The following is a 72089-nucleotide window of genomic DNA, read 5'->3' as shown; positions in this document are numbered from 1 at the left end:
ACATCTTTTCAAAAAGGGCGTATGTACGAGTTTTGAAGAGGAAAACAGCCGCTGAGGTGGTAAAGGCATTTGAATCAGTTTTTACAGAAAGTCAGATCCCCAAAAAACTTCAGACTGATGCCGGTAAATAATTTTTTAACAAGAAATTTAAAGTTTTAATGGAGAAACACGGTATTGAACATTTTGCCACAGCGAGTGAAGCAAAAGCTTCAGTGGTCGAGAGATTTAACCGCACATTAAAAACAAGGATGTGGAGATATTTTACAGCTAACAATACCCGGCGGTACGTCGATGTACTGCAAAACCTAGCTAGAAGCTACAACCATTCCTACCACTCCAGCATTAAAATGAGCCCTATGGAAGTGACCCCAGAAAATGCCTTTCAAGTGTTTCAGAATCTGTATGATGTCAAGTCCAACAGATATTGCAAGGACTCAGTGACAACGTTTAAACAAGGGGATCTTGTCAGAATATCCAAGGTCCGTGGAGTGTTTGACAAAAAATACGAACAGAGTTTTACGGATGAAGTGTTTACAGTGTATGACCGGATACCCCGATCTCCTCCTGTATACAAACTCAAAGATTTGGATGGAGAACCTATCGAGGGTTCCTTTTACGCTGAGGAACTTCAAAAAGTAAAAATATTTAACGACAAGATGTATCAAGGGGAAAAAATATTAAAACGACGTACGGTCAAGGGAGTCAAACAGGTTTTTGTAAGCTGGAAAAACTGGTCTGAGAAATTCAACAGTTGGATCAAGTTTGATGAACTTCGAAACGTATAAAAAAGGTTTGCACTAAACCTCACAGTTGACACAGCATCATGAACCGTCAGGTAGAGGATGATGGCTTTTACGTTACTCTTCCATCTAATGCTAGCATGGAAGTGTTTAAAAATAATACCAGTTCAAGTTTCCGTGTAAATTTAGCTCAACATATTGATTTAGAAGGCCAATGGATGGTTGCATTAGCCGAGATTTCATACCCTCATACATGGCATAATTTACCGGATTATGATGCCTACTTTGAATGGAGGAAGGTTGGTGATGTGGAGATCAATACGCAAAGGATCAGAAGTGGCTACTATAACAGCGTCATTCAACTTGAGACAGAGATGGAAATGTTTTTCAAAAAATTGAAATCGGGTTTACGCATTAAATTCAGCAAAGTTCAAAAGAGATTTGCATTTCAAGCAAATAGTCCGTATGAAATACGCTTCTTCAGCACTCTAGCTTATATGATGGGCGTGAAACCAGGGGAATGGATTCATGTTTCTGAACCAAAACTGGCTCCTTTTCCGGCGGATATAAAGGCTGGTTTCTATCACCTATACTGTTACAGCGACGTGGTCAGCCCACAAATAGTACGCGACACTTTTGCACCTTTACTGCGGACCGTCAAAGTACAAGGCACATTCAGTGATATGATTACTCAGACGTTTAACCCCGCCCACTACCTTCCAGTCTCCAGAAGACATATTGAAAATATCAATATAGAAATTAAATCGGACCAAAACGTTCCTGTAAATTTCGTCTATGGAAAGACCGTCATAAGACTACACTTCAGACCGGTGATATCACAACGTAGCCTGAGATAAATTTTATTTGTATAAACTATTCCAGAGATATGTATATAACCTCTAAGATTGATTGGTTATCATTCATATTACGCTGGTCATTCAACACTGCATCAAGCAGGCAAGAGAGAACATGGCACAGCTAAGTCTGAGTCGTGATCCAAATCGCTTTGTAAATTACTATGTAAGTCAATCAGGCGGTAATCTGCCAGGGTTTTATGGGGCCCCGGTCATGTACGGACGCGGAATTGGATCATTATTTTCAAAATTATTCCGCTTCGTATCCCCTCTGGTTAAAAAAGGATTTGCAATTGCAAAACCCCATCTTAAAACGGCTGCATCAAATATCGCTTCGGATGTCATCGGTAGAGCCGTGAGTAAAATGAGTGGTTCTACACGCACCGAAGGTCAAGAAGGTTCAGGACTTATGGTTTTATCCAAAAGACCCAGAACAAGACCCCCTGGTGATCGTTTAAGGACGGTTAAAAAACAACGACAAACGCGAAAAAGGAGATCAGTCGCAGCTGACAAACGAAGAGGAAGGAAGTCATCCACAAGTTTTGATATATTTAAATAATGGCTCTTTTACATAACACATCATCAGAGTGCACGCTGGCAGAGTTGGACTTATTTTCTGCCCCGATGACGCAGCTATCGATCGAAGATAAAATTTACACCGAGATCCAGCCTTTATCAGCAATCACTGATGGAGGGCCGATCGAGTTTTTCATTCCGGGAGACGGAGAAAAGTATCTGGATCTCAACGATACGCTGTTGCATCTCAGAGTGAAAATTACTAACGAGAATGGAACAAACCTGCCAGATGATGCACCTGTAGGGCTCATCAACTACCCGTTAAACACCATCTTCAGTCAGTGTGACGTCACTCTCGGAGATCGAATGATTTCACAATCCAGCGCTACACATCCATATAGAGCCATGATTGAGACATTGTTAAACTTTTCTGAGGATTCTTTAAAAACCCAGTTTAGCTCTGGTCTTCTTTATAAAGACACTGCAGGTGCTCTGAACTCTATTGTTACAACTAACGGCCCTAACCAAGGTCTTAACAGCAGAGCAGGCTTTACGGCAAATTCCAGGGAGGTACATCTCCTAGGCCCCCTGCATGCAGACATATTTTTCTGCGAGAGACTTCTTTTAAACTCTGTTGACCTTAAAATTAAACTTACAAGAGCCAACGATGCCTTTTGTCTCATGGCCGCAAGAGACTCCACTTACAAACTCAGGATATTAGGAGCATCACTTTTTATCAAAAAAGTTACTGTCTCTCCAGCTGTACGACTGGGGCACGCTTCAGCTTTAATGAAAGCAAATGCTCTGTATCCACTTTCACGTGTGAATGTAAAAACATATTCCATCCCTGAAAATTCAAGGGTATGCAACCAAGAGAATCTTTTCTTAGGCATCTTTCCCAAGTATGTGGTGATTGCGTTACTGGATCATGACGCTTTTACAGGAACACGCAATCTCAATCCGTTTGACTTTAATCATTTTGATATGGAATATTTAGCTTTGTGTAAGGATGGCAGACAAATTCCTGCTAAAGCCTTCCAGCCAAATTTTAACCAAGGTCATTCAGAGAGAGAGTATTACAACTTGTTTACGGCTACAGGACGACATCTAAAAGATCTTCCACTGAGTATAACACGTCAGGAATTTAATCAAGGATACTCTCTATTCACATTTAATCTTAACCCGGGCGAGGACACAGATGCTCTATCTCCAGTTTCCAGTGGGAATTTAAGATTGGAAATGCGCTTCAGAAACCCGTTGCCTCATACCACCACGCTGATCATCTACGCTTGTTATGATTCTATTTTAGAGATTGATTCAAAGAGGCGTGTGCTGGTGGATTATTATTAATCTAATCAGGCATGAATAATCATGAAATTGAGAGCCTGATGCGTCATCTGCTGGGAGATTTGTTTTGCGGTGTGTGGCCGTGCGACCAGCTGCCGCTGCTAGCTGACAAATTCCCAGGGCCGGCCTACTTTATTGTGAATACACATCCTTCACACATGCCGGGGGAACACTGGCTAGCTCTGACATTGGATGAGAATGGTCAATCCAGCTTTTTTGACTCTTATGGATTCTCTCCGGATTTCGAGTTCTACCCGTCAAGCATCGTAACATTTTTAGAAGACAGATCCTCAAAAATATTGTATCATAATAATCAGCTTCAAAACACTCTGTCCACTGTGTGCGGTCACCATTGCATTTTTATCTATGTCATAGAGCGTGCGGATTATCAATGCAGCAAGTGTTGTCGAAATACACCGGAGATGTGATTAAGAATGATTTAATGGTATCTAACTTTGTGAAAAAATATCAGAAATGTGTCATTAATCAAAGTTGTACATTTTATACTCACGGAACATGCTCTTTGGAGATGTTTCTGGATTGTTATGGAATTTAAAATGTCTTATTTTTTTTTTTCATTGTTTTTTTTTTTTTTCTTCTTATGATTTAATATTTATGTAATGATATCATATGTTAGTGTGTGAAGTAGAGAACGAAGTTAGACTTGAAAAATATAATCAATAAATATTTTATTGAATAAAAGAAATAGACTACATGTTTGATTTTTCTTATAACGGTTTATGGTGAAAATGTAATCCATCGGGGTGGTAGTGTCGTCTTACAAAGAGACCTTTTTGATCTCCCATCAGCATTTTTTGGATCTTCCAGCTCAGATCTCGACCAGTAGGGAGAATGAGTTATCTGCCTTCTTCTTCTTTTTCTTCTCTGCTTAACGCTGGGGGGTGTACCCCCATTTTCAATCGATGTACCCTCTGTTTTGAAACGTCTATATTCTTCACGAGCATAAGGGTTAATGACTGAAGATATAGGTATGTTTACTTCTGACATGGAGTGTAGAAAATCAGACCATCCTCGGGTTTGTGATGCTCCAGATTTTTTAAACGGAAGCATGAGATTTTTCAACAAATCAATCATGTGGGACCCCTTTATAACATTTCCGTTAAATACAAATTCACCTCGCGAAGTCCAACTCTCACTTCTTTCGGATAATTTCTTCAAAATGTACTCGGCATTTTTACGATTGTGTTTAGGAAGGCTTTTCAGTACTTCCGTAAGAACCTGATCCTTAGGGGCCTCGTCCTGCCCTGGGCCTTGTTTTTCTTGGGACCGCTCATGTTCAGGAACCTCTGTGTCACGCTGCAGCGTTAAACTGACTCGCTGTTTTTCTTCTTTGACACCTTGCTTAAGTAAAGTCAGATACCTCTGGAGAAGAGCATCGTATCTCTTGATTTTTTCATAAGAAGTCAAACCCGGCTCGTTTAATATCGCTCTCATTTCAGCATCCAAATTCTCCTCCGCCGTCTGTCTGATGGACGTGTCTGACTGGGTCAGACGCTTGAATTGATGAGGTGAAATGAGAAACATCTTCTGCGATGTTCTGAGAGACATTATCTCCTGATGATTCCACCCACTAGATCACCGATCAAGGGTGCAAGAGCCGTTAAGATGGGGAGAATAAAACCACCTCGTTGCTTTTTGAGAGCCAACTGTTTAGTTTTTATCCCGGTTCTTTTATCACCCAACAATCTGATGATATTTCTTTGTTTCTTCAATTGTCGGTGTTGAGAGGGTGATAGTTTAATGTTACCTTTTAGGATATTCAGTGCAATCTCGCACAGAGCCTGAATAAAGTCGGGAGAGCAGTGTGCGAGAATATCTTTACGTTTCTGTGGACAGGCCTGGTACAAAGCTCTGAATAATGGTAAATTCCTTTTTATACGCGCTGACATGATGACTTACTTTGTTCTGGGTACGTACACAGCAGGCCACTGCTGAGGAAGTATCCCCGTTCTCAGTCTGAAATGTTCTGGGCAGGTAGGCGTAAAATCGATGATTAAATATCCATGAGCTTCTCTCGTTGCGTCTTCAAAACTCTCCAAGAAGAGACCCTTTTGAGATGGAAACATTTGGCGGGCCAGTATATTCAGCTGGAGTTTATCTCTCGGGTTCTTAAACAACACCATATAATTACAGTTCAAACTAATAGTGCGACTGAACTTTCCCTGATGAAAAACATTCTGAGTCAACATCATAACACTCATATTACGATGGTGACGAAACTGGGTAAAGACCTTCATCACGTTTTCATCATCTGAGGCTTGAGCGATAACATCGTCTAGAATAATCAGATGATTCTGATCAGGAGGAAACAGGTTTTCATCTTCAAAAGAATGAGGCAATCCTTCCACAAAGGTAATATTTTTATTCATCTTCTGCAATTCAGCATACATGGGTTGAAAAGATGTGTAAATCCATCCAATATTTTCTGGAACAATATCCATGACATGATTACAGTTTTGTAAAATACTTTTTACAAAGAAAGTTTTCCCGCAGCCGCTGGGTCCAACTATCATACATGAGAAAGGGACTCTAAATCTAGGATCAAAATCAATCTCCTGTAAATCCATGTGACTTTTTATTGTATTTCTTCTTCAACTCTAATAACCGAAAGGCAGAATTGTCCCGTCAGAAAAAAGACGTCTCTTATCATACACCAGTCGAAACTTTTTAAGAAATGTCGCGTTTGTCAAACGGAATCTCTTTTTATCCCTCCTGATCGTGTGCTGAGGGATTTCAATGACACCCTCACTTGACCCCTGTAAGTAGCCCTCGACCAGCCCTTTGATGCTGTCAAAATTGACCCTCTCGCTGCATTCATGCGTCTGAGTGATACCTTTAGCACGTATCACTACTTTTTTACGGTTTTTAGTTTGGTATGCATAACTCTTGGGTCCTGTCGATGCAAACTCCGAAATGCTGTCACCATCTAACTCGTCAGTAAGATCACCCAGATAATTCCCCAATTCCAGAGGAGTTTCACCACTTTTTGTCACATAAATCAAACTGTCCGTGTCAATATAAATCAATCTGTCCTGTAACTTCTCCATGCTGCTGAGAAGTTTTAAACGTGCATAAGCGGTGGTGAATGCTGCTGTAAACACATTATTTGTCTTACTTGGTGGATATATGACACGTTTGCTGTAGTTCCACTGCACTACACACATTTCAGGGTTGAAAAAATGAAAATAGTTAACCCTGTATTTACTCGAGAACATGAAGCTGAAAAAGTCTTCAGGGTTAGTGATGACTGTGGTCTGAGACAGATCACTTCTTTGCGCAAATTTCCCCCAAAAACTGTTTAAACACAATTTTGCAACCTGCCTTTTGGCAGGATTCATCTCGATTTTCTCAGGGTCTAATTGGATGCCCTGATGCAGTTTGTACTCGCTTATATACTTTGACTTACTCTCCTGATCCACTGCTTCAGACGGATAGCCTGAAGCCTCCTGCTTACCCTTTAAAAAGCAATGAATGTAACCTTTAAAGATTGTATCACTTCTCTTTTCAAAATGCCACACCTCTGTGATTTTAGCAAGACGATAACTACACTCCAACGCTTTACAGAGTTCTACACTCGTCCAAACTCCCATCAAAGCTCTTTCTTGATCATTATGCGTGCAAGGACCTGACTGGTAATTTAATTCAGCGCATGTGCGGCAGAGAGTGAACACAAGTTTACCTTGGGATGTTCTGTAAGGTAAAACAGGGAACAACAGGTTACGTGGTGGGTAGACCACAGCTTTGATTATACCGAAGTAGCTGCTAGGGTCATCAAAATCTTTGTAAATGATGGTGGGGTGTCCGAGGGGGAAAACGCAGTTGGCATTTACATAAGGGTACAGAGATGTGTAATCCACATAGTGTACAGTTTCATCCGGTTCCGCTGTGTACCTCAACCTCATAGGACAGGTGCGTCCACCATACAGCGCATCCCGGGGGGATAGCGGTTCGGGTGCATGAACTTTCTCAAGAAAGCTGATCACCCCTGGGTCTGATTTTTTCATTTCAATCCACTCATGCTCCCATATGACTTCGAGACGAAGGCCGTACACAGTTTGTAACACCTTGCTTCTCTCAACAGTGGCTGCGTAAAACTGTTCAAATGCGACCCCTTTCAACGGACACTTGTCATGAGGCATGTAACACTTTTTACAGCCGTGGAAAAAACAGCCATAAAATTCAAACGCAACTTTGACACCGTTAATCTCTGCATACCCATCCACTAAATATGGCCCGATTTTCTTTTCACCCCTATTTAATGCATGCTCGATAAATATGGCTCTGCTGTCTGCAATCCAGCCGAGCCATTGAATGGACGCGCTGGAGAACGTTTTACTGCTACGTCTGTAGTCCAGAGGTGATGGAATGGCTAAGGTTTGAGGAGGAAGGAAATTGGTTACAAAAACCTTCATGCAGGCTGATGCTATTGTGATACTTTTAAACGGATCCACACTTGTCTCCTTAAAGAACTCGTCTCTGAATTTTAAGCATCCTTGAAAAAGAATTTCAACGTCATTTTTACAATAACGAATAGCTTCTTTCTTAAAGTCAAAGACCTCTTTGCACGCTTCTCTGTACCAGCTGCTAAACACCCGTTGTTCTTGAAGACTCATGCGTTCTACAGTGTAGCAGGATGGAGGAGGAAAAGCCCCCACATACTGGAGATGTTGTTCAGAGGAAAATAGGTGGGGAAAAAAACCCTTGCTTTGATCGGTAAAGCCTAACGCTTTCGGCATGGCACTAAGCTTCATGCACATGAAGGACAGGCTATCAATGTATTTTAACCTGTAATCAGGGTCGGTTAAACAGAGAAGTTTACTCCCTACCATGACGATATGAGGTTTAATCCCTAACTGCAGCATTGCTGTGAGAATCAGGTAACCATCGTACCCCCGCGCATTGTGCGCTATTAAGGTGTAACCTTTGTACATTGGCCTCCTGAAATGCAGGAGAAATTTTCGGGTGCAATTCAGTCCATAAGCGTACCATTCATCACCTTTCAACGTTTTAGCACAGACCAGAAAGGGGGTATGCACGCCGCTCTCATTGACGAGGCATTCGAAATCATAAAAAATCAGTTTATCATCAAGCTGATTAATTGCACTGCAAGGCTGAATGTAACACTTATGATCATCGCATGTAATGTCTAGGCTGGGGGGTACATTTTCACCGCAAATACTGCATTTTACATTACACACGTGTGGTTTATGCGGTTTACTGATTGGAATAACGTATATCCGTTTGCATACTTTACACAGTTTTACCAACTCACAGTCACTCATAGGCCTTTCAGCACTATTTCTGATGCGCGGTTCCCTGTGTCTGCTGAAACATGAAGAATTACGACAGATTCTTTGACAGCCTGCACAGCTTACAGGATTGCTAATCTCTTGCATACATGTATATGTTCGACACACTGGACAATAACCTTCACAATGGTGTGTATTGGCATTCTGATAGCTGGCGTAACAGTAATTACAAATATATCTGCACCCCATAAAACCTTTGAGATTTTTTATCCCATAGTAATGACCTTGAAATAACAGCAAAAACAGAGGGTTTGAACGATCAGGGAAACTGGTCTCAAATTTACACAGAGCAGTAGAGCCCGTGGTTCTGTGAAACACTACAATTTTTCTCTTCAGAATGGTTTCAAATTTACCAATATCACTAAAAGTAACTGCTGTTTGCTCGTCGAGGCCTGCCTGATGCTGCCATCTCCTCCCCAGTTCTACAGCACGGTCATCAGTAAGCTCAGGATCAGAGACGTGTGCGAGGCTGATTGCAAAACTTAACTGATTACCGGTATTGTTTATAATATACAAATGACGCATGTTCTTATTAAACAGTTCACAGTCTAACGTTCCTGCAGCTTTACGCTTAGAACCTCCTGCTGGGTCATTAACAACCTGAAGAACAAATTCCATGTTATTATCTACAGGTATATTTGCATTCGATTGTACTAAATCGTCGAGGAAGTTTTCGAAAGCAGGCAGGATCATATTTCCATCATCTGTAACAGTAAATGTGATGTGACGATTGAGATTTTCACCCACTAATTCCAGCTGCACAACGTCGTTACGTCTGGTTAACGATCTCGCAGCGTCGGCTAATTCAATTATAATACACATGATGTCTGTATAGAATGCTGCTAAATCTGGAACGTTACTTGGACAGGGCGGCGGTATGGTAAAAGGTCTCCTTATTTCATGGTTATTAAAATGTTCACGTTCAACCACAGCTGGAGGATCTCGCTCTATTTGATCAGAACTAACCGATACTCCCGTATTGAAATGACCCCCGTGCTGATCAGCGGCGTGTGACGTAGAAGGATTCTGATGTGTCAGGTGGATCATTTTCCTCAATGCTGCTGTGTGGAGATGGTGCTCTATTTAAATCGGAAAGAGCCTGATTGATTACGTTTAAAACGTCACCGTGCTGATGTTCATTTATTACATTTTCACTGTTAGCAGGAGATGCATTTAAAATGATGTTATCTGCTACTTCTGCATTAACGGGGATTTCGTTAAGTTCATTAACTAAATTTCTTATTTCATCCAGGGCAAGTCTGATTATTTGATCAGAACTAACTGCTACGTCCGTATTGAAATGACCCCCGTGCCGATCTGCGGAGTGTGACGTAGAAGGATTATGATAATTTTGCTCAATGCTGTGTGGAGACGGTGCGCTATTTACTTCTGCATTAACGGGAATTTTGTTAAGTTCATTAACTAAATTTCTTATTTCATCCAGGGCAAGTCTGATTCGGTTATCCATTTCTATGAACATAAGAAACAAAATAAAAATAAAACTAACCTACAGAAAAAAAAAAAAAAAAAAAAAAACACAGTGATCAGTTCAGTTTAAAATCACCTTGATGTCACCAAAATGCTTCTTTAACAGAATCTGACATGCTGCCAGAAGCGTTAACGATGAGGCCTTATTACGAAGATTCCGTGAGGCTGTAGAGACTGTCTTCCTGCGCTGTCCGTTTCTGTGACCAATCTGTCCTACCATCAACGTTACCTCTGTAAGGACAATGAACAAAAAATAAATAAATAGATAATAAATATATATATATATATTGAAATAATCACATTAAAGCTGGAAAAAAAATAAAGGAATTCAAATTAATTCAGTATGTATGTATGAATTAAAACGTACCGTTCATTAATCCACTCACTAGCGTTGCTCTGCTTTGTAGCGCAGAGAGTCGCTGTCTTTTGGCCGGGGTTAAATATTCTGTAAAAACAGAAGACAATAAAAGTTATCTTACGCTGCGCAGCACAGCGTTCATAAATAAAACAAAAAATAGTTTTTAAAATACACAAGTTTTTTTTTTAAATCTTACTCCGATTCTTTGCGGTAAAACCTCCAGATTTCACTTCTTGTTGAACTGAAACTGTGCCGTTCTGCTGAAAGCTGTCTTGATCTTTGAAAAGCGACCTTCTGGTGGGCGGATTTAATGTGGCATCTTTGGATGTATCTGTAAACAGGTTTATATGACATTTTATTGAACTACGCTTAAAATACATATATATATATATTGTTTTTATTTAATTTTTATTTTTTTTCTACCCTGCTGCTGCTGCTGCTCGACAACTGTGTCTTCCACAGATCTCTCAGTCGAATCTGTAAACAGTTTTTATCTGAGGTTTAAAATACATTCACTCTCAAAGAAAAATAGTTAGTTCTTAGGACTTACTTTCTGGTGGTGCCGGTAACTTGTCCGGTGTGTCTTCAGGGGAAATGATGATAATTGACGGAGGAGTATTCAAAGAATCAGTTTTAATTTCTGTGTTAGAAGAAAGTTCAGATGTTGTTGGGTTTTTTTCTTGTTTGGAAATAATTCGCCTTCTCAATTTTGACTGTCGATTCCAGCCGCTGAACCCTCCAACTTGATCATTCGGGTTTACCTCTCTCATCAAATCTATAAATTGAAACATTGTCAAGGGTTAACTATAATATATATATATATATATATATATATATATATATATATATATATATATTTTATTGCATTTAACATTTACTTACCATAATCTGATTGTGTCAAGATGAAATCATCAAGGTCATCAGCGGTGGGTTCTATGACAAAGAAACAAATATATATATATATATATAAACAATATATATAAACAAAATTTGAGAACATTCAAATGCATTTAATGATTTCTTAAAAATAAATACTTACTTACTTACTTACGTTTAAAGATGTCATTGTGCTTTTGTGAATTATCAGAAGTAGAAGCCACAATTTCCGGGTTTCCTGAAATATTTACCGACATTTTTTCTTGTCAGTACTGGTATTTTCAATGTAACAAGTGTTATGGTTCAAAGACATTCAGCATTTGAAGACCCTGACACTGAGGTTAACCAATGAAACAGCCCCCGAACAACATTTTACTCACAGTATTTATACCAGAACATGACAGTGTTATCTCAACTGCAAAGACCATGTTTTTAAGACCAAAACCCTTCTTGAGTTCAAAGGTGATATGTTATCTAAGAAACAGACGTAACTGCCCCTTCCTGACATCGCCCCTAACAGTTGGATATAGAATAACTGTAACCCTGTAACTCTAAGATGAAAAAGTAAAATGTTTTAGAAAAGCTACAGGTAACTAAAATTATCATTCCTTTTTCCTAAAATGGAGTCTCTCATGATTCAAAAACAAACACATCATTGCTAGAGTCAATTTGTAACTTGGAAACAGTATACTGATGTTCTTTTTTTTTCTGTTAATCTGATATTCGTCTTACCTATTTCAGCTGCTTTTCCAGTATGTTGACGCAGAAGCTGAAGGTTTTTCTCGTTCCATCGATGTAGTGAAGCACAATTTGTTTTATTTACTTTTTTAGGTCTTTTCTATTTTGAACGGATTTAGACTGGCTCATATATTCAACAAATAGGTCCTGCTGTAAAGCAAAATTAACTTACAATTCTGTCAGGTTACACAGTTCCTTTATTAGGATTTCATGTGATAGGTCAACATTAAGTTGATTATACCTTTAAAATATAAAAGGATGCATGTCTTTTTTTTGTTTTGTTTTTTAGATGTATTAACGCCTGAAAAAACATACAGATTATTAACAACACCCTTAAACACACCCCTGTGTGTTTTAATTGGCTCATTTAAGGTATCGCCCCTAATGACGACAACCAATCAACATCCACTGTTACGCCCCCTGGACACACCCCCCTGCTTGACCACGTGACCTCCTGCCCACATGGCAACCACATGGCGCCCACATGGCCCCCACCGGAAGTCCCGCCCTCACCGGAAGTCCCGCCCACCTGTCAAAATGTTTGATGAAAGGGTGCACTTAAATTCTCTAAGGGGGTAGAGAGACATTCGGTAAATGTCGCCAGGTCTGGGACTTGAACACGGGACGGCCGCTTCGAGGACTGTAGCCTCTGTACGTGGTTGCGCGCTTAACCCCTATACTGTCAGCGCCGCACCCACTTACTTGCAACATTTTTTGTTCTTTTTTAAAAATATTTTAATATTTTGTTTTAGTACTAGTAGCCTTTATTGGACAGCAGTTTGATAGGAAAGTAAGTAAGTAAGTAAAAGTTTATTTATGTAGCACCTTTCACAGACAACGAGGGTAACAAAGTGCTTTAAAGGAAGTACACATAAAATACAAAAGATTAACGGAGGTCATACAGCCCTGTCACTGCTGAAGTTAAAATGCTTGGAGAAACAAGTGGGTCTTAAGTTTGCTCCTGAAAACATCAACACAGTCAAGGGAATGTGATGGGAACGGGAGATCATTCCAGAGCCTCGTCGCGACGGCCTGGAAGGAGTGATCTCAACGCGACTTAATTGGTACGAGGGACCATGAGAAGGTTCTGATCCAATGACCTCAACTTCCAAGAGGGAGTATAGAGACATAACTGACCATGCAGAGCTCTGAAAGTCAGTACCAAGATTTTAAAATTAATACAAAAAGAAACTGGGAGCCAGTGAAGGACTTCAAGAATGGGAGAAATATAAGCCCTTCTGTTGGTCCAAGTAGGCAATCTAGCAGAATTTTGGACCTGTTGCAGATCCGTTGGAATGGCATCATCAGAGGCAACCACCAACACCTCAGTTTTATCCGCATTTAACTGCAGGGTGTTTGCGCCCAGTCAATGTTTTATTTTTACAAGGCAGTTCATTAAGGAGTTCAATTTCTGGATCTCAGAGACCTTGAAGGAGCAATACAGCTGAATATCATCAGCAAATACATGCATGATAGGACACATCGGCAAACTCCTGGATTATCTTTCCTAAGGCAAGAACATAGAGCAAAAACAAAATTGGGCCCAAAACTGAGCCTTGAGGCACTCCACACAGCAACTTTTTAGAGTCGGACATAATATGGTTGGCCGAGACACTAAAACCCCTACCTGACAAATAGGAAGAGAACCACGCTAAAATAGGACCTGACATACCAATCAAATTGGACAGTTAGGTTAACAAGATTTCATGATGACAGTGTCAAATGCAGAGGAGAGATCCAACAAGACTAGAACTGTGCATTTCCCGGAGTCCACAAACATTGAAATGTCACTAGACACTTTAAGCAGGGCAGTCTTCGTAGAGTGATGTTTGCAGAAACCAGATTGAAAAATTTCAAAAATTCTACAATTCTCCAAGAAGGATGCTAATTGATCACAGAACACCTTCTCTAAAACTTTTGACAGGAACGGAAGTTTTGATATGGGTCTGAAGTTCTTCAGATTAGATCTTTTACAAAGTGGTTTCACAAAAGGAGTCTGCAAGGTAGTGCATCAGAAGGACAAAAAGATGGCTTTATTCTGGTTACCAGAGCTGAGATATCACCCTGTGTTATAACATTAAAAAAGGACCACATATGGACCCCAAGTGTGGTAGACTTCCACAGGCGTTCAGTTTTTTGACAAAGTCTCCTCATATACCGAATACCATCATTAATCCAAGGACATCCCCAGGACAAAGCATCCATCAGGACAGTGTCCGTTTAAATGAATGAACTCCCCTTCTCTCTGCCATGTCTGTAAGGTACAGCAAATCAATGTTTTGCATTGTAAAAAGTTCATTCAGGGAGAAAGACTTATTTGCAATACAGAAGAGACTTATTTAACAATGGTGACGTTCCAATCTTCGCCTCTGCTGAACACAGCAGAATTGGTTGAAGGCAGGCCATGCGGTCACTTGGTCTCCAGCTGGGTCGGAGAGGTACATGATTGTTTACTGGTGTAAACACAGGAAAGCAAGGTGGCAAAGAATCCCAAAGTACACAGCTTGAGCGTTGCTCTGGCTGCCGAACAACGGCTGCGAGGACCAGGGAAGACGAGGACAATGGAGCACAGACACCACAGCGGACATCCAGAAGAGGAATAGTCCGTAAACACCTGGCCAGTTGGCCTAGGATGGCGATCCGTGAAGCTCGTCTGTGTTTAACATAACTCGTTTCCTCTGCCTTCTCTTTTTGCTCGGAGCTCGAGACAGCAACAAATACTCAGGCAAGTCGGGTGAGCAAACAATAGGAGGGGGAAAGGTTTGTTTGTAATTTCCCCAATCACTAAAGAGGGACTCCATAGACTCTTTTATGCCTAAAACAAAGCCCCGGTCGAACTCTGGATAGCAGAGACATATCCATTAGATACTTGGGCAAATTTGACAATACATTATGTTAAAACAATCAATAACAATCAACATAGGAGGGGAGCAGTGTCTTGGCCATACACTGGCGCCATCTTGCCACAAGTACTCAACACAATTTATTTAAAGGCTAAAAATGTGGATTTTGGATTATATGTCCTCTTTAAATCAAATTCCATACTCCTCCAGCCTGCAGGAAGCATATAGTGTGCATTCATTCATAAAGGAATAGACAAATGCTTAATCTGCTTAATTTTCTTGTAGAATTGTATTAAGCTGATTCAAATGTATCATCTAATCGGCCTTCAAGCTCAGATTGTTTTGTTTATGTTTTAAATGATAATACCTGTGAAATGAATGTTAGTCCTCTTATTATTCTTTGACTGTTGAACATGTATTTGTGCACTTCAAACTTGCTAAGAATGCTTTTGATCATTCCTGCAGATGTTCATATGTCAGATTTTCCAGTTACAGGAGTGTCTACATATTTGAATATTTAAACAAATTCCTAAGGGCTCTGACTAAACAGATCTTTCTCACATGCGATCACTGAGCAAATCTCTTTATCTTGTAGGAGAGATAGTGTTTGTGCTGAAGGAAACACTAGTCCAGTCCCCAGGGAAGCCTACATTTAAACGTTTGCTAAAATGTGTGATGCAACAATCTGATAACTATGCACGAAAGATCCTACAATATATCTATCTGTACAAAGAATAAAAAATGGATTCAGACAAATATGGGGGTGTAGGTATAATCTATGCCACAAGGAGGAGACAAAAGCTTCCCTTTGCAAAGGTAAATACAGAGCTTTCTATTGTTGGCCAGGTTTAATCCGTATCTTCTGAGTTTCTGTTCTATATGTTTTCTATTTTGTCTGAGAAGTCCCATGACACAGTGACTCACAGGAATACAACATTGACTCAGAGGCATGGAAAGTCTGAAACAAACCATGGGCAGTGAGCTATGGGCCACAGCTCCTCTTGTAGCTCTGCTTGCCGACAATTTAAATGAACCAAATCAGTAAGACCTGCAGAATCCCACATTTGAGTCAGTATTGTTGTTCCCATCTGAGGAAGTTATATTATTTTAAAAGTGACAAAAGATAAAAACTACAAAACAAATTGAAATGTCCAGCCTTTGTTATAGTGCTGTTTTAAAATGTCTTCATCATTATCCATGGGTGTTTGGGTTTCATTTGTTTTTGTTTTCTGATGATTTCTTTATTATTGTCAATTTTCTGTTAGTGCGTTTAGGTTATTCTCTCAAGTCTGTGTTAGTCTTGTAATTCCATATTGTTTTGGTCTAGCTCCCTCTGTGTTTATTGTATTATCAGTCTCCTTTCCTCTGTCCGGCTGGTTGTGCTCCTCCACAGCTGTTCAACATTCTGCTTATTAGACTCACCTGGTTTCTACATCATTGATCATATCTCCTCTGTATTTAAGCTCTTTGGTTTTCATGTTGGTTAAGATTCTCAGTGATCTGGGACATGGTGAATCCAAAAAAGTTAAAAAACAAAACAATTGGACTTCAGTTCTTGTAGTTGAAGACGCTTTGTTCCAGCGCTTTATATTGGAGAAACTAAACAGCCTCTCCACAGACACAGAGCTCAATACAGGACAGCTCCTCAGGACAAGACTCAGCTGTGCACATACACCTCAAGGATGAGGGACTCTTTGGAGGACTGAAATGTTCATATTTTGAAAGATCGATGGTTTGACAAAGGAGTGAAGGAAGCCATGTACATCATACAAGAGAAACCAACTCTAGACAGGGGAGGAAGTTTTAGATTTCCGCAGGCAAAAACGTACAGTTCAGCATTTAGCCTGATGCCCAGTCAGTTTCAAAATAATTCACACCTAGTGTAGGTGACATTTCTCAACATTTTTCAGTGATCCTAACCTACAACAGTACCAACAACTCCCTACTGTTAGGAGAGTTAACCTGGCCTGACCCAAACATTGTAAAGAACTGACAGTAGTTAGAAGGAAGCCTGCAGTTTGCTATTGTAAGAGTGCTAAAAGCAGATTCTGAAAAGAACTGGGATTACAAAAACACTAGAGACATAACTGGGATGGTAGAGAGAAAAGAGAGACAGCACTTCCAACACCTGGGGGGAAGGCAGGTTGACGATCAGAGGATATCAGAGCTTGTATCATAAAAGGAACAATGTCTGGGCAGAGAACTGATGGGTGGATCTTCCTTTTAAAGCCAGTCCCTGTGGACACTTTACCACTACCCGACATCTTGACAAGTCTACAGTTTAGACTTTATTTCATGCAAAGCCTTGATGGTTTTTTTTCTATTCCTGTTATACTATTGACAATTTATTTTGGCACTTACCAAAAAGTAAACAAAAGAACCAGTAGTACAATGATACTGTCATAATATTCTTAGAATCTTAAAGCATAGAATCTGAGTCCAGACAAATTGACAAAGAAATGTTTTTGTCCACTAAGTGGATTCCGAAGGTAAATTAATTTAAAAGATGAGAATTTAATCTGTTTTTGTCAGCCGGGATGCGCGAAAGAGCCACAATGGAACTTGGGAGAGCACAGTGGAGCCCTGGAGACTAGAGACCATGAAGGAGTTCTGGAAACTTCAAATCCAGGAAGGAGCTCTGGTTTTTCTGGATTACAGCCGTGGAACTGCTGGATCCCTTGGAGGAACACTGGAGAGCAGTACTGTAGCTGGTAGAACACTCTGAGATACAGTTGAGAGCGAAACTGAAGCCACTGAAAGCTTCAGAGGGACCTTGGAGAATGGCAGGCAAATCAGGAGCACCCTTGATGGAGCTCTGGATCAGGAACACAAGGTGGGTCAACCTGGACAACCTTGTCGTAAAACTCTAATTCAGGAACTTGAGGTGTATCCACCTGGACATCCTTGTTGTAAAACTCTTGAACAGAGATAAGAGGCAAGTTGTCCTCTGTCCTTCTCCTCTGAGAACTTGGCCACAGGAACTTGAAACAGGTTGTCCTCGACCCCCAAGGAGAATTCAGGATCAGGAACTCCAAGCTCAGGAACAGGAGACAGGTCGTCCTTGACGTCCTCTGAGAGCTTGCAGATTGCAGTGATGATGATGATGATGCTGAGGCTGAACATGGCATGGTGTGAGTTTTAGGAAAAATGTGCCGGGGCTGCGCTGATGTGAGTGATGCAGTAGAAGGCCAGCACTGATATCGACTGTCTGCAATGCCTAGCAGGAGCTTTACGCTGGGTCAGGTCTTTATCAGCTAGGGCTACAGCCGCTGTGGACAGTAGGGCAGGCATGTAGGTACCAACCAAAACCTCCGGACCAGAGGCATCAGCTGGACCGTTAGGGACTGGAGTTGGGATGTCGGTTGGACCCCAGGATTGAAGTACAGGTCTCGGAACTGTTGGGACCCACAGCCATGAGTTACAACAGGAAATGCGGTACGGACTTTTCTGGAACTTTCAAAATAAGTTGCATTAACCTACTTCGAGGCACAACTTAGGAATTGGGGGTAGCAGCGGACTTCCTATGATGCCACTGGCTGTATAAAAGCACCACCTTTCCAATGGTCTGATCTCTACCACCCGGACTCCGCTGAAAGACTGGCCAGAGAGGCAGCGCGCTAATGTGTCTTTGCTGGCAAACCGACATAAACTCTTCAAACTGGATCCAAGGATGTCATACGATCATCGATCATATGCACTGAGTTAAGTACTGATGAATTACTGTTGAAAGAATCCGGTGTTCATTCATAAAAGGGGCAGATTAAGGTATAAGCATTGCTTACTTTCTCTCTGAGGCCTGCAGAAGCAAACTGTCCCAAAGAAGTCCCCAGTAGAGAAGCTGTCTCTACAAGCCCAGTGAAGCGGTTTTCCCTGCCTGAGAGAAGGACAAGTAGCCGCATCACTGTGGTAACGTGCAGTTTGGTCGGCCCAACAGAGCGGCCGCCAGCCACTGCTCCAGAGGTCAGCTGGAAGCTAACCCATTGTTCATAGAGCTCTCTTCAAATTTTGTCGTCGCCTGGACAACTCCTCAGCATGGTTCATGAGGTTAGGTTTTGGGCAGAGAGTAATAGAGAGATATTTAGGATGAAATGATCTGAACATTTTTCATTTTATGAAGTTTGGTTTTGTTTGTGTGAAAAAGCTATCTTGGTGCTAGCAGGCTATCTGCTCAGCACATGTTCTCAGCTTTGTGTTCTGTGTTTGTGGGTTTTTAAAGTTAAGACAAATTTTATGCCCTGCGATGGACTGGCGACCTGTCCAGGGTGCACCCCGCCTCCCGCCCATAGACTGCTGGAGATAGGCACTAGCTCCCCCGCGACCCACTATGGAATAAGCGGTAGAAAATGACTGACTGACTGACTGACAAATTTTATTTAAAGGGTGATTTTAAACACAGAAGATTGGCCATAACGCGCCGTCCGCGCTTATGCATTTTAACCCTTTTATTGACGGTATTTTTAAAGGTATGTGTTTGATTCTGGTGCTAAGCTATCAGCCTCCTTTGTTAGCTTAACTGCTAACAGCTAAGGACATGTGCTTGCTGCCAAATAATATTTACCCAAAAAGGTTTAGTGTTCAATCCAGTAAATAATGTGTCCCTAACATCATTTTACTAAATTCGATAACTAATTAAACACCATTAAGACCCATTTCTCCAGAAAGATTTGGCTCTTTTCCCAAATATTCCCTTAATAATATTTCTTTAAATATTATTTTAATAAATAAAGGCAGCTAATGAGACCCAGTTGAGAATTAGTCATCCAGAAGGTTGGTTTTATTCTGCAGCTCATTCTTAAAACATTATTTTATTAAAATAATATTTTATCTGATCTTGCATTGTGAATGGTTGTCTAAGTTAGTTCCAAGACCAACTTCACGTCACTTCCAGATTCTTCAAGATAATCCTTGGTCCTCAAACATAAACATTGCATGGTAATGTTGCATCACTCTTTTGGTCATGGTTTTAACCATCTTTAATCAACTTCTTTATATTGTACATAGCCCATTAGTCTTCCCTATTCTTTAATTCTACTTGGTAGTTTAGTTGGATTGTTTTAGCATAGTAAAGAGTTTGTTGATTGAAATATGTTTGACTTTGAGTTGACTTATTTTTGTTAATAAATTCTTGTATTTTAAGAAATTGTGTAAATTCATTCCATGTGTGTGCAGAGTTTTGCTGTTCAATAATGTCAGAGCTTGGCTCATTCTTTTCGATTTTGTCCTAATACCACCGCCTTACTGGGCTGGTATTCACAGGACAACCCTTAACAGACCGAAATATTATTTGATAAAATAATAATATTAAATATTAAATAATATTCTCAGATTCATAATCCTAACAGAATGATGGGGTTGTCTGCAAAAGGAAGATGAGGATGTGACAGAGGAAGAGGAGGCGTCAGTCGGACTCTCCAAAACAGAAGTGGAGATGGAAGGAATAGAGATGAATTAGAGCTGTGGTTGAGGTAGAGGTGACCCATACATCCTCCGTATTGCTGCCTTGTTGTTCTGCGCTGCTTTCCCCAACAATTCCACGAAGCCCAGAGGAGGAAGAAGAGGAACCCATTCATGTAGCAATTTTACATAGTCTGCTGCTGCCATTAGATGCTCGTAGGATTTGCCAGGTTGGGCCAATGATTCACAATTTTTGCATAACATTGGCTTGGTCCAATTTCTGGGTGGATTCTTCTCTAAAGGTTTGTGGTTTTGAAATTGGACCAAGGTGCAGATTGAAACTTGGGAGTGGCATGATAAAACTGAAGGATTTTCTTAAAAACAAAAAGGCAAAAACTGCTTGGCATGAGGAGAAGAGAACATAGAGCATGGGCAAAAAATATGCATGTAAAGTGACATGGCAATAGACCAGAAATGGAAGAATCCAGCACAGAACACTGACAAACAGAGGGTTTAAAAACTTAAAGAAACGGTCCAGGCAGTGGGGGAAAATGAAGTGGCACAGGTGAGCAGAATCTGCTAAATACATTGTGGCTTTGGCTGAGAGAGCAAAGCTATAAAACATGCATGGAGCTGCACAGGAAACTAAACATGGAGGAAAGAAAAACAGAGACCAAAGAGAAATATATCTAAACCTACAAAGAGCATAACTAATAAGAGAACATCTCAACAATAATAAACCCTGAAAATGAACTGAATAAGAACATAGCAACAAGGAAATGACCAAGTACACACACACAAAAAAATCTAAATCCAAACACCTGGAGATCATATTAAAAAAACAAGAAAAGGGCAGAGGTTCACCTTGTATTAAGATGACCATCATAAACACACAGCCAGAGCTACAACGGAATGGTGTAAATCAAAACATATTCATGTATTGGAATGGACCAGTCCAGGTCCACACTATGAAATCTGTGGCAAGATTTGAAAATTGGGGTTCACCGGAGTGGTCCATTTCCATGCTGAGCTTGATTGATTTTTGGAAAGAAGAATGGACGACACTTTCACTCTCTAGATGTCCAAAATTGACAATGACATTGCCCAAAAGATGTTCAGTTGTAACTGTAGTAAAAGTATTGACTTGGGGGAAGGTGGGTGTGATCTCCTATGAAGTAGCAGTAAAGCAGTTCATTGCATAAATGTGATTACATTGATGTTACTGTAAAATATCTTGGCAAACATATTCTTGCCCCCGCTGTAACGCTCCTCCAAGCCTTGTATAGAGCTGCTGCAGGACACGGGGCATTTTCAAGGCTGCAGAATATGTGACAGAGACTCAGCTGACAGCTCCATGACGTCAGAGCAAGGCAGTACAAAGCTCGCCTCCAACCTTTGAGAATTTAACATTGATAACACACACACTTAGCTCTGAGCTGCCTGATACAAAGAATCACAATGCAACACAGCCAGACTAGACAATGCCTTTATCCGTGTGTGTTGGAAAAAAACCCCCGAAAGACATCTATCAAATGATCTATTAAAGTGAGGCCTTAAATATGCGAATGATAGTCTTTTCTGGTTTACAATAATCTGTAGTGTTCCCAGTACTCAGTTCCCTTTTCCGCTGATGGAACATGTCCAACAACTTCTTCCATTAGTTGATAGCAATCTGAGCGGCGCTGCTCTTATCAGCTGACCTGAAACACTGATTAAGCCTCCACCATTGTTCTCTTCAGTGTGACCGCACACATTTAAAAGGCTGGCAGAGTTCCAGACAGTGCCACAGGAATGCTAGCGAAGGGCCACAGCAAGATGAGGGGAAATGAGTTTTAATGAGCTTAGTTTGCAGGAAAACAATAACTGTCCATTTAAGTTCAGTAGAATGGTGAAGAATCCCTGAAGCTGTTCTTTGTAAATAACCTGACACAATCTGAAGAACTTTGGTTTATTTGGCGATATAGAATTGTGTTTACTCATTATTCTGTTTAGTAATTGTCTTAGAGATTGTCTTAACTCTAGAATTGCGCAACACAATGAGGAAGTTTGTTGGAGCAGCTCTGACACAATCCTTGAGATTCATTCCTCCAAAAAAAACATTTTGGCCTTATTTTCTGGTTGATACATACCTTATTGAAACGATTTATCTAACTACTTTTAGATGCTGTATAGCTGGAAGGATTTTAGTTGTAACCTTTTTACTTTTTGACAGTTACAGCCAGGAACAGCTTATCAGCATTTCGAAAGCTCAAATAATACCTGAACTACAACAGCAAATCCCAGATGACTTAAAGAAGAGACATAATGGATGCAGAGCAGGAGCAAAAGAAGGGAGACGTTTAAACCATTTTTTCAATCAATCACATGGGGATCATAAGATCTCTGGCAAACAACATGGACGAACTTTAAGGACCCAGCCAGAGTATCGGGAATGCAGTATCATGTGTTTCACTAAGATGTCGCCGCAGGATTATATGTCTGACTCCAATGTCTTTCTGCCCGGCTTTCTGACTATACGAGTGATGTGATGTTTTCAGAAATGCACAGTGTGTGCTACCTACAGTGTGATGCTAGTGTACTGCCTGGGGAGAGTAAACAAACCCCCGGGGTTCACACCTCATGGGTGGTTATTTCTGAATGAGAACACTTGCTGGTGGCAGTGGTAAATGAGTGGATTTCGGTGAGGCTATATCCCTGTTTAAGCAGAAAAGTATGTTTTATCTACAGTAGGGGTTCCCAAAAGTCAGCCTGTGAAACCAAAAAAACAGTGCCAGAGACTGGCAAAGCCCTCGATCCCCATAGGTAACTGAAACATAATGAATACGTGTACTCATATACTAAAGAAAATATAAACACAGTCACAACCACAACATCGAAGAACAGAAAATGGTAAATGGTCTGCACTTGTGTAGCGCTTTATCAAGTCCCCAGAGACCCCACAGTGCAACATACTACAATCAGTCATCCACCCATTCATAAACACATTCACACACTGACGGTGGTAGACTACATCGTAGCCACAGCAGAAGTTAGGCTGCCATAGAGTCAGCACCACCGGGACCTCTGACCATCATCAGCAAGCAAGGCGGGTGAAGTGTCCCCCGACCAATATTATATGATTTTACATGTAACAATTTGCAAAACATGGAAAACATGAAAACAGAGCAGTCAAAACGATCTCAATGTAACTTACAAGTGAGCATTAAATATTACATTAAACATACTATAACATAATACTTTAATTTCCATATTAGCATAACAAAATCTGAACCAAAGCAATGAGACTGTAGCATTGAATAAGCATTGGAACACTGTTGTTGCGGTACATTTACATTACTATTATGTTCAGTGTCTCACCATCCTAATGAACATAAGTGGAGCACAGCAGGTCTATGATATATTTATTAAGTTTTCCCCTTATTGCCCTCCGTACACCTCAGAGTTCACATCACAATGATTCTGAAAATCATCTCGTGACCTCTCAGCTGTTGTCTTGTGACCTCTACTTTAGGAACTACTGATCTAGAAGACAAATAAATTACAGGTAGGAAAAAAGGTAGGAAAGTATGGTAATCAATAGTTGATTAAATGGTTAAATGCAAGTCGACTCACTGATACTGATAAGAAAATTCCTAATAATCCTGGGAAGTTTTTCAAAAGTAGACCTGAACTTCAGGATTTAGAGGCACCATTTGATGCTGTACAAACAAAAATCAGACAAAAGCATTGGTGATTTTTTTCCAACAGAGTGAGAACGCATGCACATAAATGCCAGTTATTCAAAGAACTAAATGAGCACCTCTTTGAGCTTATAATTGCCACCCTACCTTATGAAGCTCTGAGAAATTACCTATACAGCAAACCAAAGGGTTATTTTATGATGTGCCCGCAGAGGGACAAAAATATAAAGCTCTGTGGGTAGGAAATGAACCACTGAAACAATTTGGTTTGTCTTACACTGAAAAAGTGCTCCCCCCGCATGTTAAAACTGTGGATACATTCCCAAGCCATTTCAATGTCCTGCATACAAGGATGCATGATGTGTGTGTGGTATAACAGGACTTTGACCAAAATGCTGCAAAAAGAGTAAAGGACTTACCACAACCAAAGCACAAACCTGCACAAAACAAGCCTAACAAACACCATGCATTTAAGAATGACCAAAGAGAGAGTAACAGATCAACATGATAGAGATGGAAAGGCAACCATGTCCACAAAACAGTGTTACACTATTACTGTCAGTGAGAAGTGCATACATAGCATAGAAAACAAGCTACAAAGAGAAGCATTTACAGTCTTTAATGTGAGACCTCCTCATGCACTGGGTCAGGGACACACACTTAGGCTGAAAATAGACACAGGTTCATCTGGTAACACGCTCCCACTACGTCCATTCAGGGGGGATGTACACTGATGTCGTGCAGGCTTGAAACATTTTTTTAAAACTCATAAAGGAAAATGTCTGCCTACATTGGCCCATGAGAACCATAAACATTCCATGCAAATACAAACAGTGTGTCCGCATCACTGCCAAATTTCTATGTTTTGGACACACCAGGACCAGCTGTGGTTGGACTTAGGTCTGGTTCACACTGCAGGATTTTAAAATTGTCAGCTGATTTTTAAAACCTGGGAGACCGAACACATGACAATACAAAACATAGATATACTGTAACAGGTTTGATCCTACTGTGTGTGGTGTCCAGCTACACGGCAAGAACAACACACCGCACACGAACATTCAGATGTCAGTCAGAAAATCTTGCAAACCCTCTCAAGATCAAAGGTGAGTTCAGAGTAATTCCCCTCTGTGTTTCAGAGACCTCGCTTTACGATTAACTATAGGTCAATTTTAACAAGCTGCATACTCGTTTGCCCTTGGTGAACACCCCACACGGTAGGATGTCGGACCAAGACAATCCAACATGTTGAATATCCCTGATTTGAGGTCGGAGCGGTTGCGACTTCATAACGCAGAAACATTTATTGACAACCTCAATGCAGCATCTACATCAGAGAAAAGTTCCACGCATAGCTGAACAAACTGGTGGCGCAAAGATGCTAAGAAAGTACCTTTGCGCTAGGTGCTCCAGCCTAGCATATGGCTCCTAGAAAGCTGAATCCCTGTGCACTTGTATTGACTCACAAACACTGAATGCAAGCTTTTAGAGATGCCCATGCAAAGTTCCATCAGTGAAAGAGTTGAATCCCAAGTTTGCAAATGCAAAAGTATGCAAGCTAAAATTGAATATTAGTCAATTCATCTTGACGAAGACTCTCAGCTGCAAACCAGATTTCCTGTTTGCCAGATTGCTTGGGTTTAATGTCTCACAAGATCTCTTTCAGCAAAGAAGGGTGAGATTCTGGATGACATCCAGGGGGTGGTTAGTGTTGCTGATGACATAGCGGTCTGATGGGAGAGAGAGAAGGAACACAACAGAAACCTGATCAGCCTGATAAAACATGTAAAAACTGGGTCTCTATTCAACAAGTGCACAATAAAACAGTGAAGCATCTCATTCTTTGGTAACCTGGATATGGACAAAGGGATTCAGCCAGACCCTTTCAATGCCCGGAATATAATTACTGAAATATAATCGTTGAATATAATCACTGAAATATAATCACAATAATCCCTACAAATGCATCACTATATGTGCTAAGCCATTGCATGCTGTTCCTCGGGCTCACAGCGGATGCTGATAATGACACAGGGATGCAATTATAAACTCATATATAGACCAGGGACCCATATGATCCTAGCTGACATTAAGGAGGCTTCCAAGTCCTGAACATGATGGCAGATTAAAGGAATTTATCCACCGTGGATGACCAGAAATGATAAAAAGACCTGTCTAGAGAGCTACAAACTTTAATAATCCTTCTGAGATTAATTTACAATCAAGAGGTATATTCAAAGAAGGACTGGACTGGCACAAAAATTTGACCCAGGCATCTTTGGTCCAATTGGCCCGAAATATTGGTCAGACATAATCTTTGCAGCTGATCCTCATAAATGTATATGTGTAATTGGTATTAAGATGGTAAACTACAGCTGTAAAACTCTTTATGTACACTCTTTATGAAAAAAAGGTATGCATTTTTTAAAAAGTAAAATATGAATGGTAAATTTTTCATACATATATATTTCCTGCCATGGATATAAAAGATGTACTTCAGTTATAACAAACAATGTTTAGCGTGTTTATTATATTTCTTGGAGCAGGATTTAAAGTTGGTTGTATTACTGATAAATACTGATGCTAAACACCATATAGGGATTTCACTGTAGTCATGTTTATGTTTTATATTGATGTAATTTGAGCAACATTTTCCGTCTCTGTTACATGATGGTATACGATAAATTAGCATCAGATCCTCTAAGGTTTTTTCACACAGCACGCTGTACTACATCTACAATATGCATACATTTCAGCACGACAATGTTGTGGCAATCAATTTGCCTTACCTAAATAAAAATGGCCCTGTAGCACTTTTCTTTTGTTATTATTTTAAATAGTAGAAGGCATTGCAGATAAAATCTGCCCGTATTCCACAACTCAACACAACTCTTACTATAAAGTTTGACCTCATAAGTTTAGTTTTGTTGTCATTTTTATAAACCTTCAAAGCATTTAGCAATAATTATTCTTTCTGTGTTTATTTGGAACTATGCACATGCTTGTAAAAGTTGACAGGCTCTCAGACTCGCTGCTCTTCCTGTTAGACGAATGCCAATCGGCCAGACTGTTACAAAAATGGGGATATCCATGACTGGCAAATATATGGGCCCAAAAGGAACCAACCCGACCTGATTTACCTGTCTACCCCTGATTCAAAAGAGGGCAAGTGCTCATACCAGACAAATGTATGAAACAGTCAGGCAGCAGCTACATGTAAGCCATCAGGAAATTGAAAAAACATGATGCCTTGGTCCTAAAGGTTTTGTTTAAGCGTTTACAGATCCTGTAATATTCAAAAGAATCCTTTAACCCACACGGCCCACATCAAAACCATGGCAATGTTTGGCCTCCAGGCTGTAGCACAAAAAATGCAGATTTACATGTCTCTATTTTGACACCCTAATGAAGTAATGACAGACAACGGACCACAATGATACAAGGTAACTCTTCACAACACTTGTAACTGAATGGAGAATCGGACATATCACAAGCCCACCCCACTATCCAAACAGTAATGGATTCATTGAAAGACGTGTGTTTCATTCACAGTGAAGAAAACAGTTGGTGGTGGTCACATGTAGATGTAAAAGGCAAGGCACTTAACCTCAGGCTGCCTACTGATTGGTGCATGAATGAGTGTGATTGGGTGAATGTGGCTGTAGTGTAAAGTGCTTTGAGTGGTCAGTATGAGTAGAAAAGTGCTATATACACTATAGGTCAAATGTTTTAGAACACCTTTCTCACCTAATGGTTCTCTTTATTTTCATGACTATTTAAATTGTTGATTCTCACCAGACACAAAATAGCCACCCTTTGCTTTGATGACTGCTTTGCTTTCTTAGCATTCTCTCCATGAGCTTCATGAGGTGGTCACTTGAAATGGTTTTCCAGAGTCTTGACAGAACTTCCCCGACGTTCACTGAGAGACGGCCAGAGGTTAATATTTCAGTCATTACAGCAAAGGGCGGATACTTTAAGGATTCTAAGACATAACATATTTAAAGTTATTTTACAATATTTGGTTTGCTACATAATTGCATATGTGTTCATTCAATGTTTTAATGCCTTCATTGAGAATCTACGTACAATGTAAATAGTCATAAACATAAAGAAAACCATTAAATGAGAAAGTGGTTCTAAAACTTTTGACCGTTAGTGTAAATTCAGTCCATTTACTATTACTTATGCATAGAACTGATTCACATCAGAACAAAGACAATTAACAGCATACTGCTGTCATCTGCAGAGCTGATATTTGAAAGACCTGTTTCGACTCTTCTTCCAAGCTGCACAGAAAGGAACCACAAAAACTATATCTGGCATAGAGAGCAGTGGGCACATAGCAGCAACATCACCACTACTGCTGCCGGGAGCTAACCCCACTTCAACCTGGACAGCATGTGTCTGTGTTGAACAAAATGAGGACCCTCTGGCATTCAGTAGTGGGGTTGCAGAAATGTAGTGGACAAACCAGGAGCCATCTATGTGGGTTGTGTAACCCAAAAAGTATTGAAGAGTATACAAAACAATCTTAAAGTGAAGATTAAAGACAACATGGAGATGTACTGGAAGAAGCTGGAGAGCAAGCTCCAGCAGAACAATATAAGCGCTGTGTGGTCAGGGTTGAAGAGAATCAGAGGCTTCAAGCAAAAGAAGTTTAGATGGTGTTAGCAACAGACTCCTGAATAGCATTGTGGAACATCTCCTTTTGTGGCCTTTTTATTTGTTATTTTTCAAAGTAGGCAGGAAGTGGGGTGGAGAGAGGGGGAAGGCATTCAGAAAAGGTCTCCAGTGTCGGGACTCGAATGACGGCTCAATCAAGGACTAAGGCCTCAGTATATGGGTTGTGTGCTGTGCAACACACGCCGTCCCCTCCATCAGCCTGTCATCAAGTTCTCTAGAGGTCTGGTCCAAGCTTCTAATCAATATTTCATAGTGTAATTAGATATGAGATATCAGGCAGGATGGAAATTTAATTTGGTGTTTGTCACTGTGGGAGAAACTGGGACACACCTTTATCAGGCATGTAGGTTTAGATAAACACTGTGTCTGCAGCACCAGTCATGTTCTTATTTAATCTACTTCACTGCTTCATCAGTTGCATTTGATTCCCCTGTAACTTGAACACAAAACCAAAAATACCTTTTTTCTACAAAAAATGTCCATCAGTCAGGAAGCCTTAATTTGACTGGATTTAGAAAACTTACAGTTAGGAGCTTTTATCTTCTAAGCACCATAAATATTTAAAGCAGCACTACTTCTGGCCAAATCAGCAACTGATTAAATGTCACTTTGAATAAGTTAAAATGCAGAAACAGGACTCACGGACTTTCTCAATGCTTTTAAGTGCCCTGCTGGTGCTGGCTTGGAATTTAAGTCAATTAGAACTCCTTTTATGTAGTTACTGCACGTACTTTGACTTTAGAAAGGTTGAGATGATGCCTTACTATACCCCAAGCTACCTGTTTATCCCAGAAAGAAAAAAAGACTGGACCTGTTATCTCAACTGGTAATGTTGGTAATTCATGCTCAGAGGTTGGTAGTAACTAGTTACATTTACTCAGTGACATTTACTTGAGTAATGTTTTGAAAAAAAGTCTACTTATAAGATTCGTTTTACTGTACCATACTTTTTACTTGTACTTATTATTTTTGAAGTAATACTACTCTTACTTGAAGAAGATTTCTAGGTGCATCTAGGTGCCTTATAGGTGGTAACCTCTTTGAGTAACCTCTTTTAAACTCCAAAGAGGTTACCTATTGCAGTGCCTGCAGTAACTGCTTCCACACTTAATGCCAAAATATTCAAACTAAGCATAAAACCCTACTCTTATATGAGTAGTCCAGATAATATCTGGTCTACCCATGCTTTGTTGATGGATACTACCAAAGAATGTATTCAAAACTATTCAGTCTATTTTTGTTTAGGTGCATAGAAACAAACCACAGCAATAAAAAAACATAATAATCAGGGCACTTTACAAGAAACAACAACAGGTCAAACCCCAAAACAATTACGTTTATTCCAATTCAGTTGCAGTCACAACAGTCATACTTACAATCAGTTCCGTAACAAACAGTTCAATTCACTCAAAAGTAATACAATTAGTCAAATTAAGTTGATCTTAAAATGTCAATTAGGAAAAGCTGATTGCATCAAATCTTCATCTTGGTGCAGTCTGCCATACAGAGAAAGTACAGGGATACAGTAGAGAGGAACAACTAACATTTACCAGGAATAAAACTTTAAACAGTTTTAGTCTGGCAAATGCCTGTCATTGGTTTCAAAGTTCCCCATTATTTTAAAAAGGTAATCAGAAAACCGGACAATTATTCATCAAACTGTTTCTGATGTTTAAAATCCTTTAATGAAGATTATTTAAAAATTTCACCTGTATTTATCCACGTAAATCATGTTGAGACATGAGGTCTCATTTCAAGCGCGACGTGTTTTAAATATATGCCAGAGAAAGTAGTTCTGGAGATACCAGAGCCCTCTCTGAAGGAATGCAGTAGCACCTTCCTCACTTGTCAGCTGGCTGAATGGTGGGAACTCTCCTTTTCTCTCGCTTAAAAAAAAGGTAATGTGGGGGGACATGTGGTGGAGTCTAGAGATGTGCAACTGTCCAACTGTTTAGTTTTTCAGAACGTATTGCATCATATGCTGTTCTCTAAATTGATTTGAAAGAAATTGGCAATCTGGAGGCCAGGAGCAGCAGAAATTTCAAACGTTGTGTTGTCACTGAAAGCTCACATGTTTAAGTAATAAAAAATGAAATCCATGGTCCATAAAATGTGTTTTCATGGGATTCTGTCCAAAACAGCTGCTGATGCGCAGCCTTGTAACATTCTGTGTAATGAAATTCTAGGTTTCACCTGAAATGACGGCTGAATAAGTTCATCAATCAGTTCTGCTCATGTGCTGCTGAGCAATGGCCAAAAGTGACGCTTCTGTAAGACCTTTACACAAGCAACTTAGTAGGCACACAGCTTTACCATTCTCAGCCTCTAATCTAATCATCGCTAAGTTTCCTTTCTCTCCCTCTCTGCCTCTTTTAGTCTCACCAGGATTAAGAGCTACACACACCTTAAGGGGCTTCTGCAGCACACCCAGGGTCAAGAGAAAGTAGTGTGCAACATATTAAAAGGCGTTTTCTACACAAATAAACAGCAAAACAGTTTACTGGCCCAAATTGTGAATTGCAAATGGTGTAGGGGTGGAATAATTTTGTGGGGGAGATATACAGCAAAAAAAAGCTTTTCTGCAGCAAAATGAATAGCATAGTTGAAATGAAGAGGTTTTTTTGTCTAAAACGTTCTCTTTTGATCACACTTTCAGCTGTGCCAGCTCAAACAGCTTTAAACTTCAAAAATGGGTGTGAAACAATATAAAGTAAAATCTTTGCATCGCTGCCTTAGTCTGCAAAAAAGAGCTTTCTTCATAACAGGGTGGACCTGCAGAGAGCTGACACTCCTCTGCATCTTCATAAAACCCAGTCGAATCCTGGGTTGGCTTGTACAGCTCTTCCTTCCTGCAAGGTTCCAACGTTTCAGACGTGGTCCACCTGCAAGGTCTCAGCACTCAGCTCAGAGGACAAGCTGATTAAGTGGTGGGATTTTCAGCAGATCAGGGCTGCTATTCCCAGCCTGGTTGAGGCGGATTAGACCCTCTGTTCAGTAAGTTGCCTTTGATTTGAGCTTTATGTCATCCACCAAACCATTACAGTGACTTGCAAACATATTCACACCCATTTAGCTTTTTCATAATATGTCCACATCTATATCAAATGTGGCTGTTTTGTGAGGCCCTCAGAGGTTTGTTAGAGAACATTGGGTAAGACACGTTTGTTTTTTTAGCATCATTCAAATACAGGACATGAAGACCCAGATGCAAACCAGACAGGTCAGTGAAAAAGTTGCAGAGAAGTTTAAAGCAGGGTTAGGTTATAAAACAACATTCTGAACTTTAAATTGAGTTTTAACTCTGGAGGAGCTGTAGAGATCAACAGCTCTAATGGTATAATATTTTAAAACAATAACTATTAGTCATGCATTACACAAATCTAGCAATTATGGAAACACAAAATGGCAGGCAACTAATACTGCACACCACTGAACACACCATCTTCATGGTAAACCTGAAACAGTAATGGCAGCATAATGCTGTGAGGATGCTTTTCTTTAGCGGAGAAAAGGAAGCTGGGCAGAGTTGATAGGAAGACGTATAGAGCTAAAACACAGAGAAATCCTGGAAGAAAAAATTTAGAGATTGCAAAAGAGAGTCTTAAGCTTAAAGCCAGAATGGTTTAGAACAAGCCATATTTAAGTTAGAGTGGCCTAGTCAAAGTTAAAACCTGAATGAAATAAAATAATTTGTGGTAAGACTTGATAACAGATTATTTCCATGCAGCCTATGTGTAAGCACTATTACAAAGATGAAGGGGCAACATTTTCACACACTAAATGCACTAAGCTGGTAGAGACAGGTAATTGCAGTGAAAGGTACTTCAAAGTATTGGCTTAGAAGGATTGAATACAAACGCATGCCATACTTTTCAGATTTCTTTTGTGAACTATTTGGAAAACAAGGTTGTTTTTTTTCTTTCCACTTAATTATGCATTATTTAGTGTTGGTGTATCACATACAATCCCAATAAAATAACTGAGGTTGAGGTTGTGGCTGTAACATGTTTAAATATTTGTGGGGTGTTAATACTTTTGGATGGCACTGTATTTCTCTTCCAACTCCTGACATAAATAAGCCTTTCAGCAGCTAAATGAATCACTCCCTTCACTTGCAAGCCGTTAGTTGTACGGACAAGGAGGAGCTTGTTCCAAACTGAAAACAGCTGTAAATAAGGATGAATAAAATGCTTTACTGTAAGCAGGCACTATATATTTTGCATAAAGTGCCTATTTATTTTTCAAAAATGTACAAAATAATTATTCGTGCATTGAGGAAGAGTTTTAGTTGAAAGGAGAAAGACAGAAAATGGAAATAAATGCAAAATGGAGCATGTGAAACTCCCACCGTCTTGATAGGGAGGATCACTTCCTTCCGCCACCTAAACTCTGCTTGCTGACTTAATCAAAGGCAGCAGACTTAAAGGGATAGTTCAGAATGTTTCAAGGGAGGTTCTGTGAAAGGCTATGAACAGTGAAAATCTTACCTTCAGCAGATAAATCCAGTGTATTTGGCTCCAGAGTGTGACACTAATAGCTTGTTGGAGAAGGAGCCAAGACCAAAATAGACTTTTAATGTTAAGTAAAATAGTAAAACTGTTCAAATCTCAAAAACATTGTTTAGTTTAACGGTATTTTATGAAGTTTTAAACTGCTGGCAAATTTGCATTGTGCAGTTGTTTAAACAGAAATAATTTACACTGGAAAACAGAGGGAGGAGGAAACATGCCACCAATGATCTTCCTGTGTGAAACATACTGAGAAAAGTGAATATGAAGAATTAAACTAGTCCATGCATTTGTTCCTTCAGGGCTGGACTATTGTAATTCTTTACTATCAGGATGTCCACAAAATGCAGTTAAAAGCCTTCAGCTGATTCAAAATGCTGCAGCAAGAGTTCTGATGAAAATTCTCCTATTTTAGCTTCCCTTCATTGGCTCCCTGTTAAATCCAGAATAGAATTTAAAATTCTCTTCCTCACATATAAAGCCCTTAATGATCTAGCTCCATCATACATCAGAGATCTGATTGGTCCATATGTTCCTAACAGAGCACTTCGTTCTCAGACTGCAGGTTTACTGGTGGTTCCTAGAGTCTCTAGAAGTAGAATGGGAGGCAGATCCTTTAGTTATCAGGCTCCTCTCCTGTGGAACCAGCTCCCAGTTTTAGTCCGGGAGGCAGACACCCCGTCTACTTTTAAGGCTAGGCTTAAAACTTTCCTTTTTGATAAAGCTTATAGTTAGAGTGGATTAGGTTATCCTGAGCTATCCCTGCTGTTATGCTGCTATAGGCTTAGGCTGCTGGAGGACATAATGACCACTTTCGCTCTCTCTGCTATATTCTCATACTACTCTCCAATTTTGTGTTACTTGCTGTTATTTCAGCTTTTAACTCTGTGTTCTCTCTCTGTCTTTTCTCTTTCTAGAAGCTAAATCTAACCTGGCTCTGTGTTTAGCTGTGACACCTTCCTGAAGGGGGACATCGGTCAAGCTGCTGCTGCCAACAACTTAATGCTCACCTTATACAGATGATGTCTTTCTCTCCTAGATGAAGCCTCTAAAGGAGCTACATCCATTAACATTTACTTTTCTTTCCCATAGAAAGTACTCCTGGATCAGTGCTTCTTTTTTCTTTTTGTGTCTCTGCTCTGTTCTCTCAAACCCACAGTCGGTTGTGGCGGATGGCCGCTCACACTGAGCCTGGTTCCGCTGGAGGTTTCTTCCTGTTAAAAGGGAGTTTTTCCTCTCTACTGTCGCTACATGCATGTTCAGTATGAGGGATTGCTTAATAGTCACTGCAGGTGACTGTCTACTGTCTCTACATGCGCATCCAAGAGGAGTGAATGCTGCAAGTCACTGACTCGAAACAATCTGCTGGGTTTCCTGAGATAGAAAGACTTTTTAACCAATTTGAATAATAAACTGAATCTGACTGCACTATTTGATAGGATTAATTGGAATGTATGTACCTAACTTGAACTCTGTATGATTCAATTGAACTGACTTTGTAAAGTGCATTGAGACAACATGTTCTGTGAAATGGTACTATGTAAATAAAACTGAATTTAATTGAAAAATCCTTAAAATAGTCTTTTCCCTAACAATTATAATAGTTTAGCTTTTTTTTATACAGTTTTAATTTTCTATGGGATCGTGTAAATACTGTTTGCATAAATTACTGCAACATTTTTAAGCTAAAACTGTTTTAAGGTGGCAGAACTCTCCTTTGACTAGCCACTAGGACCCACTAATCTGGTTTTACTTTAAATGGAGACAAGAGAGCTTTCTGCTGCAGGTCAGAACTTTGATTAAAAAATCCTGAACTATTAAGAGGCACTGTACACCAACTTCTAGGATTCACCCAAACAAGACCATTTAGTGTCAGATTCCCCACTATTTGACCATGAAAGGAGGGAACCAGTAGATCTGATCCTAATTGGATGCTTGTGCCTTGTTGTGAAAACTGGTGGGAAAACTCAGCTTGAACTATTTGTGCAAAGTAATATGGCCCGAAAGACTTGCAGCTGTAATTGTAGCAATAGGTAGTGTTGGGATTGATCAGCAAGGTGTGTGTTTATGTTTTTGTCTGGCTGATCCCAAGTCAGCCAGGAGTTAGAAGTTGGACTTTTAAAGTTTTTCCATTCATAGCAGCTGCGGTCTGGGCTTCATGGCCTGACCACTCCTTTGTCCCAGTTTCCCACTGAGGTCCCGCCTCAGAGTTATATGACCCTTTGTTCGAGATTTGGGGCAATCAGCTACCTAGTGGCCAATGGTGCAGCCCACCGTCTACCAGCTGATCGCCGCAATCGAGACATCAGCACGCCAGGATGACATCTCTTTCCAGGTTAACCCATATTGCACATTTTGTCCATAAAACTACTGGTTTGATCTTCATAGACACGCAGTGCACATATATTTTTATTTTATTATTATTGTTAGGTAGTCATTTTTATCCCTTTTGTCTAGAAGAGTGCTTGTTAGTTAGGTGAAGGTTTTAGGACCAGAATGGTGGTATATCAGGGCTATATGGCTTTACATATATATTTAAAAGAAGCGTTTATTTTTGTTTATTTTGTGCAAGAGTGATTTATCTGTCAGAATATGGTCAAAGTCCCCCCACCTATCAGTGAGGGAGCTGATTAAACAGTGACATTTAGCATGGTTTTGGTTTAAATAATTGGAATTATTAAGTGCTTCAAGCCCATAATCACACCACCAGAGGACATCTCTGATATCTATTCACAAGCAACGAGTTTTGGTTAAGAAAAGTATTTTTCTGAATTATTATTTTTAATTATAATTTTTGATAAATATTCATTAATCAATGATCATAATCCTTACAGTAGCTTATAGAAAACAAATGCATGACACACATTTCAGACATTTATTTGTAAAACATAATATAAAAAAATCATATCTTTCTTCACAGTTGTGCAGTACTTTGTGTTGGTCTAAGACACAAAATCCCAATAAAAAACATTGATCTTTGTTGAGATGATGTGATGAAATGTGAAAAAGTTCAAGGGGTATGAATACTGTGGCAAGGCAAACAAAAAACTTTTAGTTAATTTATTATTTTTTATGTTCAAGTATTCTCCACTGCTTCCACTTATATGGTAAAGTTAAGTAGGTTACAGTCTGAAAAACAACAAAAAAACATTTCACCCGTTATTGTCTGTCCTTGCACCACAACCACAATGAAAAAAAAATTAAAAACAAATACACCGCAAAAGTAAAAGCAGGTATAAAAGGTAACCTTTAAAAATCAGAATGTTATACATCCACTATTTGTCAGAATAAACTAATTTTAACATCTGCTTGATGCAAGCAACAAACAGGTGACTGGTAGCTGCTTCCAGACTTCAGGTTCTTGGTTTGGTGGCAAAGGTGAGATACCCTGTGTGACCAGGCATTTCTCTGAGTGGGGCGGTGGTCTTCAGTTTTAATGAGGCGTGGTCTGGAGTAGCAGAGGGAGGGGCCTCCTCCATGGCTTCTGGGCCTGCCTGAGAGGAGGAGTCCGGGCCGAAGTTAGGTAGTTGTAGGGTGACGGCTCGAACGTTGTGGATTCTCAGCAGCACTTCCAGTGTCCTGATCTCCTTAAAGCCCTGCTCCGTCAGTGCCTCACATGTCCTCTGAACCTGCTCTATGCACGGCGAGAAGGAGCACAGCCGCCCTCCTGCAGGAAACGAGGCAGAAAACAAGACTGAGATGAGAAGTTCATAAAACAGAAATTTTAAAAGGTTTTTTAACAGTATAATCAGGTCAACACTTGTATTTATACCCTATAAACCTTTCCATATGTTCTCATTAAAAACTTTACATTTTTTTATTGAGATTTTATGTTAGAACAATATGTGGTGCATTATTGTATAGAAAAATTATGGATCTTTTTTTTTATACAAAATTCAAAATCTAAATAGTATGGTCTGCATTTGTATTCAGTCCCCCCCCCGAGTCATTACCTTGTAGAACCACCTTTTGTTGCATTTAACATCTCCATACGATGACGCATGGATTCTCAATGGGATTGAGTTCTGGACTTTAACCTGACCGACACATTAATATCCTTTAAATTGCACCATTCTACTGCAGCTCTGGCTTTACCCCAGCCCCAGGATCAAGATTTTTGGGGCCGCCAACAGGTTTTGTTCCAGGATTGACTTGGATTTAGCTCCATCTTCCCATAAACTCTGACCAGCTTCCTCTGCCCTCTTGAAGAACAGCAACCCCACAGCATGATGCTGCCACCACCACATTTACACAGAGATGCTGTGTTAAGGGGCAATTTTAGTTTTCTGCTACACATAACATTTTGCAGGCAGGTCAAAAGGTAAATTTCAGTCTCATCAGGCCAGAGCAGCTTCTGACATGTATTTGCTTTGTCCCCTGTAGGAAACTACAAACAGGAAAACTTTCGGCTCTCTTACAAAGCTTTCTTTCTTTTCTTTCATGGGTTTCTTCCTACAATTCTTCCCTAAAGACCAGATTTGTAGATTGTGCAACAAACAGCTGTCCTACTGAAAGATTCTCCCATCAGAGCAATGAATCTCTGCAGCTCCTCCAGAGCTGGTTGCTTGGTTGCTTTACAAATGAATGCTCTGATTGCCCGGCCTTTCAGTTTACATCATTGGTCATATCTTGGTAGATTTGCTGTTGTGCCATAATTTTTCCATTATTGAATGATGGATTGAACAATGCTACGTTAGAAGTTCAAAGCTTTTATAGAGTTTTTTAACAAATCCCCTTCTTTTAGAAGTTTAATGCGGATCTGTCGGCAGTGCTGTTTGGTCTTCGTGGTGCTTTTTTTTTTTTAATTTCTTCGTGGTGCTTTTATGTCGAGGGGACATGGGGGAATTTTTTTTTTTGCGTCCCCACGCAATACTTTTTGCGTTCTCATGCAATAATCTTTGCGTTTTCTAGCAATACTTTGTGGGAGACCCGTTTTTGAGATTTATTGAGTTTTATTTTGAAATCGGCCTTAAATAAAAGGATCTTCAATCAGACTTAAAGACAGTTATTATCCACATGCTGTCAAACTGCTGAACTCTGGACAATAATACTGCACGAAACCACATTTGACACTTTTTTGCTAATAACTGCTGCATGATGTGTACTTTTTTTGCACGCCTAAGCATTCAATCGCATTGTTGACTGCATGTTAACCTGCATATGACAAATAAACCATACCAATGCTGTTTGTCAATTGTGCTGCTGTTCCAAAATGCACAGCTTTCTCAAGGTGATTAACAACTTTTGCGAGCGAGTATTGCGAGGGGACACAAAAGAAAAAAAATGTCCCCATGTCCCCTCGCGGGCTCTGTAATAATGGACTCAGACCTGAATTTTTGGTGGTTAGTTATGAACAATGTAGACCCCTCAGGGAATCAGAGACTTGTTTATTCAGTATTCCTAGGACCAGAACTAAACTGGAGATGTGGAAAAGCTGCTGTCTTCTTTAAATCCAGACTGAAAATATTATTGTTTACTGCGTATTTCACACAATGGTTAAAGATTACTTTGTCATTTCTATCATGTCACTTTAACCTATTTTTATGTGATGCTTTGCATTTTTGATGCGTTTGGTGTTTTAAAATCTGCGTTTCACCTGTTCCCTTGTTTTCATGTAAAGTGCTTAGAATCACCCTGTTCATGATATACCATAAAACTTGCCTGACCTTATGTGCTCTAAAAAACCACCAGGGCCTTCACAGAACAGCCGGACTTTTACTGAGATAAAATTGCACATGGATGGACTATTTACTAATCAAATGTCTTCTGAAGGCAATCGTCTGCACAGGATTTATGTGTACCAGGTGTACCAGGGTAAACGGGGCTGAATAAAACTACTGAGCACTTGTTAGAAGGTTTTTTGATAATAAAAAAAAACGTATTTTTTTTCTTTCACTGCAAAATGTGAAGTACTTTGTGTTAGTCCATCAGATAAAACCATTTAAAACGCCTACTTTTAAAAGACACTGCATCGCACTAAACATAGGGGCAAAGGAAGACAAAAAAATCACAAAGTTTCCACTCCATTTCCTCATTGACTAGTTATTTTGGTGGAGACACACATGATCCCATGTTTGTGGAAAACAGCCCTTCTGTAAAAGTAGACTGTGTTTTCTTTGAAAGAACTCAAAACATCCTTTACCTCCGGTAAGCGGTCTATACCAGTTATTTAGGATGAGAAAACATTACCTCCCATAAAACTATAACTTCTACTGATGCATTTTTCCCCCACCAAAAACTAATCATAACTCCTGCCTAAAATGAAAACATTCATGTTGATTGCTGGCTCCAAGCTGCAGCCTGTGGATCATCAGAGGATCACCTACTGGCTGCGGCCTCTTGTCTCCACATGAAACCCTAAGGTACTATCAGCAGGAGGCAGGAAAACGGGCCAACAAACCATTCATGGCGGACCTAAGCAACAAACACCGACAGAGAGCTGTGCAGCTGCAAAGAACTGAGGTCCGGGTTAGTGAAATAAGATGAATTTCGGAGTTTAAATCTGCAGAGTACGGAAGAGTTGGCAAAAGTGAAACTTAGTAGAAGCACGAGACCTTTAGCACTGCAATAAAGGTAGACGGATAATTCATAAAAATTTGGTTTTCTTAGATGAAAGCCCTTAGATGAAATTAATTTATTGGATGAATACAGTTTTAGATTTACTCTCCTGTCTGCAATGACTTTTAATGGAAATCCTGATTATTAACTCATGTTTATCCTAAACAACTGTAATGATTCACAATGGCTGTTAGGAGACCCTAAAATGAGCTAAGACTCAATAAAACACTTTGTAAAGACAAACAGACCTGTCGAGGCAGGTGGCAAGTTAATCAGTAAACCCTGTTTTTCTCAACAGCAATCACTAATAAACTAAAAAAATGTTCTAACATCAGGCTAAGCTGTCCTATTTTCGCTGTGAAAGCTTTAGCTTACCTCCAAAAAGGTGGTCAGGGGTTCATGGAACTTACACAGTTCCCTGAAACATTTATTACATTTTAAAATTGATATTTAATTTCTCTAATTTTATTTTTATGAATTTAGGCTTCCTTCTTTCGTTACAAGTCACAGTAAACACAAACATTTTTTATATTTGTTTGGTATACATTAATATCCTGAAGGGACCAAAGTGAGAAAATGGAAATTCTGTTATTTATTTCAAACACAGAAAATTATACATTAAATCCTGTTCTGATTTAAAGAAGACAGTGTCTTCTAGCATTTGCGAGTCATTAAAGTACTCTGGACATTAAAGGGCTCTAACTGCAGCAAAGGAGGGACTGTCTCTGTCTCTAAAGTCCTAAATGACACTAGAAGTCACTAAATTTGTGGATCTTTTGAAAAACAGTTGATAAATTGGTGTCAGTAAATAAAGTTGCTATGTTGGCAACACTGGCATTTAGGAGCCATGTCGTCTTTGGTTTAGAGTTTATACATCTGGGCGGAGCTTATCATAGCAGCTTAGTGCCAAGGGAAAGTTTTGCCTGCTGCAGAGTAAGTGGTCTGGTTGTGCAGAATTTTCTTTAGTGGATATACTTTAACACCTCGACTATTCTGCACAGGTTTTACCTGATATTTTTTCATCCATTTGTAAAATCTTTTTGGCGGAAACTATAAATTCCAACAAATACTACAATAGCAATGTTGTACCAGTAGGAGGCAAGACGCAAATCCTGACCAAGGCTAAAGCAGTGCAAGGTTAAAGTTTCTGCCAAGGTTCACATTTTACTTAACACCATTTATTATTTCCTGCCCTTATGCGTGAAGCTTATTGGAAGACGTTGGGAAAAAGTGCACATAATGACTAACCAGTCAGAAGAAAGGGGATTCAGAATAATTAACCTTAGTGTAAGGCAAGAACCAATAGGTTTTGCAATGATCTTGCAAGCTAAAAAAAAAGTAAAAGATATTGAACTACTATAACAATCTCCCCATGCAATTGTCCTATCAGGAGGAAATCAGTGTCAATATTTTGGGACATCTCGTCATCTTGAGAAAACCACATAGAAATGATTTAAAGAGAGCATGGCCATACTTGGCTTTTAAATTCAGAGACCAGGATGAAATTGAAATAAAGAAAAATGGATCGCTCATATATGAATATGTGGATTTATAAATTGAATTCACCAAACACAAAGGAGAAATATTTTACAACCCACTGATAGATTACTTTCTCATGGCATGTAGTTGTGCAGATAGTCACGTCGTCCCTCAGGATTATGACCACAGAAGCCGAGCGCTTACACTCACTTGTTCTATTCGATGTGTAATTACCTCCGTGTTTTCAGGTCTCCTAACTTAGCTACATTTTACAGATTCCACTTATTCAAAGCAACATTCACAACAGCAAACCTTCCTTGCTTTAAGTGACCATGTTTAAGTTTTCTTTAGGCATTTTCATAACTTAAGCCCAGCACAGTTTTCTGTGTTTGATCCACTGTACATTTAGAGTTTTTTTTTTTTTTTTACTGCTGTTGAACTTTTATGAGGCACGTGAAGAAAAGTTGCATGTGAGATGAAGTCCCAGCTGAAAATAAGAGTCAAGTCTGCAGAGGAGGAGTGCATTGTATCTGGTAACCATTACATTAGACCGCAGCATAGTTCAAATAACAGTTGTTCCTTTGGAAAACAGGACCACTGTTCCCCTCGTAACAGTCACACACTTTACTGTCTCCTAGTAACGAGACGAATACAGTGGGAGAGGTTGGGTTGATGATTCAACAAGGGCGTCTCCAACGGTTATTAATGCTGTTGAATACAGACAGAACATCTACAACAGAAAGCAATCCTAACATAATGCTGTGATTCCTCCTGGTGAGGTTCACAGTTTGCAAGTGTTGATCTGCATGAGACACACTGACTTTCTGGTAGCAAAAGACTATGTGTGTGTGTGTGTGTGAGAGAGTGAGAGAGGCTGGAGATGCTTGTTAGGATTTACAGTCCATCACAGAGGTCTGGGCTGCAGGCCAGGACATCAGGAAAATTCCAACTTGCATGGAGAAAAAAGGCATGTTTCTTACTCTCTGTCTACTGGAGAAGAACGACTTCCAGCAACTTTTCTACAGCTTCTGAGCAGCTTTGAGTCTCAGTAAAGGACTTTATTATTTAATTTAATTTGCCTTAGTCAGTAGAAAAGGAACAATTTGTCTACAGATTCTCTTAGCTTTATATGTTTTGCCAAGTTATAAACATTTTAGAATTAGTTTGGATCATTTCAGGACAGCAACAAACAGGAAAAAACACATTTTGTTTTGCAGTGGGAAGAAAACAGAGCATTTCCATATAGAGTTAGATTTAGCAGCAGTCTACTCATAGCAATACCCAGTATGGTCATGGGACTGCTCCAACAGGGATGTGGCAGCATATTATCTATCTGGAGCTCTGTGTGCGTGCATAAGGGAGAAGAGCTTGTATAAGGAAAATGCAGCAGTGCCACCATAAAAGGGAGCTGAAGAGGAGGTAGGAGAGTTGCAGTGCAGCAAACATGCTCCTCCCTGAACTTTATTTTCATACTGAGAATTAATGTTTTTAACCATGCTGTGCTGATCTCCCTTGTGATGTCTGCAATGAAACTCTGAGAGAAACACATCCTAGTTAGTTGCACGAGTGGGTATGGTCATCTCAGCGTGACTGCAAGCAGAAGTTTCCCTTTGAGATTAATAAAGTATTTTTGAATTGAATTGAAGTCACTGTGTTGTGAAAAAGGCTAAAAACAAACGAGACGTAGACAAAGTAATACCTTATTTCAAGCCAGTAATAAACTGTTTAATAGATGTGTAATAACACACCCAGCTCATTAAGTGGCATATTATGTTATATTAGGCTTACAATAACATGACAAGACTTGAACAATATTTCTGGGAAAACCAAAAATCCAGTTTTTTCACCTTTTCTCAAACAGAGTACATGTTTCACAAATCCTGAACTGTCTTTTAAAGAATCTGTAATCAGTGTAGAATATTCAGTCATACTTTAACCTGACAATATATCACATTGCTTGTTCAACTCTAAAGGTGGTGAACACACCAAAAAAAGAATAGAAAATGCTCTTTTGTAAAAAGAAATTAGCAAAAATAGTCCAGCAATCTGTTCAAGACAGTCTCCCTCTAACACCAGCGGATAAAAACAATCACAAATGAACCTAACAAACAAGTTTGATTTTTGTTGGAGAAAACTGTTCATCCAATAAACAAAACCTACTTAAGCCTGAAGAACTTCAAAAAACAATTGCTCACTGAAAGGTCCAGAACATGATGAAGCACCTCCACAGCCTAGCCTGCGTCTCATACAGAGGAATTTCTGATCATTCCTCTTTGCTCAATCTCTGTAGACTGCGTAGAGTCCTGGGTTCTCTCTATGTGCTCTTCTTTTTGACTCGGCTCACAGGTTTTCTACAAGAGTTATGCCTAGGGACTGAGACAGCCTTGGAAGAAGGATGATTGTGTGTCTGGTGAACCATTTCTGTTGATCTGGCCATATTATGTTATCATCATCCTGCTCCTGATAATGGTAGAGTCCTAAAGACCTCTTAGCGGTCATGATAAAATTCATTGTAAGAAGTATCTCAGAGAAGCATCCCCAAAGTGTTGCAGATCCTCCACTATCTGAGGAACTCTTCTATTCGTTTCAGGCCCAACCTACCTAGAGTGGTTCTCGCTGAAGAGGTCAGTCGTACTATCATTCAACTTAAGCACACACTTCCAGTTCAAGTCCAAGGAGAGTTCAACAAACTCCAGATGATTACGTTAAAGATGGTAAGACAGAAAAGGCATTTTACTGACACCAGTCCCTAAACAACCAGTTACCACGCAGATGGCTACTAAAGGTTATAATTGAGACTTTGTGACCCCTAGTTTGAAGGTTTTGTTTTTACGTGTTATAACATCCTGCTCACTGGGCGTGGAGGCAAGATAAATACGGGTTCTTGTCCAGCCTAGAGGCCAGTGACAATGATTAGAAGTTCTCAAAAAAAATCTGATTGACTTTAACAAGTGAAACATAAATTGAAGAAAATGTTTCACCTACATTTATTATGAATAGTTAGGGGTACCATCTATTGTGCTTTCCGCGATTTTATTTAAAACAAGTACTTCCTAACATGGGCATTTTTCCCCCAACTTAATGAATTGATTTTTTTTGGTGTGCAATAAAATATGCAAATTTATTTTAAGGCTTTTTACACCTCACCAAGGTGCTCAACTCGTTCGTCCATGTCTGTCTACTACGAGTCCGCAATTAATTAAAACTGAGAGCTCCTTAGTAAAAGAGAATAGAAAACGTGGGCTCTATAAAGAGTTTGGCAAGAAAAATGTAGTTTGCCTTTCCTTTCCCTGTTCAGGATTTGTCTTTAATGCTAACTTTTTCTGATTTTGCTGTTGAACCTCAGGCCCCGACACAGAACCTACCTTGCTGTCAGTAAAAAGGTCAATGAGCTGTTGGTGCCATAAGTTGTTAAACTTGTTCCACAGTTCATTTTTATGACTTGTTTTATAGACCAACACACTCTGTTTACTTTCTGATAATCCCATAAAACTAGCAAATCTTTACAATCAGCATTTACCACCAGGGCAGAGATGATAAAACTGTTTAATGAATGATTTTCTAAATTCATCTTAAAAACACACTCCACACCCATGGTTCTCAAACTAGTAACACTGCTGGTACTTGGACTGCTTTTAGTTGGACTCAGAGTAAATCCTGGCATCAAAAATTTATAAGGTGGACTCAAAGCAAATTAGCTTTAATCTAACAAACTCATCTGGTTTCGATCGAACAAATAACAGAGAATGAATTACAATACAAGATGATAGCAAATTTCTTTGCATGTTATGCTAAATGCTAAAGAAACATATGTACAAATAGAAGCTGTACATGTTTTTATGCTTAGAAATCTCGACTTGGGAGATTTAAGATTTTCTGGAGGTATTTTAGTGAAGTGATACTTGGTGGTTTAAAAAGGTTCGAGAACCACGGCCACACAACATAACTGACATTTCTTTCCTCTGCTCAGATAACAGTGTTCATGCTGGAAACCTTAAAGTGTTTGAAATGTAGTGGAGAAGAACTGATGTAGGGGTGATTGTAATATAACTATCATTTGCAGAGAGTCAAAGTGCATGGTGAGTGCACAGCTAAGTGGTTATATAACAGCTGTAATGCATCATGTTCTGCTGTGAGTCCCAGGTGGACCTCAGATCCTGTGTGATCTCTGTACCAAACAGCAGTGTGCTGTAGTCTTTATTAGTAGAAACCGTGTACTTTAGTACAAAAAGCTCAACATTCTGAAGTCCAATTCGACTTGCTTGTCATTCTGGAACATTGAGTGGTAAAATAATGTTAGTGCTGCTCAACAAGCAATGTAAACCAAGCACATTCAAAATGCTTTAAAGGAATGCTTCACACATGAAGTCCATCTTACCATGCTTCTTCATAGCAGCCTTGGCATGTCCCACTGCCTCCCAGGGGCTGGGGATGTCCAGGAAGACTGCGTCTGCGACCCCTGTCACTCCAAACCCGTCCTTGCATACATCCTGGTTCCTGACGGTTACCAAGTGATCCACACGGTGCTCCTTGAACTCCTCGACCACCTTTTCTGCTCGCTGCTGGTGGAACTCCACTGTGTGCAGGTGGCCCGTGGGGGCAATGGTGCGTAGGATGGCATGGGAGAGGGATCCACTACCTGTACCTAGAAAACCGTAAGTGGCACGGAGAGAGAAACTTATGAGCAGGCATCGACCACTTCCCAGTCTCAAGGTATAAAAAGGATTTAAATTTACTGTTTCAAAACGACTATAATTTTCCATATTTTTATTTTTTCTTCCGGCTGTATGGAGCATAGAGTAACACATATCAACATCAAAGATTCAGGCAGACATATTGTCGATTCTCAGACAGAGCTGGAAGTCTATCCTAGGTGGGTCCAAACAACCTACAGCTGCTCACGCTGCATGCATTTTCACAGTGTTTGGGCATTAACGATGCTGGACTTCCAAGAGCACATTCTTTGTCATGTTGTAGTCCTTTTGGTGCCGTAAACAATGCTTGCTAATGTACAGCGAGTGATGCAAGAGTAAAAGAAAGTAATGCTGTTCATGTGACTTGCGATAAGGGGAGAGTGCGTTGGCTAGCAGATCCCATCCTCCACCCAGACTTTTCATTTTCACTCATGAAATGATGTCACCACCGCCTTTGTTGAGGGGGCCACAAAGAAGGCAGTGTTCTGAGACACGGCTAGAACCTTCACACTGTTGGACCGGATGGAGTCGCAGGACTGTTCACAGCGGCGCTTAAAAAAAAAACCAAAAAAAAAAAACTTGACGATTGTTGATTGCAAACAGCAGAAGAAGCAGCTCTGTTTCATTATCACATAATACTGACGAGTGTCTTGTTATGGTGAAGAACTCCCTGCTCAGATTTTCAGTCTGGTCAGCGGACAGAAACTACTGGGTTAGTGATTTCCAAAACATTGAAACCATGTCTGATTACAGCAGCACATCAGTGCTCCCGTCATCCTACATTCCCCATTGGATGGAAAAAAAAAAATCAATCAGAAGACTAATGCATTACATTTTTGTTTTCCTCTATGTGGCTTGAAGCAACGTGACTTATTGCAACATAATCTAAATTTGTTTTATTTTTCTGGCACTAGGGGCCTTTATTTTGCAAGATGACTGACAGGAAATGGGATGGAGAGAGGGGGGAAGACAAGCAGCAAAGGTCAACGAACCAGAATGAACCGGTGATGGCTGTGTCGAGGACTGTAGCCTCTGTACATAGGTCGCGCCACCATGCACCGACCTAATCAAAAACTATTCAAATGCATTTCCTTAAAAGCTTTTCAGCTGCAGAAAATGATTTTGGCGTTCATCGGGTAGCATATAAACACGGTGGAAACAAGAGCCTGGTGAACACAACATTTAGTGAGATTTTCATTTCTGCAGACCAATGAACTTAATGAGGAGGTATCAGGACGGTTCAATGCAGAACACATGGTTGCTCTTGTCTTATCTTCTATGCACTAATGCAGAGGTAAATCTGCTCGGTTATGGGGAAAAATATATTCCAAATTGCACTTCAACAACAACAACATATTTATTTAAACACAGGACATGACTAGCATCAGCAATATAGGCAAGGCAAGTTTTTTTTGTATAGCACATTTCAGCAACAATTCAAAGTCCTTTACATGATGACTTTTTGTCATCATGTAAAGGAAAGCAAAGAAAAATTGGACTACAGACTAAAATGAATGACCATCGTTTGGTCTTCAACAGTCAGTAAAAAATTCTAAATAAAAGAATTTGAAAACTTATTAAAATAGCAAGAAAAACTGAATAAAATAAATTCTAAGACAAATAATAGTTGCTATGACTGATAACAAATGAGGCAAAAATTTTAAGACCAAACACATTTGCTCACATTTTAGTGTAGCTACTGAAAGCTTTAATACATTTATTAAAATGGTAGCAAATCAATTCAAAGTTGTTACTTTCTGTATTAGTTGCCAATAGATCACTTTCTGTTTACATTTCTGGTAGTTCAGCAGATGTGTTGCGAAGTGGTGCAGGTTCCACTGAGTAGAAAATCTTTCACATGTTTTTAAACCAAGTCTGTGTCTTAGAATAAAAAGTGTCTTGACACAAATGAACTGAAGCTACCTTTCATGTTTTACACTGTTGCTGCTGTATTATATTTAACACGGCACAAGTCTGAACTGGTCCAGTCACATGAACAGACATACAAGCACAGCAGTGATCATCTGTCTTGGGTTCTAATCTGCCATCCACACAAACAAACCAGATTACTAAATACCTGCACCGCCTAAACTTTTGTCCTCCATAGTTCAGCATACGGTGAACAGCAACTACATTTTTTTTTTTTAGGGTTTCGACCAGATTAAGGAAAAAAACTGAATTACTTACATTACAGACCAAACGTTTGGACACACCTTCTCATTCAAAGAGTTGTCTTTATTTTCATGACTATGAATATTGTAGCTTCACACTGAAGGCATCAAAACTATGAATTAACACATGTGGAATCATATACTGAACAAAAAGTGTGAAACAACTGAAAATATGTCTTATATTCTAGGGTTCTTCAAAGTAGCCACCTTTTGCTTTGATTACTGCTCCACACACTCTTGGTATTCTGTTGATGAGCTTCAAGAGGTAGTCACCTGAAATGTGACTACACATTATTTAATATACAACAGGCCTTCGCTGCTCCTAATTAATAACTAATCACTTCTAAGCTAATATTGCAACAAGTAACAAATTAACTTTGGATATTTCAGCCATAAATGATGTTACAACACCATGGTTACTTGGGGGTTGTAGAATCCAACAAAATCATCGTGTACCTTAGACTCATACAGTTATACAAGCTGGAATGTACTGAGACATTTCTGGATAAATTAGAGTTTATGGCTAAGAGGAAGCAGCTGAGTGGCTGCAGCACACTTTTATTTGAGTCTTGTCCTTGAAGGACGCCTGGATCCAGTCTGCATAAACAGACAGTAAATCAGCAAAGCCATGATGCCGATGGTTCCTGTTTTAAAAACATTTCAGATAAAAAGAATGGACAATAGCCAGAAACACATTAGCAACATTGCTTTGACATTAGATAAGGATTTTCTATACAATTCTCCCACAACCACCTTTTTTTAAACAAAATGGGAGAAATTAAATGGAGTAAAATAAATGTTCTATTAGAAAGGATTTCTTTCAGTGGAAATATGAAGCAGTGTGTCTACACAAAAGATGTGTTAACAGCCAATTGTCCAGATGAGTCAAAAACCAAACCTCAAGCTTTAGGTCTAAGATAGCTTCAGGAGGGTGAACATGTGAGCAGCAGATGCAGGAAGTAAATAATCAGTTGACTGGAAAGATTTTACAGAGGAGAAAATCAACTGGGAACAGTGACTAAATATTCCAGTCTGACAAAGCTAAGCTGAGGATGAAGTTAAAAAAGGCTTTATGAATTCAAACAATTGAGGCTTAGCCTGAACAGCTGTCAGTTCAACTAGTTAGTGGAACCTAAATATACAGTGCCCTGCATAAGCACTCATACCAAAGTCACAACATGAAACTTCACTGTGTTTTAGTGTATTTAGTGACAGATCAAGCCAAGGTAGTGCATATATATTAAGAAAAAGGAAAACTGATGCATGGTTTACAAACGTTTTTATATAAATGCAAAATATCAATACCGCTGTTCTGTGAAGGTCTCAGAGGTTTGTTGAGAGCTTTAGTGACCAAATAACATGACAGAGCCCAGGGAACACAGCAGACAGGTCCGGGATGAAGTTGTCACCAAAAAGGAAAAGAGCATGGCAAGACTGCAAACCTACTGAGATATGGCCATCTACCGAACTGAGCAAAGAGAGCAATAATCATAGAAGTGCTCGAGAAGCCCATGGCAACTCTGGAGGAGCGGCAGAGATCTTCAGTTCAGGTGAGAGAAACCTTTAGTCAAGCAACCCACAAATTCTCCCTTTATGGAAGAGTAGCAACAAAAAAAAGGACTGAAGTTGGCCACTCCATCATAAAACATCAGTGGTTGCAATGTGACAAAATGTGAACAGCTTTACAGGTAATACTTTTGACAGGCAGCGTAATACAACCGTAATACAATACAACATATAATACAACACAACACATTTTAATGCTTGTACTATCAAATTTGACATTATTGAGTCCATTTTGCTTTAGCTGGAGAGCAGGATCTTGACTATGAGCCCCTTATTGGAACTAACCCTGTTAAGGTCTTTAACATGCAGATAAAACTAATAGAGATGGGACCAATCAGATCCAATATCAGTATCACAGGATATACTGATGGCATTTTTGTGTTGGACATCAAACTGAGGCCACTGATTCAGCCGCTATGGTCCTGTTTGGCTAGTCTGCAGGTCATATTTTAACAGATTTCCTATTGAGGCATTAGCTTACAGCCTAAACGTCGCTGCACAAATAATAAAATACACATGGTAATCCGATAAACTATGTGAAGAAGTTTCACATGTCAACAGATGTATTTTTCAAAGTATAAACATTCTGTCAGTGGACAGAGTGCTGGCTACGGACTGAACTGTGATGACAAGCATCAGCTTATGGAGATATTTTACATTGAGAAGGTAGAAATACAAGACATTTATCTGTTTGGTGCTTTGGGGCAAACATTTAGAGCAGTGAAATTTCTGCCTGATTGTTACAAAAACAACAAAGTAGAAAAGTCCGTGCAACTCAGAGTTCTACACTGCTTTGCAAAGTAAAATGTGCCGGTTTGCCGGAGGAGCGAGAACCAGGACAGTGGTCAAATTACTTAACTTCCCAGCAGTCAATTTAGAAAGCGAAAGCAACAGAATGATGTCTTCTCATCCTTAACCCACTGTAGAGTCTGATCGCCGGAGTTAAGAACCTAATCTCACATGCAGTAGAGCAGCAACTTGATGCCAAATGAACAGGTCTGTAGTTATTTTGGTTGATGCTGCGTGTAAATGGCACCATGACACAATACCGGACCAAACCCAAAATTGTGATTAGCAGGATGAGAAACATCACAGATGTGATTCTTGCTGATCTGATTTTTTTTTTTGGAAGGGTGGATTTGTGTCATCAAACATTTAACCAGGCGTGATGGTGGTGCAGGGGTAGAGTGTGCAACCCATGCACAGAGGCATTAGTCCTCCATGCAGCCCGTCGACAGTTTGAGTCCTGGCCTGTTGACCTTTGTTGCATGTCTTCCCTCTCTCTCCACCCCATTTCCTGTCAATTCACTTAAAAAAAAAAAGGCCACTAATGCCAAAAAAAACAAAAACCTGTTACCTTTGCCTCAGTGCAAACTATAGCTGACCAACTATTGGTGACAACGAACCGATAATTCCATTGAAGTTTGAATGTTTCCTCATTTCGAAGACGATTGTTTTAATGAAAACGCTAAGATTTTTTAGATTTGGGCTGTTGCCATAGCTGGGCTGTTGAGTCAATACAAGTTAATCCTTTTTTGCATGAATTGCTTGAATAACCATTGGTAAACCAAATGTAGGCATGACTAAATGCAAAGCTTTAGTTAATTATTAGGTGTAGAGGAACCTTTTCTATGAGCGACTACCAATAGCAGTGTGGTTGGACCAGGAGTGTGAGAACAGTCAACAGTATGATCACATCTGATCTCACCTTGTTTATACAGAAACTGTTCCCTGGACACAAGCTCACCCTGGTTATTAATCACCTGAGTGACGCATACCGGCTCCTTGTCATTTATGTAACCATAAAATGATTTAATAAGGCAGGACTTTGATCCATTAACTCCAGCTGTGAATGAGTACACTGAAAGCTTCATTGATTTCAACGTATGTTTGCTCAATGAAACAGAGTAAGGTAAAACCCTCTCAGTGAGAGCAGTTGCTTTAAGTGCTGAATAAACAGAATTTCTGGGGAAGTCATTTATATGTTGAGAAACATCCAATCTCAGCTCACGTACACTCCAAGTATTACCCAAGCACAATCAATAATGTGGCAATGTGCACCGTTAGCAGGAAAACATGATGAAGGACTGCGTCTTACACACACAGACACAGATATACACTCCCCTCTTTCACTGCCCACTGACTGAAAGAAACTCCAGCAGCTAAAACACTCAAACACATTTGGGTCATTAAAATCTGTCTAATGGAACTGGAGCGGAAGACCGAAATGAAGAAACAGAAAGCAAACTGGAATACAACATGTGCCAGAGCCACTGGGGAGAAAGACAAGAGAACAAACAAAACATTACCCATAATGCAAGAGTGTTCTGAAACACACCTGTGGCTGATGTTCACAGCTGAGCTTTTGTGGGTGAACACATCTGGCGTGGAATCAAAGGTGTGACAGTTAAAAGTAGCTAATGGCCACCAAATATGGCTCATATAATAAAGCAGTGAGAGACATATTAATATTAGCTTGGGAAAATTAGAATGTGTTGACAACCTGCCTAAGCAGAGATTGTTTTATCAGTAGGACATGTTCTGTCCATTGTTGTTTTTGTCGGCATTATAAACTCTCTGCTCTAATTTACTAGATTTAATGATTGCCATGGCAAAATTTAAATATAGTATTTTGGTATCAGTTATAATTTAAAACAAAAATTAACTTTACAACTGTATGCAGTGTACCGTATACTGTACAGAACAGTCAAAAACTCTTAGTGAAAGTAAAGTATAGATAGTACCAATGGCACTAAGGGTTAAATGTAGCTGTTTGGAATTTTAAAAAAAGTGATTTTGGAATTGAGAGAACAATTTAGGCATCTAAACCTTTTAAACCTTGATTTTTATGTTATAATTTTCGTCTGGGTGAATGTGGCTCTACTGTAAAGCCTTGAGTGCTCAGTATGACTGGAAAGGTGCCATTTATGTTCAGTCCATTTACCATTTAAGCAAATATTTCATTCATATTGGCTGATCATTACCTGTAACTGCATGTTGTTAAGCTCGCGTGTTTATTCACATTTTAAAGTTACAATAATGCTAGCACCAAATTACCTTAAATCAATGGACTGACGCCAGGCATGTTGTCTCATTTTATATTCTAAATTATGTTCCAATTCTTTTTTTCTAAAATCAAAAATTAATGAAGAAGAAATATTGCAAAATTCCTTGGAAATATTTCAAAATTAGCACCGCAAAATCCTTGATTTTTAGTGAAAAAAATAATCACAACAAAAAATAAATAAATAGCACAAAATCCTGGAGAAACTGATAAAATATGCAAGAAACACAAATACACCTTAACCTGATCCCTCACCAACCTTATTAAAACCTTGACTAAAATAGAGAATTTTATAATTGATTGCTAAATACTTAGCAACATAGTAAGGAGGAGAAGCTGTTTTCCAAACAAACATCACAGATAATATGTTGTATGGAAAGACTAAGGAAATGTGTAATAATTATGTTTTGCAGATTTGAAAGAAGCAGTACAGTGATTTTTGTAGTTGTGGAAATTCTAACCATTGAGCCTCTAAACCAGACTGCCATGCAGCTGCCAATAGCCAATTCCTCCTCAGTAAGAGATCTGCTGGATTAGAAGTAAACCAGGAGCTATACTGGCCCATTATTCTGAACTGGCCAAAAGGAAGACCAGCATCTTCCCCACCATTACCCAATAAGGGTGCTCTCCTTCACCATCCTTCGAAAAATCACATGTAATAAATTATTAAACGTCTCTACCAATTTACTGTGGCATGAGAATAACTACAGGTCCTTCTCAAAATATTAGCATATTGTGATAAAGTTCCTTATTTTCCATAATGTCATGATGAAAATTTAACATTCATATATTTTAGATTCATTGCACACTAACTGAAATATTTCAGGTCTTTTATTGTCTTAATACGGATGATTTTGGCATACAGATCATGAAAACCCAAAATTCCTATCTCACAAAATTAGCATATTTCATCCGACCAATAAAAGAAAAGTGTTTTTAATACAAAAACCGTCAACCTTCAAATAATCATGTACAGTTATGCACTCAATACTTGGTCAGGAATCCTTTGGCAGAAATGCCTGCTTCAATGCGGCGTGGCATGGAGGCAATCAGCCTGTGGCACTGCTGAGGTCTTATGGAGGCCCAGGATGCTTCGATAGCGGCCTTTAGCTCATCCAGAGTGTTGGGTCTTGAGTCTCTCAACGTTCTCTTCACAATATCCCACAGATTCTCTATGGGGTTCAGGTCAGGAGAGTTGGCAGGCCAATTGAGCACAGTGATACCATGGTCAGTAAACCATTTACCAGTGGTTTTGGCACTGTGAGCAGGTGCCAGGTCGTGCTGAAAAATGAAATCTTCATCTCCGTAAAGCTTTTCAGCAGATGGAAGCATGAAGTGCTCCAAAATCTCCTTATAGCTAGCTGCATTGACCCTGCCCTTGATAAAACACAGTGGACCAACACCAGCAGCTGACACGGCACCCCAGACCATCACTGACTGTGGGTACTTGACACTGGACTTCTGGCATTTTGGCATTTCCTTCTCCCAGTCTTCCTCCAGACTCTGGCACCTTGATTTCCAAATGACATGAAGAATTTGCTTTCATCCGAAAAAAGTACTTTGGACCACTGAGCAACAGTCCAGTGCTGCTTCTCTGTAGCCCAGGTCAGGCGCTTCTGCCGCTGTTTCTGGTTCAAAAGTGGCTTGACCTGGGGAATGCAGCACCTGTAGCCCATTTCCTGCACACGCCTGTGCACGGTGGCTCTGGATGTTTCTACTCCAGACTCAGTCCACTGCTTCCGCAGGTCCCCCAAGGTCTGGAATCGGCCCTTCTCCACAATCTTCCTCAGGGTCCGGTCACCTCTTCTCGTTGTGCAGCGTTTTCTGCCACACTTTTTCCTTCCCACAGACTTCCCACTGAGGTGCCTTGATACAGCACTCTGGGAACAGCCTATTCGTTCAGAAATTTCTTTCTGTGTCTTATCCTCTTGCTTGAGGGTGTCAATAGTGTCCTTCTGGACAGCAGTCAGGTCGGCAGTCTTACCCATGATTGGGGTTTTGAGTGATGAACCAGGCTGGGAGTTTTAAAGGCCTCAGGAATCTTTTGCAGGTGTTTAGAGTTAACTCGTTGATTCAGATGATTAGGTTCATAGCTCGTTTAGAGACCCTTTTAATGATATGCTAATTTTGTGAGATAGGAATTTTAGGTTTTCATGAGCTGTATGCCAAAATCATCCGTATTAAGACAATAAAAGACCTGAGATATTTCAGTTAGTGTGCAATGAATATAAAATATATGAATGTTAAATTTTCATCATGACATTGTGGAAAATAATGAACTTTATCACAATATGCTAATATTTTGAGAAGGACCTGTATATTGTTTTTGGGCTATGGTGCAAGAGCACACCTATTTAAGTTTTGATGTAAGGCTGCACTGTGCAGACGCACACATGAGGAGCAGGGAGGGGGAGAACATGGAGAAACATCAGTGTTCCCCCTGGCAGTTTTAGTGGAGCGACAGGGCAAACCCCCCTTCTTCTGACAGACAAATGGCATTTCAGGTCCACACTTTATAGAAAGCAAGTTGGTACTTTCAGGGAAATTTAAAGAACACGTAAATAATTCACACTACAGTGATATTATATCATGAAAGTAGGGCATTTAAGTAGAAGCATGCAATGGTGATCTCTTCATCTTAAACAACGTATTGAAACAAAAGCCAACAACAGTGGTGGGTATATCACAAAACAATGCGAATGTCTCCTCAATTTTTTTGACTGCTTTTCAGTAGCATTTTACCAGGGTCAGTGTCACTACAGGTAGCTTGAGGAGATACCTGGAGCCTGCAGAGGTTGCACAGGCAGTCCAACTTCACCAGGATGGCACAATATGCGCCATTCCCAGAATGTCTCCCATCAGTCTCAAGAGCACGGAGAAAATTCCAAGAGACAGGCGGTTACTCTAGGAGCGATGGACAGGGCTGTCAGAGGTCCTTAACCCATTAAGAGGAACAGGATGAGTACTGCCAGAACCCTACAAAGTGACCTCTAGCAGGCCACTGGTGTGAGTCTCAGACCAAACCATCAGAAACAGACTTTTATGAGGATGGCCTGAGGGCCCCACATCCTCTAGTAGGCCTAATGCTCACTGTCCGGCACCGTGGAGTTCAACTGGCATTTGCCAGAGAACACTGGAATTGATAGGTTTGGCACTGGTGCCCAGTTCTTTTCACAGATAGAGCAGGTTAAGCATGATCGGTTTAGTGGTGGGTCAGTGTTGGTCTGGGGAGTCATACCCATGGATTGATGAACAGACCTGTTCAGGATAAACAATGGCACCCTGACTGTCATTGGGTATCGGGAGGAAATTCTTAGACCCGTTGTTAGACCCATTGCTGGTGCAGTGGGTCCTGGGTTCCTCCTGGTGCATGATTATGCCCAACCTCATGTGGCAAGAGTACGCAGGCAGTTCCTGGAGGATGAAGGAATTGTTACCATTAACAGGACTCCGTTCTCTCCTGACCTGAATCCAATAGAACATCTCTGGGACATCATGTTTAGGTCCATCCGATAGCACCAGGTTGCACATTAGACTGTCCAGGAGCTCAGAGATGAAGTGATCAGGATCAGGGAGGATATAGTCCAGGACACCATCCATCATCTCATCAGGAGCATGCCCCAAAGTTATCAGGCATGCATAGAAGCATGTGGCGGCCATACAAACTACAGAGTATCATTCTGTGTGTAAATTTGATGATCATGGCTTACAGATAACAAAAAGCCCAAAATTAGTGTCAGACCATCAAACAAACATTAATATCATACAAGATTAGATTTAGGGGGTGATTACCTTTGCATATAGAGCCACCTTGATTTGGATAAAAAAAAATTCCGTTAATAAATCAAAGCGTCATTTAAAAACTGCTTCTTGTATTTACCGAGGTTATCTTTGTCTGGCATCACCATTGGTTTGATTTTCTGACACATTTATGTGTGACAACAAAACAAAAAATTTTTATATCTGTGAGGGGGCAAATACTTTTTCAAAGCTTTGTAGATTGTTGACTGAGTAACGCTTTCGATACCCAACAGATCTAACAAACCGTCACAAACATCTGACACAGAGACGAGTGTTCACACCTGACTCGCAAACGACTGATCCTGGCTTCAGCTCCAGCATCATTGTAACCATGGCGATGTCTGTGGTATAGAGAATCTGGGTGCGGTGAGGCAGCGAGGCGGTCCACAGCTCCGGTGTGGGGTGAAGGATATGCACCCATCCGCCTTTACTACAGGTCACTTTTGAGCCGTAGCGCTGACCAATAAGGTCTGTGGAATGGCGGATCACTCCATAGCGTGTCTGCGTCTGAGCGCCATGCTGCACTTTGACAGGCGTCATTGAGTTGTGGCCCAGATGAACGATGGCAACATCTCCGTCTTGGATAAAATCTGAATATTCCACAAAACTCATGGTAGGCAGTCAGTCTGAAAAAGAGAGGTAAAGCATGAGTTTGTGCCATCCTAGAATAGGCTGGGAATGAAATGTAACATCTTGCCTAAAAAAAGACAACTTGGGTACCGTTGACCTTTCACAGAAGCATAAACACTTTGTGAATTATTGATATTTGTCTGATTCAGCTTAGGTACAAATGACAGCTTTGAACAACAAACTAAATAAGGATGAGAAAGGTTCCAGTTTTGTGGAAGACCTCCTGTTTTGTTCCAGTAAAATGGTAAATGAACTGAACTTATAAAGCGCTTTTCCAGTCATACAGACCGCTCAAAGCGCTTTACACTAGAGCCACATTCACCCAATCGCACTCACTAACGCTCACACATTAATACACCGATACGCAGATCGGTAGGCAACTTGAGGTTAAGTGCCTTGCCCAGGGGCGCATCGACATATGGCAGGAGGAATCTGGAATCGAACCCACAACCTTCTGATTGCAAGACGACTACTCTTCCTACTGAGCCACAGTCGCCAGTACCAAAGAAAACTCACCCATTAGTCCTCGATGACTATAGACTTCTTACCCTGACATCTCACATCATGAAGGTTCTAGAGAGACTCCTGTTGGCCAACCCGAGTAAGCAAACAATAAACTACCAGGACACCTTTTAGTTTGATTATTGTGGTAGAGTTGGAGTTGAAGATGCCATCATACACCTGCTTCAACAAACCCACTGTCATCTGGACAAAGCCACCAGCCCTCACAGTACTCTCACCATTCCTTTTCACTCTGTACACCTCAGACTTCCAGTACAAGACAGACTCCTGTCATCTGCAGAAATACTCGGATGATTCTGCAGTCGTGGGGTGGATCAGAGATGGACAAGAAGCTGAGTACAGGAAGGTGGTGGACCGCTTTGTGGCATGGTGTGGAAACAATCATCTCATTTTGAACGTGACTAAAACAAAGGAGATGATTGTAGATTTTAAGAGAAACAGGAATAAGTCAAAAACTTATTTCTATCATGGGAGAAGAAGTGGAGGTGGTGGAGGAGTATAAATACCTCGGTGTTCACCTGGACAACAGACTAGAGTGGAGATGCAACTGTGAAGCCATCTACAAGAAGGGACAGAGCAGACTGTAGTTCTTGAGGAAGCTTAGGTCCTTTGGGGTTTGCAGCAAGATGCTGCATATCTTCTATAAGTCTGTTGTGGAGAGTGTGATCTCTTCTACCATCATCTGCTGGGGAAGCAGCATCAGAGCCAGGGACTTAAAAAAAACCAACAAGCTGATAAAGAAGGCTGGCTCTGTTCTGGGGACTCCTCTGGAACCTCTGGAGATCATTGTGGAAAGAAGGATTCTTCATTAAATGAAGAACATTATGAAGAACCCTGAGCATCCTCTTCATGAGACTGTTGTACAACAACAGAGTGTCTTCAGTCAGAGGCTTCTTCAGATCTGCTGTAAGATGGAGCGCTACAGGAGATCCTTCCTGCCCACAGCCATCAGCATCTACAACGGCTCTTTGAGGAAACCTTCATAATATGAGCTATAACAACATTTAATTTCCCTTTGGGATTAATAAAATATTTTTGAATTGAATTGAATATATTTGTTTGTACAACAAGGGAAAAACGTTAAGCAAAGTCAAAACGTTTCTTAAATTATAAGCATTCCATGATTCTAGAATTGCGCCGCTCAAGGTGGCAGCAGGTTGGAGTAGCTCTGTTACTTTTGATTCTGATTTATTCTTTTTTGGGAACTATTCCTCTTGTGGTGGATACAGTTGATTTTTTTTGTATGACTGTCCCACTCCAGTGTCGGATGCGGCGCAGCTTGGAGGATTTTTCTTAATACTTTCTATTTTTGGACATTTGTTATGATGCATTGCCATGGCAACGGGGTTGTTTCTTACAACCGGGAGCAGCTGATTAATATCTCAAAAGCTAATACTTCAGCTACAACCCCAAATCCCTGATGAGTTGAAAAGGAGACGCCGTGGATGCAGAGCAGGAGCTAAGAGAAGAGAGAGAAGGAGGAAGTTCAAACCATCTCTTCCGTCGATTTTGATGGGCAATGTGAGATCGTTGGGAAACAAGTTGGATGAACTCCAAGCCCTACAAAGGACCCAGCCAGAGTACCGGGCATGCAGTATCATGTGTTTTACTGAGACATGGCTGCAGGATCATATCCCCGACTCCAGCGTCTCTCTGCCGGGCTTTTTAACCATACGAGCAGACAGAGATTTAAAGAGGAGCGGCAAATGTAAAGGAGGTGGACTGGCAGTACTTGTGAACAACAGATGGTGTAATCCAGGACATGTTACTGTGAAGTGTCATCTCTGCAGTCCAGATATTGAACTGTTGGCAGTAAGTTTTCGTCCATATTATTTACCCAGAGAGTTCACCAGCGTTATTTTGGTAACAGTTTACGTTCCACCTTCCGCTGTTGCTGACACTGCATGTGACGCCATCAGCTCAGTTGTTGCTAAGCTACAGACACAAAACCCCAATGCTTTTGTGGCAATTTCTGGTGATTTTAACCATGCTTCACTCTCTGCTACACTTCCAACGTTTCAACAATTTGTCAGCTGCTTTACCAGAGAAAACAAAACATTAGATTTGTTTTATGCAAATGTCAAGGACTCATGCATCTCTACAGCACAACCTCCTCTAGGCAAATCAGATCACAATCTTGTTTTTCTCAGCTCGAAATATAAGCCCCTTGTTCAGAGACAACCTGTAATAAAGAGGACTGTGAGAAAATGGTCACAGGAAGCTGAAGAAGCTCTGCAAGGTTGCTTTGAGGCTACAGACTGGGACGCACTGTGCCAGCCACATGGAGAGGACATCAATGCCATGACTGAGTGTGTAACCGACTATATAAACTTCTGTGTGGATAACATCATCCCCACCAGAACCGTGAGATGATTTATACACCGATACGCAGATCGGTAGGCAACTTGAGGTTAAGTGCCTTGCCCAGGGGCGCATCGACATATGGCAGGAGGAAGCTGGAATCAAACCCACAACCTTCTGATTGCAAGACGACTACTCTTCCTACTGAGCCACAGTCGCCAGTACCAAAGAAAACTCACCCATTAGTCCTCGATGACTATAGACTTCTTACCCTGACATCCCACATCATGAAGGTTCTAGAGAGACTCCTGTTGGCCAACCCGAGTAAGCAAACAATAAACTACCAGGACACCTTTTAGTTTGATTATTGTGGTAGAGTTGGAGTTGAAGATGCCATCATACACCTGCTTCAACAAACCCACTGTCATCTGGACAAAGCCACCAGCCCTCACAGTACTCTCACCATTCCTTTTCACTCTGTACACCTCAGACTTCCAGTACAAGACAGACTCCTGTCATCTGCAGAAATACTCGGATGATTCTGCAGTCGTGGGGTGGATCAGAGATGGACAAGAAGCTGAGTACAGGAAGGTGGTGGACCGCTTTGTGGCATGGTGTGGAAACAATCATCTCATTTTGAACGTGACTAAAACAAAGGAGATGATTGTAGATTTTAAGAGAAACAGGAATAAGTCAAAAACTTATTTCCATCATGGGAGAAGAAGTGGAGGTGGTGGAGGAGTATAAATACCTCGGTGTTCACCTGGACAACAGACTAGAGTGGAGATGCAACTGTGAAGCCATCTACAAGAAGGGACAGAGCAGACTGTAGTTCTTGAGGAAGCTTAGGTCCTTTGGGGTTTGCAGCAAGATGCTGCATATCTTCTATAAGTCTGTTGTGGAGAGTGTGATCTCTTCTACCATCATCTGCTGGGGAAGCAGCATCAGAGCCAGGGACTTAAAAAAACTCAACAAGCTGATAAAAAAGGCTGGCTCTGTTCTGGGGACTCCTCTGGAACCTCTGGAGATCATTGTGGAAAGAAGGATTCTTCATAAAATGAAGAACATTATGAAGAACCCTGAGCATCCTCTTCATGAGACTGTTGTACAACAACAGAGTGTCTTCAGTCAGAGGCTTCTTCAGATCTGCTGTAAGACGGAGCGCTACAGGAGATCCTTCCTGCCCACAGCCATCAGCATCTACAACGGCTCTTTGAGGAAACCTTCATAATATGAGCTATAACAACATTTAATTTCCCTTTGGGATTAATAAAATATTTTTGAATTGAATTGAATTGAATGTTGAGAAAAAATGGTTACAAAAATTAATGTTTTCTGGTTTGTTTCTAATTTCATGTTGGACTGTGGAAATACTTATCTGTCTGTAGTTTTTGTACCCCATACATTGATGAAAAGTTAATTAAGTGTTGTTGTACAATAAATAAATGACTTTTTAAGTTTTTTTGTGGATACTAAAAACATTTAGCATCAGTGTTATATTAACACACTCGGTGATCTGCTGGTGCTTCCACATAACTATACTAACAAGACTTTACTTATTCCTCACAGCATATTGAGAACATTCATTTAATTGTGCTAACGTTTAAATAAAAATAAAAGTTTGATTTCCAATAAGGCCACCGTTGCCATAGTAACCCCGTCTTTTAAAATCACGCGCTCTGACCGGTGGGATACTAGGTCAGACTAACGGTTGAAATTAAGAAGAGGAGAAAAGAAACTGTTTCTTGTCACCTGTACGAAAAACATACGAAGAAATGTCCGACAACATAGAGAAGATGTGAGTACAATTTCGCTAAGTCAAGTCACGCTAAAATTGCCATGTTTAAATGGAAAATATAGTCAACTAATAGTATTTCATTTTTATTTTTTTTGCTGCCTATTAAATAAAATAAAATTGAACTGAGCTGAGCTGTACGTCCTGTGGTTTAGCATCGTTCTAGTGTGCCTTTCAGCTAGAGCACATTTTATTTGTAACTAAAGTTGAATTATTGGAGATCTTAAAAGATCTGAGGGTATAACTAAACAGTGAAAGATGGCAGTTTGTAACAGGCTCATTAACCGGTTGGTAAACCGCTAGCAGAACAATTAGGCGTATCATAGCCGTTAGCCACCTGCTAAACCAGTTTTACATAACTTCGAGATTAGCTATCAGAAACAGATAGATAGCTCGCGCTGCAAAACGTTTGTTAGCATGAGCTGTTTACACAAAACCGTTAGTGTGTGAACGATAAGCGTATTTGGAGCTATTAATACATAAGCTAACTCCAGCAACACCAGTTACCCTGACAGTTGGTACAAACGGACCAGTTGGTACAAACTCTGCACCTACCTTCACCGTCCGAAGTTTTCTGTTTGCCTTTTGAGTAGAAACTAACTTAGACCCGGCTGCTAACACGTCAGATAAATGCGGTTTTTAATGCCGTTGAAGGCGCGTGGGGTAAGAAGTGACAGCGACGGCTTTCATTGGCAGCACACGTGGTGTTGTTTTCAAAGGAAATTAGCTGAAAAAGACCGGATGGTGGTCAAGCCGGCGCGGAAATACCCCGGATGTCCCGCAAATCTCCACGGGCGAGAGCGGCGGATGCCCCCTTTAACCGGAGTTACTTGGGTTCCACGATGCAAAAAATGCAATATTTAAGAATTAACGTCGAAATACAATAAACTGGCAGAAGCTTATATTTTGTTGTTCTATGTTTACATTAACCTATATTATGACGTCATAAACTCATGTTTTGACTCACCAGGAAAGACTTTGCTCTCGAAGAGGAGAACTCCTTCTCACTTCTTTGCCCACTGATTGACTGCTAAACCACAACCACAAAACAGCTTAAACGGAGCAATATAAGGCTGCACAAACGAACAAAAAACACAAGTTGGTTTAATCAGAAACAAACATCTACTCTCTAGGCTACAGACGTCAACAAAAATTTATCACAATGCTTAATGTGGCAAAAATAATACAGTTCTCATCACCAGTAAGTTAAATAGCAGTGAGTAATGGTCGTTTTAAAAAATCAGCAAGTGTTTTCTATTTCTCATTGAAAATTATATCCACTGATATATTTATTTATTTACAGTCGTACATTGACGATAAAAATCCAACTGAGAAATATAGTCTTTTTTTTACTGCATGATTTCACAGAGCACCACTTTTTTTTTTAAAGTGCACCGAATAAAAGAAACAGCTCATTCTACTTCGTGTTGATGACATCATAAGAGGCACAGCGGCTTAGCTGATCAGCTGATTCGGGAACATTGTGCTGCACGTACCACTTTTAACAGATTTTTTAACATAACATTTTTTACATATTTTTGAAGTATTCGAGTTGCATTTGAGTTGCAAGGCATTCAAGCTTTAACTCTACAACTAACACGACAAAATGCATATCTGTGGAGGGGGAAACAAGTTCAATCTTGTTACTGGGATGTAGATTTGATCTTGCATACATAACTCATAACAGCATAGCATAACAAATAGAAAACTGGCCATGACATATCCACTAGGCCCAAACTATTTATGTGGTGGGTTTGAGTTATTTTAAAGGAAATGTCTGGCTAGTTGCCTGAAATAAGAAAAATGACTCACAGGAAGAATTACTCCTATTATTTTGGATGTTCTAGTTGTATTTGATGGTGAGTTGTTATGTGGTTGTCCTGTGTAAATGGAAACCTGCAGATTACTGGAGAAAAAGTGAATCGGGAGGAACGGAAGTCATCGTTCCACCCGAATTCACGCTTCCAATTGACTGAATGGACTACAACGAGTGGCCAATGGGAGCAGAGACGCTCGTCTATAAATGTCCATGTGAAGGAGGGCTGTTGATCGGAGAGCTGTTGGGACGGCGTAGGTGGTTTGTGTGCTCCTCGGTCGGAACCATAGGGATCTTTGTATCAACTAGTAATAGTAGTGTTCCCCAAGACCGCCCAGAACAGGTAGGGGGTTCTTTTAATTCCAGACCGTTTTATTTGGACCGCCAAGGCAACTTGTCTTCAACTGTTTGTATGACAGGAATTCCTAGGCGCTGCAGGCATTTTACGTTTGTACGCTTTTCATACGGCTAATGTGAACTTTTTGGTAGTTCTAATAATAAAAAAAAAGATGTGAGTTATACGTGTAGTTACATGTGTCTGCATCTGTTTTAACGCACCTCCACCCAAGCTTTGAGCTTTAGATTTGATCCGGTGTCTATCGCTGCTTTTCACCGCCTCTCCCCTCCATCATCCGGCCAGGGAAAAGTCATGCCTTTCGGAAACACGCACAATCAGATGAAGCTGAAATACTCCTCTGAGCAGGAGTACCCGGACCTCAGTAAACACAACAATCACATGGCCAAGGTCCTGACTCCTGCCATCTACGAGCGACTGAGGAGCAAAGAGACACCCAGTGGATTTACTCTGGATGATGTCATGCAGACTGGGGTTGATAACCCAGGTAAACGAATCTTTTCCATGTGCCATTTATTGCTTGACTGTCAGGACTGATTGGCTACAGCGGAGCTCTGGGAGCTGTGTCTTGCTGGAAGGAAAATCTCTCAGCTGTTTGGACTATGACCTCATGATAAATTTGGGTCAAGACATTTCACATATATGGAGTGCTATTTATTACAAACTGCCATCTTCCCTTGAATGAATTTAGCAGAGCATAATTATAAAAAACATTTCTAGCTAAAGACAAACATGGATTACATCATTTATGAAAAACAGCTGCTTATAATCCCCAGCTGTTTTTTAGGGTTATCCAGTTCTTGTGTAATAACTTTCAGTGTAGGAAAGACAGAAATATTTCTAGAGCTTGGCTATAGTCTGATAAGTGAAGTGAAGCAAGCTACCCTCACCCTGTAGACCATGTTTCTGTTTAGCTCTAAGAGCATGGCCAAGCTGACTCTGAAGTGGCTATCAGCTGAGGATGAGTTTCCAGATGTCCGTAAGCACAACAACCACATGGCTAAGGTGTTAAATCTGGAAATGTACAAGAAGCTGAGAGAGAGGGTGACACCCAACGGCTTCACCATAGATGGTGTCATTCAGACAGGGGTTGATAATCCTGGTACAGTAACATTTCAGCCCTTGGGCCTGATTAAACCTGACGCATTGAGCTGGTGAGGATATAGAATTGTTTACAGTGTAATATTCTTTTTTGTGACCTATCTGTAGGCCACCCATTTATTATGACTGTGGGCTGTGTTGCTGGAGATGAGGAGACATATGAGGTTTTCAAAGAGCTACTGGACCCTGTGATTGAGGCCAGACATGGAGGATACAAACCCCAGGACAAGCACAAGACTGATCTCAAATCGGAAAACCTAAAGGTACAGCATCCCTACCATTCTAAGTGAAAGCTGAATTCACGGGTGGAACTGGTTTAAACAGAGGTGGTCTGTTCTCTCAGGGTGGCGACGACCTGGATCCCAATTATGTTCTGAGCTCTCGAGTCAGAACAGGACGCAGCATACGTGGCTTCTGTCTGCCACCACACTGCAGCCGTGGAGAAAGGCGGGCTGTGGAGAAGCTCTCTGTTGAAGGTAAAAAGTCCTGAGCTTGTAGTTGGAGAGGAGTTGGTAATCATTAGGACAGGTACTTTGCTAACCCTTGAGCAAGGCTTATTTAGTCACGTGACTATGCAAAAAAAATGTCATGCTCTGAATACAGTAATCCCCAGTGCAGTAAAACTGGTTGAAATTTATTGTTAAAGGCAGTATGCCCTCTAGTGGTAGCAATTTGAAAAACGTATACCAACCAGATTATCCTGTGATGAAGTTAATGCTTTTTCCAATCCTGTCTTCTTGTTAAATTTTTTTTTTTGATGAACAGCAAAATCTTTTTAATCCATCACTTGAATATATGTATACAGATTGGCTTTGTCAAACCTAACTTCTGTTTGAAGCCCATCGTTGTGGTGTTTCAGTTGATTGACACTTGTCTACTCTAACTGCAGCTCTAGACTCTTTGAGTGGAGACCTGAAGGGAAAATACTACGCACTGAAGAACATGACAGAGGCAGAACAGCAGCAGCTTATTGATGACCACTTCCTGTTTGATAAGCCAGTGTCTCCTCTACTGCTTGCTTCAGGAATGGCCCGTGACTGGCCAGATGCTAGAGGAATCTGGTAAGCCTTCCTATTATTTGGCCAATGTGGAGATTCAGCAATCAGCCAGATATTAGAATCAGCTAATGCTCCCAGGATCATCAATCAGCAGGTTAATTACTGATTCTTTTTATTTTTTTGGTTTAAATTCATAAAATGACACTAGAGGCAGATGGTAGTACCAAGAAGGCCATGTGCTCTTATCCTGGCCTGGAGTCTTTCTTCACAGAGTTTGCATGTTCACCCTGTGCACATGTGGATACTCACAGGCTTCTTCCCACAGTCCCAAAATATGACTATTAGGTTAATTAATTTTAATTGGTCAGTTTTTCTGTCACACACACATAGGTGTGTATATATAGGGCATATATGTTCAAAATATCACTAGCTAATAACAAGTTAATTTTAGCAAGAAGTCTTGGTCTAGCCAATAGATGAACTAAATGTTTTTGCAAATATTTTGTTCTCTAAATACCTGAACGACATCTGAGGAAAGGGTTTGGAAGAGTGCACAAAGGAGAAATCATAGGGAGGAAGGCCCTTTTGGCAGCTGTGAGGTACAAACACCAAAAAATGCTGTTGGATAAACTACTATTGCAATTTACTCATAGCCTGGGTCTTTTGTTACCTGTCAGTGAAATTCTGACAAATGTGAATGATGCCAAAACAATCTAGTTTGATTTCCTGAGTTCTGGGGTCCGTTTTACTACGGAACACTTGGACCAATACTGGATGAGAGCCGATAGCCAGGTAATGGCCAAAACAGGTTTAAGTCATCCCCAACAAAATGAGGTTGACAGATTAACTGATGGTGAAGGGGAATAAACTGTCTGCTTCTTCAGTTATTTTGGATGAACAACCAATACTGAGCATTACAATCAAGAACTATACTAAATGAACAAAAATGTTTGCACTACAAATGAGAGAAAAAAGATTAACTGATATCTTTTACCTTTTTTTATATTGACACCTGCACCCTGGAAAAAAACTGCAAAACCCCTTAAAAATTTAATGAACACAAATAAACAAGCAGACTGACTAGCTACAATAAGTTACATTTAATTATTCAGATGACCCTGGCACACAGCGGTGGACACACTGCTGCAATCTGGGGGTGTGTGTTAATATGGCATCATTTAGGAATGGATTGAAATGTTCTTAAAACTAAAACAATCATAAAGTAGTTAAAATTGTTAATCTTTAACTACTGCCTAGAAATTAGTTAATCATGTAACCTTATGATAATTGAGTGAAATCATTTTCTTTTTTGTTATGTTATGTTCTGGATGTAGTTGGAATTTAACTCTTTGGTAACTGCTTGTTGGTAAAATTCTAAAACAAATCATTTTGTTCTACCTATTTAATGTTAAACAAAATATTCAAGTTTATTTTTACCAATCCAGTTCATCATTACAGCATTCTCTTTCTGGTCCAATTTTACATTTTGGCTTTGTAGCACATGCCCTAGTCATATCATTTCTATAGACGTATAATAGAACATAAATTACACACCTTCCAGCTCAGCAAATGCTTCTATTATATTGCAGCTCCAGTGGTATACAGGTACGTTCCACTGTGAAAACAATCAGAATGTACTTCTTAGGATCTGTAGAGAGGTTAACCGATGGCTGGTTCAGTGTGTCAAACCTATGGCCCAAAAAAATGTTTGTTCAGACCAGAAACACTTTTCAGCAAAATGTCTTCCTTTGTTTCCATCTAAAAAAAAAACCAGTAAATTGAGGTGAAAAGTCTGTTAGGGTTTTGCACATATTTTTTTTATCACATCTCAAGAATAGTTTTAATGCAATTTCAAACCCGTATGTATATTTAACAAACTGATCAAAAGGTCTAGGGCTCCTCACACTTGCTATTGAATATTCTTATGGAGGAATCTTGTTATACACAAGTGTGCTCACACATACACCCACAGGTGTTAACAGATACACAAACTAGATATTGAGCTCCAGTTGCCACTAAATACATCTTGCACTGATTAGTACTGTGCACTTTTTGGTAAAAATGCTGTTATATTTGCTTTTCTGCAGGTGTAGAAGCAGTCTTCTAGTGTCTTGTTTTCTCTACATCCTTGTCTCTCCTCTACAGGTCCTTCTCAAAATATTAGCATATTGTGATAAAGTTCATTATTTTCCATAATGTCATGATGAAAATGTAACATTCATATATTTTAGATTCATTGCACACTAACTGAAATATTTCAGGTCTTTTATTGTCTTAATACGGATGATTTTGGCATACAGCTCATGAAAACCCAAAATTCCAATCTCACAAAATTAGCATATCATTAAAAGGGTCTCTAAACGAGCTATGAACCTAATCATCTGAATCAACGAGTTAACTCTAAACACCTGCAAAAGATTCCTGAGGCCTTTAAAACTCCCAGCCTGGTTCATCACTCAAAACCCCAATCATGGGTAAGACTGCCGACCTGACTGCTGTCCAGAAGGCCACTATTGACACCCTCAAGCAAGAGGGTAAGACACAGAAAGACATTTGCCAGAAGTCCAGTGTCAAGTACCCACAGTCAGTGATGGTCTGGGGTGCCGTGTCAGCTGCTGGTGTTGGTCCACTGTGTTTTATCAAGGGCAGGGTCAATGCAGCTAGCTATAAGGAGATTTTGGAGAACTTCATGCTTCCATCTGCTGAAAAGCTTTATGGAGATGAAGATTTCATTTTTCAGCAAGACCTGGCACCTGCTCACAGTGCCAAAACCACTGGTAAATGGTTTACTGACCATGGTATCACTGTGCTCAATTGGCCTGCCAACTCTCCTGACCTGAACCCCATAGAGAATCTGTGGGATATTGTGAAGAGAACGTTGAGAGACTCAAGACCCAACACTCTGGATGAGCTAAAGGCCGCTATCGAAGCATCCTGGGCCTCCATAAGACCTCAGCAGTGCCACAGGCTGATTGCCTCCATGCCACGCCGCATTGAAGCAGTCATTTCTGCAAAAGGATTCCTGACCAAGTATTGAGTGCATAACTGTACATGATTATTTGAAGGTTGACGTTTTTTGTATTAAAAACACTTTTCTTTTATTGGTCGGATGAAATATGCTAATTTTGTGAGATAGGAATTTTGGGTTTTCATGAGCTGTATGCCAAAATCATCCGTATTAAGACAATAAAAGACCTGAAATATTTCAGTTAGTGTGCAATGAATCTAAAATATATGAATGTTACATTTTCATCATGACATTATGGAAAATAATGAACTTTATCACAATATGCTAATATTTTGAGAAGGACCTGTATACACCCCTAACGAATTACCTAAGCCTGGCTGTTGGCTTGCTGGCTTCCCAGAAGAAGTCACCATGGTAATTGATTGCATCTGTAAAAACCGACTGAATGGCAGATCAAGAAAGGAGAACATGGAGATCTCAACCGCAAGTCCAGAGGCAAAACCACATCATAGCTGGCTGAACTTTAAAGAACATGGTGAATGAGTAATGAAGCCAATTTTAGAACAAGTGGGTCAAGCCTGTTTTCATTCTGCTTGGTCTCCTTTGGTTCTGTCTGTTTTAGTCAATCACCCGATCATTCTTTTGGTCAGACTCTTCATCATCTTGAGGAAGCATTAGAACACACATCAACCACCCCACCATGATGTCACGAGGCACGAAGGAAAGCGCGCGTCTGTTTTTGGCACTCAATCTTACCAAGGCTCAAATAATTTTCTTTTAAACTGTAAGTGTCGGAGGAGACCATTCCAGAACACTAGGCAACACTTGGTAAAGATGGAAGTCTAATTCAAGGTTTTCAACATAAATTAAAAATTTAAATTCGTCAAAAGTTTAACCAGAACAGCTTTATTATTATGTTTACATTTGGACATGGTTTAACGATTACAGGATTTACAATATTAGCTCAATGTAATCTCATGATAGAGGTCATCAGCACAATTCTTGATCAGTGTTGCAGGTCAGAATTTTGAGCCTCTCTGCCCATCATCTCTGGGTAGATTGTAGCTTAATGGGAAACCTCCTCAGCAAACGACTGAGTCTGATTATTGTACGTGCAGCCTTCCATAACACCCGAATTTGTCGCTATGCCTACAAGCAAAATATTTTACTAGTCCCACATGTTTTACATTTGGGGCAATTAAATGAGCTTCATGTGTGCTTTAAAGTTTTGGTAAGGTGTAAATATGACTAGAATGTTGTAAACCCAATCCTGTTTAATGTTTAAATGTGTTGCATGTGAGTTTCCATTTATTTCAGGTAAACGAAGTCCCCCAGAATATTTTTTAGTTCTGATAAAGTGCCACATCTTCAACAGGCACAACAACAACAAGACATTCCTAGTATGGGTGAATGAGGAGGACCACCTGCGTGTGATTTCTATGCAGAAAGGTGGAAACATGAGAGAAGTGTTCTCTCGCTTCTGCACAGGTCTCACCAAGGTCAGTTGGATATTTTAATTTCAGAACCAATCACTCATGGATCGCTGTTTGACTGTCTAAAAGATTACTCCCATACCTGTTCATAGATCGAGACCCTCTTCAAGGAGAGGGGCCATGCCTTCATGTGGAATGAGCACCTGGGTTACATTCTGACCTGCCCCTCTAATCTGGGCACTGGGCTGCGTGCAGGAGTGCATGTAAAACTGCCAAATATGAGCAAACATGCCAAGTTTGAGGAGGTGCTGAAAAAACTGAGGCTCCAGAAACGTGGAACTGGTAAGGACAGTCACAACTAATTCTTCACGTGACTGGCAGTTTGATCGTAATATTCATGAATTTTCATTCTGTTCAGTTTTACTGTATTGAAACTGTTGCCCAATGGTCGTAAAGTAGGTCAGACTAACATTTGTCCCCTTTTAGGCGGCGTGGACACCGCTGCCGTTGGCGGAGTGTTTGACATCTCCAATGCTGACAGACTGGGCTTCTCTGAGGTGGAGCTGGTACAGATGGTGGTTGATGGGGTTAAACTGCTGGTGGATATGGAGAAGAGGCTGGAGAAGGGCCAGTCCATTGATGACCTGATGCCTGCCCAGAAGTAAAGCCATCGTTAAACCCAGTACTCTCTTTGCTCCCCATTTCCTCCTTACTTTCCCATTCCAACCCCCACTACCTTCCCTCAAAACCCTACCCTGTGATTGATTGACTGTACTTCATATTTCAGTGTGAACTTCTGTATTTAAGATCTGAAATGCAATAAAAAAAAGGTCTGGTTCAAGTTGAAATCTGCAATGTTCCTTAACCCAAAGCTTTTCCAACAGGAATGTATACTTGAACTAGAAACATGCCTGCATAACTCAACAAGAATGATCAGAACTACTTGATGTCAGAATGAAACTAAATTGTTTTGAAACTTGTCTGAGGAAGAAACTGTCTTGGCTGAAATCAAAAGCTCTTTCCTTCAGATGTAAAAGTGCATCTCGATGAACTGGAAAAGGTATTCAAAATGTGAAATACATTGTATAGATTTATTAGACATGTATTTCAATAGTTTATTTCTGGTGATGGTTGTGGCTTGCAGCTAATGAAGACATCAAATTCAGTTTCTCATAGCATTCTATTAAGACCAGTAAAGTGTCTAATATTCCTGTTAACAAAACCTCAAAGTGTGTTTCAGAAAACACTTTGGTCACAAGTCTGCAAAGACGAGCTGCCCCTGTCCTTTTATGACTCACAAGTGGAGATATTACCTGCATGGCTAAGTTTAAAAAAAAATATTTGGGTGCAACAGAGACCCAGCATTAGAGCAGAACCCATGTACAGAGGCCTTAGTCCTTGATGCAGCCGGTCATTGGTTCGAGTCCTGGCCTGTTGACCTTTGCTGCATGTATTTCAACTCTCTCCACCCCATTTCCT

The 72089-nt window shown here is 40.2% G+C and overlaps 2 protein-coding genes across 5 annotated transcripts; one reads left to right on the top strand and one right to left on the bottom strand.

Moving 5' to 3' along the window:
* Positions 1 to 36403: 36403 nt before the first annotated feature.
* On the bottom strand, positions 36404 to 63341 carry trmt61a (tRNA methyltransferase 61A). Of its 2 annotated transcripts, none has more exons than XM_047393175.1 (4): positions 62907 to 63341; positions 56973 to 57317; positions 45774 to 46040; positions 36404 to 37025 (listed from the first exon to the last, which is right to left on the bottom strand). In XM_047393175.1, the coding sequence occupies exons 2-4, from the start codon at positions 57301 to 57303 to the stop codon at positions 36712 to 36714; spliced, it is 912 nt and encodes a 303-aa protein (XP_047249131.1). In that variant the 5' UTR covers positions 57304 to 57317; positions 62907 to 63341; the 3' UTR covers positions 36404 to 36711. The 2 variants fall into 2 exon arrangements, with proteins under 2 accessions (XP_047249131.1, XP_047249130.1); XM_047393174.1 differs by lacking the exon at positions 62907 to 63341 and adding an exon at positions 62495 to 62840.
* Positions 61796 to 71458, top strand: ckba (creatine kinase, brain a). 3 transcript variants are annotated; one of them, XM_047393172.1, is made up of 8 exons: positions 61796 to 61942; positions 65025 to 65212; positions 65320 to 65474; positions 65555 to 65687; positions 66101 to 66272; positions 70553 to 70676; positions 70763 to 70952; positions 71097 to 71458. In XM_047393172.1, the coding sequence occupies exons 1-8, from the start codon at positions 61920 to 61922 to the stop codon at positions 71273 to 71275; spliced, it is 1164 nt and encodes a 387-aa protein (XP_047249128.1). In that variant the 5' UTR covers positions 61796 to 61919; the 3' UTR covers positions 71276 to 71458. The 3 variants fall into 3 exon arrangements, with proteins under 3 accessions (XP_047249128.1, XP_047249127.1, XP_047249129.1); XM_047393171.1 differs by lacking the exons at positions 61796 to 61942; positions 65025 to 65212 and adding exons at positions 63901 to 64098; positions 64396 to 64597; XM_047393173.1 differs by lacking the exons at positions 61796 to 61942; positions 65025 to 65212 and adding exons at positions 63965 to 64098; positions 64325 to 64597.
* Positions 71459 to 72089: the final 631 nt, after the last annotated feature.

This window comes from Girardinichthys multiradiatus, chromosome 19, assembly GCF_021462225.1.
Source record: "Girardinichthys multiradiatus isolate DD_20200921_A chromosome 19, DD_fGirMul_XY1, whole genome shotgun sequence".
Classification (NCBI taxonomy): Eukaryota; Metazoa; Chordata; class Actinopteri; order Cyprinodontiformes; family Goodeidae; genus Girardinichthys; species Girardinichthys multiradiatus.
The sequence above is the reverse complement of the archived record's forward strand: the minus strand, read 5'-3'. Positions and strand labels throughout refer to the sequence as shown.

What these genes read in the sequence shown, in the direction of transcription:
- trmt61a (XM_047393175.1), bottom strand. Translation starts at nt 57,303, where the DNA reads ATGAGTTTTGTGGAATATTCAGATTTTATCCAAGACGGAGATGTTGCC. An exon ending in ATCAGTCGTTTGCGAGTCAG is followed by an intron (nt 46,041 to 56,972) that starts GTGTGAACACTC and finishes ACGGTTTTCTAG; the next exon opens with GTACAGGTAGTGGATCCCTC. An exon ending in GGCTGCTATGAAGAAGCATG is followed by an intron (nt 37,026 to 45,773) that starts GTAAGATGGACT and finishes CGTTTCCTGCAG; the next exon opens with GAGGGCGGCTGTGCTCCTTC.
- ckba (XM_047393171.1), top strand. Translation starts at nt 63,916, where the DNA reads ATGGACTACAACGAGTGGCCAATGGGAGCAGAGACGCTCGTCTATAAA. An exon ending in CCCAAGACCGCCCAGAACAG is followed by an intron (nt 64,099 to 64,395) that starts GTAGGGGGTTCT and finishes TCATCCGGCCAG; the next exon opens with GGAAAAGTCATGCCTTTCGG. An exon ending in TCTGCACAGGTCTCACCAAG is followed by an intron (nt 70,677 to 70,762) that starts GTCAGTTGGATA and finishes ACCTGTTCATAG; the next exon opens with ATCGAGACCCTCTTCAAGGA.